This window comes from Mus caroli, unplaced genomic scaffold, assembly GCF_978045245.1.
Source record: "Mus caroli unplaced genomic scaffold, Mus_caroli_1 scaffold_18, whole genome shotgun sequence".
NCBI lineage: Eukaryota > Metazoa > Chordata > Mammalia > Rodentia > Muridae > Mus > Mus caroli.
Window position 1 is genome coordinate 80,646,476 of NW_028227273.1, and position 61,181 is coordinate 80,707,656.

The 61,181-nt window shown below is 44.6% G+C and overlaps 2 pseudogenes; one reads left to right on the forward strand and one right to left on the reverse strand.

Annotated features, from left to right (window-relative positions):
• Window positions 1–6,659: 6,659 nt before the first annotated feature.
• On the forward strand, window positions 6,660–58,981 carry LOC147000536 (kinesin-like protein KIF25; annotated as a pseudogene).
• Window positions 33,966–34,728, reverse strand: LOC147000537 (calcipressin-3 pseudogene; annotated as a pseudogene).
• Window positions 58,982–61,181: the final 2,200 nt, after the last annotated feature.

Below are 61,181 nucleotides of genomic sequence, written 5' to 3' on the forward strand. Positions count from 1 at the left end.
CTTTCCCTCTGCAGCCACAGCAGGCCACCCTGCCAGCCATGCCCAGTCTCAGATAGCATCTCTCTCCGCAACTCCTCTCTGCAACCCTTGCTGACAGTACTGCTTACAAAGCAGGCCAGTCCCTGCCCCTGCCAGGCTAACCAAGCCTGTACCATCCTGGCCACTGGAAGGGTTGAGGTAAATGAGGGATTGGTGAATCAGACCTTCCTGTCCTTGATGAATGAGTGTGGAATCTCTGTACTCCTGCCACTTGTGAAGGTGCCTGGAGACCATGCCTGCCTTGGGGATGAGGGTTTTTTGTTTTTGTTTTTGTTTTTTTTTTGAGACAGAGTTTCTCTATATAGGCCTGGCTGTCCTGGAACTCACTTTATAGACCAGGCTGGCCTAGAACTCAGAAATCAGCCTGCCTCTGCTGAACGCCAGGCTGGGGCTGAGTTTTATCTGATCACTTTCAGCATGTGACTTCCCTCTGCCTCAGATGGTGATGTTTGTGCTAATCTTCTCTTAAGTTAGCCTTTCTTTTCCAATTTCGTTTATATTAAAAGTATTCCATCTCATTCATCCATTGACAACAGTCAGTCCTCCACTATCACCAAATCATTTGAAGTACTGTCAGTCTTGGCTTTTTTTCTGTACCTGCAAAAGTAATTCTTCCCTTTGGTCAAACAAGTGTCTTCTCAAACATGATCTTAAAAGGCAGAGTTCCAGGTCCCAGATGCATTTTAAACTTATATTATTTAATGTGAGTAGGACCTGTGGCTCTGTTCCTGAGGCTTCTGCAGTGACTCAAACCTATAATAGAAACTTGGTTGCATAGTGGAGCAAACACTGAAGTCGTTAAGAGTAAGGCTTCACTGCAAGCACCCTGCAAAGATCCTCTTCGTGAAGTTCTTCCTCTGTCACACTCACTTAGTCCAGTCCATATTATTAGTCCTGTCTTGGACTCTTTGGGCAAAATGAAGGGCAGTAGGCCAAGTCATTACCTTTCTGTTCTTTCTCCAAGTTCCATTTGGTTACCAGAAAGTGACAGCTGAGCAGGTTAGAGCACTACTGTGTCATAGTGGACCCTGACTGCAGGTGACAGGCTTCTTAGGCCAGGGCAGAGAAGATGCTGCCTTTATCTTCTGAAATTGGCATAGGCCAATCCCTGAATTTTGTACTGTCATTCCTCAGCTGAGTTGTGGGAGGCAGACCTCAATTTGCTTATTTCATGTGAAAGCTGACTTTATGATTTCAAGCACACTTTCTCTATGAGAAACCCTGAATGTGTGTCCAGATGATCTTTCTGTACCATTCTATTCTCTTAGAAATCTATGCATCAGGAAAGTGTGCATACTTTCAAATAGAACAGAGGTGTTTTCAACCCCCCAAAACCACTTTTAATAAGAGCTGTATGATAAATTGTTGAAAAACAAGCACAGCTATTTTTTATGTTAATCCAGTATTTTATCTGAAAGTGTCCCTGTGACAGGGTGTGGTGGCACACACATTTAATCTCAGCACTTGGGAGGCAGAGGCAGGGGGATTTCTGAGTTCAAGGCCAGCCTGGTCTACAGATTGAGTTCCAGGAAGCCAGGGTATACATAGAAACCTTGTCTCCAAAAACCCAAAGTAAATAAATAAATAAATAAATAAATAAATAAATAAAATAAAAAAGAAAAAGTGTCTCTTTGCTGTTTCCCCTGTAAGACAATAGAATGGCCATGAGAGTTTATAAAGGATTTGCAAACTTATCTTACCTAGGAGTGCAATCCCCTTGTGACTGGAGCACACTGGCAGCCTTTGGCTGTCATAATCATACATCTCAAAGAAGGGCAGGTACCTGCTGTCACTAGTGCATGGGAAGACAGATGCACAGAAGAGCCAGCTAGCACCTGAAAATGTTCCATGTGTGTTTGTGAGACCCGGGACTTGACTGTCAGATGGGAATACACGTTGTAAGAGCAGGTTGAACAGTGTGCATTACTGTGGGGAAACACCCAAACTGCTGTTCTTTTCCATTTTACTATATTTCAATTGCAGCCTATTTTATATCAAGTTTATATCTATTAAGTGCATTTGCTATTGTTTTCAAAGTGCTGACAATGGTTACATCAGTAAAGCCTGTATTCCTATTCCCCGTTTCCATCTGTCACTCCATGAAATGACTGAGTTGTTTCTTTCTTCTTCCCTTTCTTGTTTTTCTGTCTTTGGGAAAGTGCTCTTTGATGACACAATCAGCTGAAGACCAGGATGGCATTTTTACAAGAGTCCCATGTAGATAGAGCTCGGTCACCTCTATCTACATGTCTATCCCTTATGCATTCATCATCCCAAATGAGCACTGCAACCATGTCTCTTTTCACTACCCCATCCTAGTCCCTGGACTCCCTGAACATACTCACAGATAAGCTCATTGCCTAAACAGTCTCCTGGTCATACACGGTCAAGTGTATGAACTCACTCAAGATTGCTGGAATGAAGGTATGTTTTATTGTCATGGCCCAAGGTACACTGACCAGCTGGAACTGGTAAGTGGGCTGGTGTGTGCCCTCACCCTCATGCCTACTGAAGCAAAGAGCAAGGAGGCAAAGCAACATCCAAGTCTCAGGGTGTGGGTGAAATGGAATGAGGAGTCCTTCGGGGAAGTAGTAGGGCACATTCTTCCAGATTTCTGAGCAGTAGCTCTCTGCCTCTTACATTAATTTGACGCCTCCTCTTGACCCCAGAGTGTAGGGCCCCGCAGAATCTCAGGCAGTGGTATTTGGAGATATTCACAGGCCCTCCTCTTGGATAGGTGAGTTCAGATATTTCCAAGGGATAGTTACAGTTATATACAAGGGCTTGTCATTCTGGCCATAGGATGCCTGGTACTTCAGGGGCTGAGACAGAGATAGCCTTGCAGTGGGTGACACAGCATAACTCAGTGTTTGTCAGTGAAGACTATCTCCTGGAACAGAGCAGAGAGGTGTGCTGACTAGAGTCAGATGAGCTCTTGTGCTGCGAGATGTGCTACAGTCCACCATGTTCCCTGTCAGCCTGGAGGATATATTTTCTTCACCACAAGGGTCTTTTTAGAAACACACACACACACACACACACACACACACACACACACACACACACAGAGCATTCTGATTCATCTTGGCCCCCACAGTCTCTTATTCTCCTACTTCTGTTAGCTCCTTCTCTATAAGCCTCTTTCTCATGTCCATGCCATTGTTTTGTTTGTGACCTGCTAAGTTTAACCAGGACCATCTGTATGACAGTGGGTCTGGAGTTAGCCAGTGGTGTTAGTGGTCCATGCATTGGGCCCACAACTGACCATAAGGACTCAGCCTCTCTCCTGAATCCATCGGTAGCTAATACTTCAGCAGAGAGGGTGGGCCCACTGAGCCCCCCATATGTCTTGTCTGCTCATGTAGGCCGGGAGTAGGCAACTGTAGTCTGTTCATGATCAAAATGGCTGCATCATACTTAGAAGACAGTACACAGCCCTTGGCCCACCCACCACCCAGTTTTTCTTTCTGCTTTCTCTCCCAGGATATTTCCTGGGACTCAGAGTGTGTGATATAAATATCCTACTTAAGGCTGAGTGTGCTAGAGTTGATTTCTCAAAAGAAACTTTAAAAGCCAGGAGACCTCAGAACAATGTATTTCAAGATCCGCAAGACCATAGATGCCAACACAGTCAACTTGCTCTGCCATGCAAAACTATCCATCATAAACGAAGGAGAAAGTAAAACATCCCACAATAAAGAATTTATGACTGCCATGTCAGTACCACAAAGAATCCTGGAAGGAATACCTCGTTCTAGACAGAAGGATGAGCATGCCCACAAGGCTAACAGTGAAGGAGAAACAGTAGTTGTTAGGTGAAGCAGGCCTGAGAAAGCAAATGCCATACAATCATTAAAGGACCATACAGAACACATGTCTGTTAGTAATGACGTCAAAACTTAATGACCTCAATTCCTCATCCAAAACATTCTGGGTAGTATTAGAAAACAGGACCCTGTTGTCCTTTTTGTTGCTTACAAGAAATAAACCTCACCCTCAAGGACAGACCACACCTTAGAGTAAAGGTATGGGAAAATATTGCAAACAAATGCTCAGGAAACAGGCAGGTATTGGCTTTTGTAATCCCTGAGAGATTAGAAGCCAAAACTAATCAGAAGAAATAAAGATGAAAGCAGCCCACTAAGAACATTACATAAGCCCAAACTTGGGTACATCCATCATTATACAAATACTCGAAACAAACACTATTAGTCATAGAGCTTCAGATCAGCCACAACCCAGAAACAGTAGGTGATGTCACCACACTCCAGCAGACAGGTCATCCAGACACTCCTCCCTACCAAAAAGGAAATATTAGGGTTAAGTGACATCAGAGATCAAACAGACCTAACAGGTACTTGCAGAACATTCTAGCCAGGTTCTTTTAAAATTCTTAACCAGTTTCAAAACAACGGAAAGAACAGTGCCTTACTGGGGAGCTCTATTCTTGGGGAACTATTCTTCTCATGTTAGAAAGTTACAGGCAGTGCTTAGAGCTATGGTTCCAAGACTAAATTGCAGCCCTCCACACCAAGACTTTGTGAAGACACTTGAGGGCATTTTGAGAAGCTCAGTTTTGTAGGGCGTCTCCTAAAACTCCCGGGAGCAGACTTTCCTAGCAAAGTAGAAGCTCTGCCACCACATTTGCTTTTAGCCTGTGTGCTGGGTGGCCAGAGCCCTGCAATCTGCAGAGGGAAGTCCACTTTGGGAGACCCACATCTTCCCCACTGCCTCTTGTCTGTGGGCCAATCCTCCCTTCCTCTGGGATGAATTTACAGCTTCAGTTCTGTTTTTGCATCTCTTCAAAATAGACCCTCCACCAGAAATGACAAGGGATGGCCTGACCAGCACCCATCCTTTAACTAAGTGAGCACAGTGGTCAGACCAGCTACCAGGCTTGCTTTTCCATCTTCAGTGCAGCCATGGCATCATTTTGAGTGCTGTATTTCCTCCAAACCCACATGTCTAGTGGCTGAGCCCATGGGAGGAACCTGTGTTGGTTGCAGTTGAAGGCATCACACTTGGAACAGGTGCACAGGCAGTATTCAGGAAGGTGGCAAGAGTGTAGGATATGGTCTACACAGAGTCTTTGTAGCACTTGGGGTGATGGCTTCAAGTCACCTGGCCTCCCCTGTTCTCTTCAGGGTCCCAGAGTGATAAGCCTTGGAGATGGGGCTTCTGCTCTATCTCTAGTGGCTCCAGATGTGACACAGATGGCTACCAATCAGAACCCTTTCATGAAGCCATTTATCAAAGAGTGACACACACTTGTTTAACTTGCACGTCTAAACAGATTATTCTGAATTACAGTGATTATGTCAGGGTTTCTCAGTTGGGGAGTATATGGTCTATTGAACGTTGCCTTGCGATTCCAAAGTGCAATTAGGGATCTCTGCAGAACAGTAGGTAGGGCCAGGAGGCCTGCTTCCTTTCAGCCAAGAAAAACTGAAAATTTAAATATAATTTTAATTCATAAACAATTGTAAATACGTCTTTGAATGTTTCCAGTCTTCTGATTGATGTTTTCATACTATGATGAAATGGTTAGAAAAGAAAGGAATCCATCAATAACTCTGGGCTTATGTGAAGAAAAGTGTTGTTATAAAACAGCAAATCACAGGACTGTGCTGGAGCCCATGCTGCCTGAGTGAGCCTCAGTACTCATGTGTCCTCTGGGAGGAAGAAGACACAGACATTTAGATGACAATTATATTTTAAAATGGTTATTGGCTTGGCGAGATGACTTGGTGGCTAAAGATGATTGCTGAAAATTCTGAGAATCTAAGTTTGATCCCTGGAACCACCTGGCAGAGGGAGAGAACCAACTTACACAAGTATCCTCTGACCTTTCCATGTATGCTGTGACACACAAGCCTTGAGACAGTACAAAAAGAAAATTACCAAATAAATGTTAAAATGGAAACCAAGGAAAACATGGGTCTTGTGAGCTCAGCTATAGCCACTTTGCTGGGTCTGTTGTTCATACCTTCTAAAGACACCATGCAAGCTGTAAGCCAATCAGATGGAACAAGCCTGACACAGGAAAACAAATCTATATAAGGTGACTCTGCAACCACACTGAAAGCTAACAGTGTGATAACTGGCAGTAATCCACAGGCCCGCTGAGGAGATGCAGAATGGGCCCTGGGGAAGGCCATCTGAGGCCATGCTGAGAACCTGTGGAGGAGTGTGTTGGGTGAGCTTAGGTTAATGAGAGGTCATACAAGGTCCAGCAGATGAAGGACAGAAAGGTTTTGTGGGTGTGGAGAGCCATTCCGGACTTCCTGGAAATCTACTCCAGGCAGTAAACAAGCCCATGTTTGGTGGATGCCCCGCCCTTAATCCCTGATTGGCTGAGCAAGCCTGCCTGGTGAGGTGATGTGACCTGTGGTGATTGGTGGGGGCGTGGTTGTGGCTGGAGTGGAAAAAAACACTTGTAACCAGAGAGGCTGGGGGATTTTAAGAAAGAAGCTGCCTAAGTAAAACTGCTTTAAGAACCTGTGGTTGTGTTTTGCTTGCTGGTCGAGTTGGATGCGACAAGTTGTGCCGAAGAAATCCAGGACCCGATTTCCCCCACCGAAGAGGTTCAGCTCTTTCTGCAGTCAGGGTCTGTCGACAGGATGAGTAAGGTAAGTAAATCAGTATCCCTGGATTGATAAAGGCTCTCAGTAAAGAGACAATTAGGCTCTTGGTAAAGAGACAATAAGGCTCTCCAGCTCTGGAGACAAGAAAGTGAAAGTAAGAGAGAAAGTGAAATTAAGAGGATAATAGGGACAGTCTATGGGTTACTTTCTTTTTCTAGTCATTTGAGTAATTTTTCTGAGGGCGTGAATGACTAGGTATGGGGTCGTCACAGTCACAACCAATTTTTTCAGTGCTTGATGAGCTGCTAAGGGCGAAGGTCGCAAAACTCAAAAAGCATACCATTCAAGCCTTCCTCGAGGAGTGTGACAAAGTTGCTCCTTGGTTTGCCATGTCAGACTGTTTGACTCCTGCTAGCTGGGGTAGGTTGGGAAGAGACCTAAATTTCTCCTGGGAGCAGGGTGTCCTTAAAGAAGGTACTAGAGCAGTGTGGAAACTAGTGAATAGCTGTTTAGAAGATGAGCGCTGTTGTCAAGCAGTGGAAACAGGCAAGCAAGCACTAGAACAAGATTAAAGAAAGATAAGGCTATTATAAATAGGGCTGCTATGAACATAGTGGAGCATGTGTCCTTCTTACTGGTTGGGACATCTTCTGGATATATGCCCAGGAGAGGTATTGCTGGATCTTCTGGTAGTACTATGTCCAGTTTTCTGAGGAACCGCCAGATGGATACAGAAATTATGGTACATTTACACAATGGAGTACTACTCAGCTATTAAAAAGAATGAATTTATGAAATTCCTAGCCAAATGGATGGACCTGGAGGGCATCATCTTGAGTGAGGTAACACAATCACAAAGGAACTCACACAATATGTATTCACTGTGAAGTGGATATTAGCCCAAAACTTAGGATACCCAAGATATAAGATACAATTTGCTAAACGCATGAAACTCAAGAAGAATGAAGACCAAAGTGTGGACAATATGCCCCTTCTTAGAATTGGGAACAAAACACCCATGGAAGGAGTTACAGAGACAAAGTTTCGAGCTGTGATGAAAGGATGGACCATCTAGAGACTGCCATATCCAGGGATCCATCCCATAATCAGCTTCCAAATGCTGACACCATTGCATACACTAGCAAGATTTTGCTGAAAGGACCCAAATATAGCTGTCTCTTGTGAGACTATGCCGGGGCCTAGCAAACACAGGAGTGGATGCTCACAGTCAGCTATTGGATATATCACAGGGCTCCCAATGGAGAAGCTAGAGAAAGTACCCAAGGATCTAAAGGGATCTGCAACCCTATAGTTGGAACAACATGATGAACTAACCAGTACCCTGGAGCTCTTGTCTCTAGCTGCATATGTATCGAAAGATGGCCTAGTCGGCCATCACTGGAAAGAGAGGCCCATTGGACTTGCAAACCTTATATGCCCCAATACAGGGGAATGCCAGGGCCAAAAGAATGGGAATGGGTGGGTAGGGAAGTGGGGGGCGCTATGGGGGACTTTTGGGATAGCATTGGAAATGTAATTGAGGAAAATATGCAATAAAAATATTAAAAATTAAAAAAAAATAAAAAATAAAAAAAAAGAAAGATAAGGAAGGGCATAATGGGATGTTTCAACCATATGTGCTTGAGCTGCCCATTACCTTAGGGGGTAGGGATTTGTTAAAAATAGTATCCTGTTTAGGAGCAAGGATCCCCCTACAGCCGTTTGGCCTCAAAAGATACAGCTGAGGGTTGATTCCTTGCATACTTTGTTTCAAATTTTAGAAGGAGACTCAGAGTTAAGTTCCAAAAGGGAATTAACACCTGAGGCTAGAAAGGCCCTTGCCCTAGTGAAAGAAGAATTGATTAAAGCTCAGCTTCAGCATTGTAGAGAAGGGTTACCCATCATTTTGATAATACTATCTACTGAGATGCAACCCACAGGATTATTGTGGCAAGAAGGTCCATTGTTATGGATCCATTCCAAAATATCTGCTGGGAGGACTTTAGACCATTACCCTACAACAGTGGCTTCTTTAGCCTTGTTGGGAATTCAGCATTGTTTACAATTTTTTGGTATAAAACCCAGCTCTATTATAAGCCCTTATGATAGGTATCAGCAAAAGGTCCTAACAGCAAATATTGATGAGTGGGCTATTTTAGCCTGTATTAATGAGGGCCCATTTGATAATCATTATCCCAAACATCCTTTAATGACCTTTTTTAAGGAACATCCAGTCATTTTTCCTCAAGTGGTGAGGAAAATACCCATTAAGGAAGCAGTAAACGTGTTTACTGATGGATCAAAAACCGGATGTGGAGTATATATGGTAGAGGGGAAAGATCCTGTGGTCAGGCAGTATTATCCCTGTACTCCGTAGATGGTGGAATTACAAAGAGTTATTGAGGTCATTAAGGATTGTGATTTTCCTTTTAATCTAATTTCAGATTCACAATATGTAGTTAATTTAGTTTTATCCCTAGAAGTGGCAGGCCAAATAAAAGCTCGTAGTACCATCCAAGCCTTGGCCTTACAGTTACAGAAGTTGCTGTGGGAAAGACGCCAACCATTATATATTGGACATATCCGTGCCCATAGTGGGCTTCCAGGACCCTTAAGTAGGGGAAATGATATTGTGGATAATTGTACTCATATGGAGTTCATATTTTTAGCATCCCCTATGGAGTTAGCCTCACAATTTCATTCTAAATTTCATGTTAATGCTAAAACTCTGCAGAGAAAATTTGGAATCTTTAGAGCACAAGCTTGGGATATAGTCACTACCTGTGGACGTTGCCTTGAGTTTCAACACCCACCTTCTTATGGAGTGAATCCTAGAGGATTGCTCCCTCTACAGGTGTGGCAGATGGATGTGACACATTTTTCAGAATTTGGCAAATTGAAATACGTTCATGTATCCATTGACACATGTTCAGGAATAGTTTATGCATCTCCCATGGCAGGGGAAAAGGCCTCCCATGTTATACAGCATTGTTTGGAGGCCTGGGCAGCTTGGGGTAAACCCCAACAACTTAAAACAGACAATGGCCCTATATACTGCCAAAACCCTGGTGTCTTTTTTTTTTTTTTGATTTATTTATTTATTATATGTAAGTACACTGTAGCTGTCCTCAGACACTCCAGAAGAGGGATCTCGTTATAGATGGTTGTGAGCCACCATGTGGTTGCTGGGATTTGAACTCTGGACCTTGGGAAGAGCAGTCGGGTGCTCTTACCCACTGAGCCATCTCACCAGCCCCCCTGGTGTCTTTTTGTCAACACTTGTAACCAGAGAGGCTGGGGGATTTTGTAAAGAGAAGCTGCCTGAGTAAAACTGCATTAAGAAGAACCGGTGGTTGCGTCTTTCTTGCAACAGATGGAAGTACAAGTTAAACATGGCCTGCCATATAATCCTCAAGGCCAGGGAATCACTGAATGAGCACATAGAACCTTAAAAGAATTATTAATAAAACAAAAGGGGGAATAGGCTATGGCCATACCCCAAAGATAAGAATCTCATTAGCTCTTTTTACCTTAAATTTTTTGCAATTGGATAAGGAAGGTCGCTCTGCTGCTGAACGACATGCTAATACCAGCCCCAGTAGACTGGGGTATGCTAAATGGAAGGATGTGCTTACAGGATCATGGAATGGTCCGGATCCCGTGTTAGCCTGAGGGAGAGGGTCTGTTTGCATGTTTCCACAGAATCACACAGAGCCAGTGTGGGTTCCAGAGTAGCTAGTGCGATGCTGTCAAAATGAAGAATCTGATCTTGCTGGTGATGAGCATATGTCTGCCCCTGATGGGTGCGGAACCCAGATGGGGGATACTGTTGGTGTTTAAATTGGACTATAAATTTTGATGGCAAGATGAATGAGCTTCACTCGGCGATTGTCACCATGAATTCTACCTGAGTGGATCCTGGCTTGGCATAGGGAAAGAATGGACTGGGATAGGTTCCCTTGCTGTGGCTCTTGTTTTGGCATGCGTGTTGTGTGTATGGTGTATGTGTCAGTTGCGGAATGCCCAGGTCGACACTGCCGCCATGGTGGTGCAAGCTTTTGCCACAGTGGAAGCAGGGCAGTCACCTCAGATTGGCTTGCTGCCATGAAGAATGAACAATGAAGCCATCGCTCCGTAGGGTTGTGAGGCTAAGCACTGCACAGAGATTAGTCTGGAAGCTGTTTGACAATCTCTGGGAGGTATGTCTGATTTCATGAGGGTTGAGTGTCCTAGTGTCCTTCCCCCAGGAAAAATGGCACTGGAGCAGGTCAGGGTTGCTCTGGGTAAAAACCTGTGAGCCTAAGAGTCAATCCTGTACATGGCCCCTATTTCTGCACACTGGGGATCAGACCTCTATCTTCACCCACGGAGCTTGTTCAAAAAAAATATGAAAGGGGGAATTGTGGAGAGCCATTCCGAACTTCCTGGCCAGCCAGATGGAAATCTGCTCCAGGCAGTAAACATGCCCATGTTTGGTGGATGGCCTGCTCTTAATCTATGATTGGCTGAGCAAGCCTGCCTGGTGAGTTGATGTGACCTGTGGTGATTGGTGGGGGCGTGGTTGAGGCTGGAGTGGAAAAAAAACACTTGTAACCAGAGAGGCTGGGGGATTTTAAGAAAGAAGCTGCCTGAGTAAAACTGCTTTAAGAAGAACCTGTGGTTGTGTTTTGCTTGCTGGTCGAGTTGGACACGACATGTGGGCAATTGAAAATCTGATTTACAAAGAACAGAGTCGTAGGGGAGCATTGGCATTCTGTAACTTGGTAAATCTCTCTGGAGTCAATGGCCCCAGACTCCATTTACATTTTGATATCCTAAATACATTTTGAATGTCAGGTACAATGTAAGAATTATGGCTACACCATGTTTGGACTGCACTCTGAGAATGAGTCTGGGTTGCTCTCAGGTGTTGATGAAGACTCTGGGATCATCCCCAGAGCATCTGAAGAACTCTTGAGGTATATCCTGTGGTGAGGACTCAGGGCAGGCAGAAGGTACTGTGCAAAGAATTGGGTCAGGCAGATTGAGCCCCTAGAAATCAAGCCTGGGCTGGAAGCTGGAGATAGCTGCTGCTCCTGTCAGAGGCCACTCAGCCAACCTTAGCAGCAGCAACTTGCTTCTGGGTGTTCTTGACACACATACTGCACCATCTCCCTAAGGGTTTACATGGGAGGAGTTCCTGAGAGAGCTCCAAGTAAAACTTCACAGTAGAGGGGGTGGGTAGGGTTGAATTTGGAGAGGGAGGGCAGAGCAGATACACCTCTATTCCTGCTGATCCTAGGGAGCCTAAACTTCAGCCATCAAAAAGGTTCCTATGTAAATTGCCCCATCAAGGTTTCCCAGATTCATTTTCACATCCCTAGAGGATGCTTGCTGCCACTGCTACTCATTTTATTAACCAAAGTCCTAGGAGGAAGGCAGCCAAGCTGGTCTTCAATAGACTGTCTCAGTGGGACAGCCTGGATACTGTGGTCTTTGTGTGCTGACCCATGGCTGTCACTGGATCCCCTTTGGAAGGCCACTTTCCTGGCTTCCCCTCTTTGTCTTCATAGCCCTGAGGCTGGAAATGCTGGTTTCTGGGGTCATACCCTGCAGGTAGCTATCCAATGAAGAAGTGAGGTCACATCATGCATGCAGCAATCTTACAGAGAAGTGAGGTTGGTTTCTTTAGGCTCCTGCCCTTGAGTGTGCTTTTGGTTTGGGGGATTCCTCATGTTGTGTTGCCTTTTCATATCTTAAACCTCAGAACCAGAAAATGACATAAGGACAGTGTCAGACAATGATGTAAGGATGCCCACTTCTGCCTCTTCAAACCAGTGTTCATTAAATCTTTGTGCACATGAAGAGATGTGTTTGTGAATTTGCATGTGCTAACTGCTTCTGGAAAAAAAATGTTGCAAAACCCTTGCTAATTCTCTAGGATTTGTGGCTGTTGTTTCCAGAAGACCTGCCAGCTTGGGTCAGAGACAGGTACTGTGCAATCCTCAGAGATATGCAGCTTTGAGGATGAGAGTGGTCCCGCAGAACGTGCGCCCACATCCAGAAGCTTGCTTCTTGCCTGTCAGTAGGAAACTAGATATTCATAGATGGATAAACCTGTCTTCATAACATTCTGACTTTCACATCACCATATTTCCATGGGCCATGAACTTGACTAACACACTCAGATTTTCAGCCTTAACTGCATGTTAAGGTGCATCTTGGTGAGTCTGAAGTAAGCATTCCCATTCAGTAGATCACATTTCTGTTTACAAACTACAGTTTATGATCAGGGCAGCAAGGAAACTCAGAAGCATCCCAAGACCTTGGGTCTGAGCAGCCCTGATAAGACCTGCTAGCTGTAGAAGATCCAGGGAACTATCTAGAAATGAGATCACTAGCTTCTACTCATGGCAAGTCACATTACTCATCAGTGTGCTGTGGGGGTCATAGTCGGTCAGGACAGCAAAGCTTGATGGGTGGACAAGAAAGCAAGTGACTTTGGCATTTGGCACTCTTCAAGAACCTGGGAGCTCAGGCCAGAAAGGGCCTGGGCTATAATTCTCAAGACCTGGCCCTGTTTAGCCTACATCTTCCTACCAAGCTTCACCCTCTAAAACTGTTCCATCAGTTGACAACAACTGTTCAAGCACAGGAGCCTGTGACAACATTATAGCCCAACATGAACTTGCATCTCTCCGTGTCTGAAGTCTTCCAATTGGCAGAGAGAGATGCTAGGTCAGGATAGACCTGACAGTGTTGGGAGTTTGTCTTCTTCCAGTTAGGAAATGGGTCCAGTCCAACCTCCCCATATCTCATCTCCTTCAGGTTCAAAGAGAACCATAGGTAAAATATGGAGTACCTTCTACTCTTTGCTTCCTACTCACAGTAGACCAAATTTTGAGAGCAACAGGTTCAAGGCATGAATGGGTGACTCCCACAAACCCGGTATAGCTTGCTGTAGGTTCTTCTGCCCACATACAAAACTGTAAACCAGGCCTGGGTGTATGGTCCTGTGTGTGTGTGTGTTTGTGTGTGTGTATGGGTATGTGAGTACAGGTGTGAGTGCAGGTGTGTGTGCAAGTGTGTCTGTGTGTGTTGGGGGTAGGTATCTTTATATCCTTCATCCTTCTCCATCCCTCTAACTCTGGATTAGGCACAGATTCTTCTGGATTAATCTCCCTTGTCATCTTTATTAACCAAACAGATCCTATCTTCCTGTGTGCTGGGCATTGATCAGAAATATGGAAATGCATAGATGTGTGTCATAAAGCTTTTTATCCTAAAAACCAAACCCAGAATGAGAGAGCAGTGCAGCTTAGTAGGATATATGAGGGGCTGAGTTCTAGGTGGAAGTCTCAGCTTAGCTGAATTTGACTCAAAGCATCCCTCTGACCACTTTGGACTTCAGCCCCTTTCTTAGAGCATCTTCCTGGGAAGACTCAGCTGTCAAGTGCAGTTAGCTTTACTGTTCAAGTGTCTGGGAAGCCAGGATTCCCCCAAAGACCAAGAACCATTGTGTGTGATCACTGTTCCTGAGCTTCCATCTCAGCCTGGAGTGGGAGCTGGGAGACATAGGGGAGGGAAGAGAAAGGCAAGTGTTGCTGGCCACTTTTGCCATATTAGGTTTTGTTGTTTTCTCTCTAAGGCATGCAGTTACTGTCTGTGAGCCTGAGGTGTTCTTAGGCAGACTTTGTGAGGCACAGGCTAGTAGCCCAAGTGGACAGAATGGGTGTAAGGAAGGAGCTCTGGCCTCATTCTTCTCCTCACCAAATCGACTTTCAAGTGAACAAATCTTGGTTGGGAGAACTGCTAAGAAGCCGACTTGCCTGCTGGCTACAAAGAGCAGCTGTAGGCTTCTGGGTTTATGCTATATTTATTATAACCTCATATACTGAGTGCAGAATACCAATGGCACCTGTCAATAAGGAATCATATGACAGACAACTCCTATGAAGTAGGCTTATTTTCAAGACAGCTTTCATCCACAGGGTACCAGATTTCTTTTCCCCAGTGGCCCTGCTGCCAATGGGGCCACAATATTTCTTAATTCATGCACTTTGTGTTTCCTAGAACTGTAACCATCTGCCCTTGAAAGCTATTCTTTTAAATTTTTATTAGATATTATCTTCATTTACATTTTAATTGCTATCCTCTTTCCTAGTTTACTCTCTGAAAGTCCCTTATACCCTGCCCCCCCCCTCCGGACTTCCCAACGCACCCACTCCTGCATCCTGGCCGTGTTATTCCCCTGTACTGGTTCAATTATCTTTGCAAGACTAGGGCCTCTTCTCCCATTGATGGCCAACTAGGCCATCCTCTGCCATATATGCAGCTAGAGACATGAGCTCTGGGGGTACTGATTAGTTCATATTGTTGTTGCTCCTATAGGGGTACAGAAACCTTCAACTCCTTGGGTACTTTCTCTAGCTCCTTCATTGGGGGCCCTGTGTTCCATCCAATAGATGACTGTGAGCATCCATTTCTGTATTTGCAAGGCACTGGCATAGCCTCACTGGAGACAGCTATATCAGGGTCCTTCTTGGCATATACAATAGTGACTGTGTTTGGTGGTTGTTTATGGGTTGGATCTCTGGGTAGGGCAGTGTCTGGCTGGTCCTTCCTTCTGTCTCAGCTCCAAATATCATCTCCGTAACTCCTTCCATGGGTATTTTGTCCCCCATTCTAAGAAGGAGTGAAGTATCCACCTGTTGGTCTTCCCTCTTCTTGATTTTCTTGTGTTTTGCAAATTGTATCTTGGGTATACAAAGTTTCTGGGCTAATATCCACTTTTGTGATTGAGTTCCCTTACTCAGGATGATATCCTCCAGATCCATCCATTGGCCTAAGAATTCATAAATTCATTGTTCTTAATAGCTAAGTAGTACTCAATTGTGTAAAAGTACCACAAGTTCTGTATCCATTCCTCTGTGGAGGGACATCTGGGTTCTTTCCAGCTTCTGGCTATTATAAATAAGCCTGCTGTGAACACTTCTGGCTATTGTAAATAAGGCTGCTGTGAACATCGTGGAACATGTGTCCTTATTACAAGTTGGAACATATTCTGTATATATGCTCAGGAGAGGTATTTCTGGATCTTCTGTTAGTACAATGTCCAATTTTCTGTTTAACCGCCAGACTGATTTTCAGAGTGGTTGTACCAGCCTGCAATCCTACCAGCAATGGAGGAGTGTTCCTCTTTCCCCACATTCTTGGCAGCATCTGCTGTCCCCTGAATTTTTTCTTAGCCTTTATGACTGGTGTGAGGTGGAATCTCAGGGTTGTTTTGATTTGCATTTCCCTGATGCTTAAGGATTTTGAACATTTTTTCAAGGGCCTTCTCAGCCCTTTGGCATTCCTCAGCGGGGAATTCTTTGTTTAGCTCTGTACCCCATTTTTAAATTGGGCTATTTGGTTTTCTGGAGTCCAGCTTCTTGAGTTGAATGCTATTCTTATAGTGCTTTCTGTGAGGAGCTCGGGATTTCCTTCATGCCTTAGGTCTTGTTTTTCTCCAAGGCTTGGTTCAGAAAACCATTCAAGAAGCCCAAAGTTTGTTTCCATAGTAGAAATCTATAACAACAAAAACTTTGACCTTTTGGTCAAATACAATTGTACAGTGATCTTTTGGTTTAAGTGCCAGAAGGTGACAACCCAGGAGGGACGTTCAGAGGTACTCATGCTGTCCCTGAGGAGAGGTGCTCCTGGGGACCTGTGTCCTGCAGGCTGGTACTCAACCTTAGAGCAGCCCACTCCAACTGTGCCTGGGATGGAGTCAGTGCTATCAACCTATCTATGAAGCAGTTCATGGAGTTTGCTTAATGTATGGCCCATAGGTGCACTGTATGTTAAGGCCAATATGCAGAAGCAACAGGGAACTTAGCCAGATGGAATGCTGTATCTCACAATGTACATGTCTATCAGAACATCAAGATGCTCACTCCCAACATGTATAGGCTTTATATATCAAATATATCTTAATCAAGCTGTTTAAAAAATGAAGAAAAATGAGGTTGGGTGAGCTCTATGGCTGCAGGTACTAACCCTGAGATTTATATGTAATTACACACACACACACACACACACACACACACACACACACACACACACTGGAAAGTGTGGAAAAAAATTTTAAAACCTTTAAAAATTTTAAATAACTGTATTATTAACTGTATTATTATTAACTGTATTATTATTTAAAAAGTTTTAAAAGTCTACATGAGATAGTGATCTTTTAGGTTTGTTGAGGGATTACCTTCTTGTTGTTTCTTTCGAAACAACAAGAAGGTAATCCCTAGTCGGCCATCACTGGAAAGAGAGGCCCATTGGACTTGCAAACTTTATATGCCCCAATATAGGGGAATGCCAGGGCCAAAAGAACAGGAATGGGTGGGTAGGGAAGTGGGGGGCGCTATGGGGGACTTTTGGGATAGCATTGGAAATGTAATTGAGGAAAATATGTAATAAAAATATTAAAAATTAAAAAAAACAAGTCCTGGAAATAACAACCTATTATGCAGTGAGTTTTAAGTCTCAGAAATAGCCTGACACTATTATTAGATTATTCCTCTTAATTGACTACCTTAAAGATATAACCCACCTGTTATCTAACTTTCGTAATGTCCCTAACATATTTCTTAAAGCGAAAATATTAAACAATGTTTTTATACCACCAAAAAAAAATAAAAGTCTACATGAAAGCCAATGAGTATCATCCAGGTTTGAGGAAGGGTCTTAGAGACGCCCATCCCCAACACTCAAACACATACACATACTCAGTCAAGAACAAGTGTACATATCTATTTTATAGGAAGCCATAATGGATCATTAGGGGAAAATGAGAACCAACTTATTCGTTAAATGTCAGTATGGTCATTCTTCAAGATGAGTGCAACTGTGCCAGTGTTATTCACCATGGGATGCAAGAGGCACAAGACCTGCCAGACTAGACCTGACTTGCTCAATTCTGAGAATACAGGCTGGCTGCCCACTCAAGGGTCCATAGAGGGAAGGTTTCCAGGCTATGTACAGAGCTGGAAAAGCCTACAGGAAGGCATACCTTTAAATGTAATGCAGGAAGTACTAGGAACCAGCTTTTTACTGATGGGCCCTGGTTAACATGTAGCTCTGCTAAGGCAAGCATTCATCATCCACCTGACACTCTGACAGCAATGAGAGTGTAGCTTAAGTTTTGTTTCATAGATTTGATCTGCTGCCCAACATATCTTAAAAACTGAATCCTTAAGGATATAGCAAATAGAGTAGTGGATTCTAACACCATTGTGCATTTCAGAGTGAGCAAGTCACCAATGGCCAGCTGACTGATTCCTATATGAGTGCTCTATATTGAGCTATGAGCCTAGATTCTCCTCAAATTTAGATAGTGGGTATCACTCAGTTGTCCAAGCTGGCCTTGAACTCATTCTGTAGACCAGACTAGTCTTGAACTTGTAACTACCCCCCACGTGCTTCTTGAGTATCTACTTTTACAGGCCTATTTCTCTAGGCCTAGCAAGCGTCCCTCCTCCCTTCCTTATTTCCTCCCTCCCTCTCTCCTCTCTTTGTTTCTTTGTTTCTCTCTTGGTTTTCTTTTCTTTTCATTTCTTTTCTTTCTTTCCTCCCTTTTTTTCTTCCTTCCTTCATTCCCTGTCAGTCATCCTTTCTCCATCATTTATCCTTCTTTTCTTTTTAGATTTATTTATTTTTAAACGCTTTATTCATTCATTCATTCATTTATTTAATGTATATGAGTGCACAACCTGCATGTATACCTGTGTCCCAGAAGAGGCCATCAGATCAGATTATAGATTGTTTGCCATGACGTGGTGGTTGGAATTGAACTCAGGACCTCCGGTAGAGCAGCCAGGCTCTTAACCACTGAACTTTCTGTCCATCCCCAGCCTACTTTCTTGAGCATCCTTGGATAATATGAGAGCTGTCTGTCAGCTGAGTACATTTAGGTTACCTTGAGCACAGAGCAGTTGCCTTTTGCCATATCAACCTGGGATTCTTCTGACTGGTGCTGTCCTTTGCCAGGCCTGTCACCAGTGCCATGGAGTTTGTGGGGCTCATTCATAGAGGCATGCAGCTCAGAGTACAACACCCCACCCTGGTGCCCAAGAACTCTGCAGGTCTCACTTGAATATCAATGCTACTGTGACCCCAGCTTTCTCTGCCAGCAGTAAGGAAGGTAAGCTCACACCTGTGCCAGGACAGTTCCCTGTATAGTAGACCATTCCTGGAGGACCAAAGTGAGCAATGCAGTGAGGATTGATCGTCTAGAGCCCACATCAAGGAGGCCCTTGTGATACCAGGCTTTGGATGGGGAGAGGGAGGGAAGGAAGTCAGAAAGGATGGTGGACTTTCTGACTTTGATAGGACACAGATAGGACACAGATGCATCCTAAATGAAACACAAGCTCTAGTTGCCAGTTGTCCAGTATATAACACATCCATGAAGCCAATCCCCAAATTGGAAATGCCAGTGACGTCCTGGGAAGGAGGTTAGATGTTAGCCTAAGTCATGCAGAACTCGACCATATGAGAGTCACTCCCGGATTTAAACACAGGCAGTTCATGGCCTCACATGCTATGCTGGACAGCTGCTACCCTGGGACTCCATATCCTTCTGCAGAAGTGCAGAACCCTGGACAGAGCAGGTCCCAATGGAGGCTAGTTCTCACGCTCATGAAAAGGCAGTATAGAGAGTTATAATCTGTCTTGCCATGGTGACACTTCTGCAAGGGAAGAAACTGGTAAAGGCACCATAGTTTATTAACTAGCAACAGCCTGTTCCAAGATGTGCTCACTGTAGTCAGGGCTTGCGGAATGACTGCTTCATGGTGCGTAGGGAGCCCCAGTTGTATACTAAGGGATTCCCAGACTATGTGCAGAAGCCTGTTCTTTATTTAGTGAAACTACCTGTCTATTGTGGTTCTTTCTTTCTTTCTTTCTTTCTTTCTTTCTTTCTTTCTTTCTTTCTTTCTTTCTTTCTTTCTTTCTTTCTCTCTTTGTTTCTTTCTCTCTTTGTTTCTTTCTTTCGTTCTTTCTTTCTTGCTTGCTTTCTTTGACATGGGAGTTTTGCTTTGTTTGCACAATGAGGGTACATTGGTTAAGTTTTGAAAAGTGTTTCTAAGAGGTTCTTTTGGGGAAAGCACATAGCAAGGTGGACTAATTGCTACCTTGAGCAGAAGAGCACATACAGTGTTTCTGAAAACGTATTGAACAAGAATATCAGGTTTGCTTGAAATAGGGCAGACAACTGTTTTTTGAGTTTTTAGTTTACACCAGCACAAGTACTTTTCAACAGCATCATTTTGCTTGGCGGGTACTGATCAGATACTGCCTCAACCCTCTTCCATGTAACATATTTTGTTTTCCCCCAAAGGGGCAAGGACTGTTACCCTAATCTCTGTATTTTTGAGTAAAATGATAAGTGGTGGCCCAAGAGTATATAGATTTTCAGCTATGTGTGAGGCTTGGAAGACCTTTGTGACCCTCTGTTTTCGACTCTCCTGACCCCAGGCCTAAAGTGCAGCCGAGCTTCCCTATGTGAGAAAGCAGGTTCTGGTAATTAGTGGATCATGCCACCCTGTGCTTCATGTCTGCAAACCATTCTAGTGGACTCTGCAGTCCATGCTGGACAGCTCTGGCCTTGGACTCATGGATTGGCCAGCAGCGAGTGGGCAGCTGATTTTGGACTAGATCTGATCTTCCATGAATGCCAGCATCAGCAAAGGCCAACACAGTGGAGGCAGATTGTAAACTGGCATGGAAGGCCCCGTTAGATTTTTCTTACCCTCTGATGGGCCTTCATGCTTGTGGTCTGTGTCTAGCAGAGTGTCTACCCACAGTTAAAAGGAATTTATTAACCAACCAGGGGACTCAATAACTATCAGGCCATGGTGCTTTTCCAGAAACTGTGCAGAGTCACAGGGTCCCTTCTAAGAGGCATCTCTGCCTGCCTGGTTCCTGTCCCAATGGCATGCTCACCTATGGCTGGTTTCCATACATTACAGCTCTGTCTAGGGTCACTGGATTGGCAGTGAAGGAGACCTCTATCATCAACAGGAGTCTGGCTGTCCTACCAGATGTCCTTGGGGCCTTGTCTGAGCACTGTGACCACATCCCATACAGGAACACCTAGCTCACTCACCTGCTCCAGGATTCCATCAATTTGATTTCCTAAGAAACCCCAAAATAGCAGTGACAGAGAGCCAGGCTTTCAGGAACTACTACAGCCATGCTTGTTCTTTTGCCTAAGCCATACCACCTCTGGCAAAGTTACAGCTTTGTCAGGCCCCTGCTGTGTTCTGTCCTCAGTGTCTTTGTAGGTCACTAGAGCTTACACCATGTATTAACTGTGCTGTAGACTGGTATACATGGTAGACTTTGCTCTTGTCTTTCCAGACAGATTGTAAAGTTTTTTGTGGGGAGTGTATCGTGGCTATCAAAACCTATATGAGGAGAATATGCCCAACCCAGCCAGGCAAACTTCTACTCCACTCTCACAAATGTGAGAAGGATGTCAAGATGTGGCCCACACACCAATGGGTCCGTGGTTTGATCACAATTACTGTGATCAGTAGTGACATACACGCCTCCTCTTTTCCAAGTAAAGTGACATCAAGAAGTACTTCTTTGGACCTTGGGCAGTAAAGGAAGCCTGAGGGCTCCATGGGTAGGTCACCAACCCTATTCCTTCCCTGAGCCCATGAACTGCAGCTGCTTAATGGTCCCTGGACCTCCTTGACTAAGACAAGGAGAGGAGACCCCAAGGGGGCCTATACCACTGCACCAGCAACAATGCCCTTCCAGGTAGAGGCAGCCTCTACAGACTGAGGAGGCTAAGTGTTCTCTCCCATTGCATCCAATGGGGTCTTGTTTGCATAGCAAGTGGCAGCATCTCCTGTGCAACTGAACCATGCTGCTAGGGAGATCTTTGTGTTGTTTACAGTAATTCTAAGCTAGACATGGGAAGAGGAACTAGAGACTTGTGATTTAGAGATCCTGCAGTAGCCTGCTTTGGGTCTGTGGAGCCTAGACTGGCTTTGCAGTCATAGAGCTACCTCTAATGCCCAAGTCCCACAATGACACCTTCTGTAGAAGGTCAGACAGAAGTCAAAGTGGATTCAGGGCTTACATTGACACTTGTTTCTCTCAGATACTTTTGCTCCTGAGAATCCTAGGAGCTTAGAGCCAGAGACAAAAAGAATAGGACCTGACCCATGCCCCAGGGTAATCTCAGAGATGGTTCCCCATCTCCTACCAGTGGGCAGGCCAAGGAGACTGATATGGTGGGCAGAAGAGTTGAGGGTCAAGAACTGCCTTGTCCAGACATGGCTAAAGGCTGGTGGTGCTTGAATGCTAGTAAGCCAACTTCAACGCTGGCTGGCATAGACGGGACAGCTGTACAGCTCTTGCCTACACCACAATGTCTTGCAGGGGTGGGTCTTCACCTGGCCAGTACAGAGAGAGGAAGCTTAGGAACTTCATTCCATTGAGCAGAGTTACTCTCTGGAGGAACCAGCAGCTCTACCAGTGTCCAGCATCAGGTCTCGCTGTGTGAGCTAGTCATGAGCTGTCTGGATGACTGGGCAGACACACAGTGTCCATCCAGGCTGAGGGCATACTGATCATCCATGTGGCCATTCTCTGCCTCCGCATTCTGCAGAGACATACAACAGTATGGTGTTTGTTTTCATCCTGAACTTTTGTTGTTTCTACAATCCCAGGACTTTCAGCTCTACTCAGACCTTTCTAAGTCTGACATAGGAGACCTGTCGTGTGCCTGATAGGCCTTCCTGTTGGTATGCCCAGTCTTAGCTCTCACAACACAGTTCCCTCTGTGTTACCTCATGCTGTTTCCTCCAACCACCCCAGCATGCATCATCTCCGTATCCCACCTTCCCTAGGATCCCTGATAATCCCTGATACAATTGTGTTCTCCCATGCTGGGCTGTGGGCTCTTGTGTGACTCAGAAAGATACTAGATGATCTAGGCATCCTCCATGCCTTGGTATATGACCTCTTTGGGTCCACACTGGCCTAAGGATTCCAGTCAGACCAGGATTCTCTCCCCATCATTGTCTTTTTGTACTTCCCTCTTTGAGGAATGGCCCTGGATGTGGTCAACACACATAACCCTGGAAGCATGTGAGAATTTAAGGAGGGCCAATTTGAACTTAAGCAAACCTCTCCACTGACCGCCTGGGTTCCATCATTTGACATTTGCTCCACGTTGATGGGCAAACTTATGCTTTTCAACCATGACAGACTAAGTTCTGATCTCAGGACCCTACACATACCACAGGTGGAGAGTCACACACAAGACTTGTTATTTGGTCAGTTCTTCAGAGTACTGCCTGGAGCTGAGAGCCCTTTTGGAGGGCATATGCAGCTTTATTAAATGGGCTGGCATCACTCTGTTTCTGGACTCTGCTGGGACTGACTCTCATGCTCTCTCCTCCCAGTCTCTATCTGTTCCTAACTCTCTGTGAATCCAGCACCATTAAAACTTCCTGGTCAGTCAGCCTTCATGCCAGTCTAGAGCCAGTCCAGTAACACAGAGCCCATGCTGTCCTCTCTCTAGGTTTTGCAGGGCCATGGGTTCAGTCTCTCTGGGCCTCTATGGTGGTGGTGGGCACTCAAGTTTCTTAGGTCTCCAGGGCATCTGGTAACAGCCCATTAGAACAAGGTAGAGGTAAAGAAAGGTGGAAATAATGTCCTGCAGTTATGCATTTCCAACACTGGAGAGCTCCACACTGTTCTCAACCTGTACCTCCAGGGATGCTTGTACAGTATTCTCCAGGACCCTGAGGATCCAATTTGGAAATCTTAGGTGGGCAGGGTGCAAGTAGACACAAGGGCTCTATGGAGTCCTTACCTGGGTTGTGACCTCTGTCTGGCCCTTCATCTGGATTAGCATGACCCACAGAACTGGTCCTATGGCTCACCTCCACTGTAGTGCTTTATCCAAGTGTGCACTTCTATGAGCACCTGCGAACATGGGACCAGGTTTCAGCACAGCCTAGGCCTATTCCAAACAGCAGCACGAAGATAACCACAATAGCAAACATTCAGGAATGTGACACTACACAGAACTGGTCCTCTTCCTCCTGGTTTGCGGATCCTTGTTGAAAGGAGACCCATCAGTGCTCTGCACACATGCCCACCCTTATCTGGAAGCTCAGTGATTGCCAGTTCATGGTTACAGACACATCATGACAAGTACTTATATGGTTAAGATGTGACACCCAAAAACATGTGGACCAACTATACTGACTCAGAGAAATGGTGGACACAGCTCTGCCCTGAGTCTGCCCTATTGTACTGCTGCTACTGATACTGTGTGTGTGTGTGTATCTGTGTGTGTGTCTGTGTGTGTTTCATGGTTGTATGTGTGTATATGTTTGTATAGCAGAGTGTCTGCATGGACATTTGCTTGTGCATGTATCTATGTGTCTGTATAGACATGTTCATATGTGTCTGCATAGATATATGTGCACAGATGTCTATGGGTCTGCATGGGTAAGTGTGTGTGTGTGTGTGTATGTGTGTGTGTGTATGTGTGTTTCATGGTCGAATGTGTGCATATGTGTGTATAGCAGAGTGTCTGCATGGATATGTGTTTGTGTGTATCTGCATGTTTGTGTGTGCATGTATCTATGGGTCTGTATAGACATGTTTTTATGTGTCTTCATGGATATGTGTGCACAGATGTCTATGGGTCTGCATGAGTGAGTGTGTGTGAGTGTGTGTGTGTGTTTGTGTGTGTGTGTGTGTGTGTGTGTGTGTGTGTGTGAAAGACACAGAGACAGACGGACAGAGGGACAGAGAGGAAAAGAGAGGGAGAGAGAAAGGAGAGGGAGTGAGCCATGACCAAGAAGAGCTCTCTGCCTATGTTACATGCAGGCCCTCAAGGATGCCAGGTGCATATTCCAGGACCATACAACCTCAGAAGCAACTGATGGGCTCTGTTTTTATCTGCTCCTGTCCTGCATGACAGACCACCAGGGCTGCTGAGGATGGCTCTGTAGCTAAGCGAATCACAGCCAGAAGAGACATCAAAGGAGATGCTAGGAGCCTGCAGGGGAGTAAGTCTATTCGTGGTTGCCTAGCTGTCATGGGAATGCAGAGCTCATTGTCCAAGGATGCAGCTTTCCTCTATGCGCTTAGGCCCCGATGTATCTCAAAAGTGGCAGGACACTGATCACCACTGGCTCCCAGAACACAGGAGTACTTCATGTTCCTCCAACACGAGCTCTTGTGCTGCTTTTCACACAGAGAATAAGAACTATCAGGAATCCCATACAGTGACCTGCTGGAGCTAAACCTGGACCTGGAAGCAAGCAGCAGGAACTCCCTGGGTAATGAGGACAATAAGAACATCACACAGCATCTCCTCCACTGCCTCTCATTCTGCTCCAAAAGCCATGGCAGCTCCCACACAGCAGGCATCAAGCCTAACTCCCAGCAGGGATAATGTGAGATGTCTGTGGATGAGCCCACAGGAACCTCAAGGTTCTGTGGGAGGACATGTAGTGGTTCCTGGAGCAGCTGCAGCAGCCAGGACACATTGCTCTACAGTGGAGGGGAGCTATAGGACTAGGTAGCAAATAGCCTGACCTGGCCAGTGCTAATCTGAATCCCTAGGCTCAGTCTGGAATGACCACTCAGGGCTACACTGAAGGCCACTCAGCGGCAAGCAATGTGTAACTAACACTGTGGGTGGCCTCCTAATCAGAGTCTTGTCCAGACAAAATCAGCTGGCCTTGGCCACTGAAGTTGAATCCAGACTCTGTGGGTGACAGTATATATTATCTGCCAGAGTATGAAATCACATGAGTGTGGTCACTGGGTGCTCCCTGGACTCACTATAGATGGGCACAGAGAAGGTACCATTTCTGTGTCTGCAGGGGTAGGGAGAGCTCAGCTTTCAAGAGCAGGCAAACTCTGCCTCTCCTATCTTTGTCTCTGGGGAGGAAATGGCCTCACTAGTGAGATAGGCTCATCTGGGATCCTGCACACTGGTGTATGTCACAGACAGCTCATGTCTTTCTGGCTGACAGTTCAGATCACCAGCTTGCCTCATCTCAGACAGTTTTATGAGGAGGGGTATTTGTTTCCTACTTCAGAGTTATGGCAGGAGAGGACCCAGGACAGGATGGGCCCACAGCAGTGTGGATGGGCAGTGATGCTGTCTTGGCCCTGCTTACTTGTCTCCTCTTCATCCTCTATATTCTCCTCCCCCGTTTTAAAGAAGCCACCCAGAGACCTTCGCAGAACTGTGGGTCATGCTAATCTCAATGAGGGGCCAGAGGTCACATCCCAGCTAAGGATTCCATTCAGTCCTTTTGGCTCCCACCCTGCCCACCTAAGATTTCCAAATTGGGTCCTCAAGGGTCCTGGAGAATCCTTTACAGGCAGTCCTGGGGGGACAGCCAGGTTCTTGGGAACACTGGGTTTAGCAGTGCTTCTCTGTAACAGGCTTATAGCCTTAGTGAGTGGACTTGTTGTGTGGCTCACCAGGTGCATAGCAGTGTTGCACCCTCCAGTGGTGGACCTGCAAAATGGCAGGATATTATTTCCACCTTTCTTTACCTCTTATTATAAAGGGCTGCTACCAGACACCTCAGGACCTATGAAACTTGAGTTCCCACAACTCTAGGGCACCAGAGAGACTACACTAGAGGCCCTGTGAAACCTAGGTATAATACAATATGTGTGACTCTACTACCTGTGGTATGTGTAGGGCCTTCAGAGCAGAGCCTAAAGCCTGTCATGGCTAAGTCTGTCATGGCTGAAAAGCATAAGTTTGCCCATCAATGTGGAACAACTGTCAGCTGATGGAACCCAGACAGTCAGTGGATAAGTTTAAGTGAAAGGTGGCCCTTCTTAAATTCTCAGATGCTTCCAGGGTAGTGTATGGTGACCATATCTAGAGCCATTTCAGAAAGATATAAGTGCAAAAAGAAGACAATGGGGAGAGAATTCATATCTGGCCAGCATCCCTTGGTTCCAGTGGGGACCTAAAGAGGTCATATACCAATGCATGGAGGCTGCATAGAACATCTAGGATGTTTCAGAGGTACTCAAGAGCCCTCGGCCAAGCCTGGAAAAAACCCTAAAGTATCAGGGATTATCAGCGATTCTAAGGTAGGGTGTTATATGGAGCTGATGAATGCTGGGATGGTTGAAGGAATCAGCACGAGGTAAACTTGAGGTAAGTGTGTTGTGAGACATAAGACCGAGCAAACCAACAGGATGGCCTATCAGGCCCAGGATAGATAGCCTATGCAGGAATTAGAACTGTCTGGGTAGAGATGGCTTCTGTGGCTGTAGGAGTACTGAAAGCACATATGCAGGAGGACTACCAGCACACTCTTATATCTCTCTGCAGGTTGGGGAGGCAGAGGACAACCACATAGGTGACCAGTATGTCTGCCTAGTCATCCAGACAGCTCATGACTAGCTCACACAGCGACACCTGAGGCTGCACACTGGTGGAGCTGCTGGTTTTCAAGAAGTTAACTCCTCTCAATGGAATGAAGTTCCTAGCTTCTTCTCCCTGTACTGGCCAGGTGAAGATCCACCCCTGCAGGACGTTGTGGTGTAGAGAAGATCTGTACAGCTGTCCTCTCTGTGTCAGCCAGCCTTGAAGGTGGCTTGCTAGCATTCTAGCACCACCAGCCTTTGTCCATGTCAGGGCAAGGCAGTTCTTGGCCTTCAACCCATCTTCCCACCATATCATTCTGTTTTGTCTGCCCACTGGTAGGAGATGGGCAACCAGCTCTGACACTAGTCTGGGCATGGGGCAGGTCCAATTCTTCCTGTCCCTGGCTTTCATCGCCTGGGATTCTCAGGAGCAAAAGTGTCTGAGAGAAACCAGTGTCAATGTTAGCCCTGAAGCCGCTTGGACTCCTGTCTTATTTTCTAGAGGATGTTTCATGGTGCGACTTGGGCATTAGAGGGAGCCCTCTGACTGCAAAGCCAGCCTAGGTTCCACAGAGCCAGAGCAGGCTACTGCAGGAAGTCTCTAGTTCCTCTTCCCAAGTCTAGCTTAGCAGTACTGTAAACAACACAGGGATCTCCCTAGCAGTATGGCTCAGTTTCACAAGAGATACTGGCACTGGCTATGCAAACAAGACCCCTTTTGGATGCAATGGGAAAGAACACTTACCCCACTTCTCAGGCTGTGGATGCTGCCTCCACCTTGGCAGGACAGTGTTGCTGTTGAAAAGGATAGGGCTGTTTGTGGTCTCCTTTCCTCACCTTAGTCAAGAAGGTCCAGGGGCCATTAAGCAGGTACAGATCATGAGCTCTGGGAAGGTGTACTGTTGGACCCCCAAATGGAGACCCTCACTCGAGTCTTAGGGATAGCGAGCCCAGAAAGCCACAACAGTCAAGCTTGCTGCAAACACACGAGGTTTTAATGGCACACAAACCAGCATGTTGAGGTCGAGACCCATTCACCACGCAGGGGTAGAGGAGTCTGACGATGACCCTATTTTCCAGCATGCTTATAAAGGCAAAAAACACAACCTAGGGGGAGGATCGGAGAGGAAATAGGGGAACTCTAGGGGCAGATATTTACTTCAAGGCACCTGGGACATTGAAACATTTTGTGGTTGTTTTTCCCAAAAGTTCCAGGGAATTAGGCCATCTGGCTGGGGTCCGGGGCCCATGTTTTCAGGGCAGTCAGTATTTTTTTTTTATTCTTTATTTTCCCACTTCTTCTTGTGAGTAGCTCTAATCTTAGAGCGACCCCTCTTCTTCTTTCAGCAAAGTCTGGTACTGTTGTGGGAGCACCATTACCTGTATAACACTAACCCTGTCTTTTATAAAAGTCACTAACTTATTAAGAATACAAGGTCCAAAAGTGAGCAAAAGTAACAAGTTTATTAGGGGACCGCCCAATGTAGACACAAGGGTGGCAAACCAGGGAGCTTTGTCGAACCAACTTTTAAACCATCCTTTTTGAATTTCTTGCTCTTTCCTGCCCTTATCTAGCCTCTCCCTGAGTTTGGACATAGAGTCTCTAATTATCCCGGAGTGACTCACATAAAAACAACATTCTTTTTTTAAGGCCAAGCAGAGCCCTCCTTCTTTTAGAAAAAGCAGATCTAATCCTCTTTTATTTTGTAGCACTACCTCAGACAAAGAAGTTAGAGATTCTTCAAGCTTGGAGATAGATTGTTTTAATGCACTTAAATCTGCATCCATAGCTGCCCTAAGCTCATCATAGTAATGAGGCATCTGAATCAGGGCTGCTGAGCCTGTACCTACCCCAGCAGCAGCCCCTATACCTAATAGGACCGCCAATGTCATGGTGACCGGCTCTCTTCTGTACCGAGTCTGGTGGTCAAACTCATCAAGAAAATAACTGTCCTCATGATAAATAACCCAGGGCACTAGCTGGACTAAGACACAGAAATCTCTGGAGGCATTAAAGATAGAAGTAGAAATACAAGGAGTGAGCCCAGTATTAGAGGCCCATACAGTATCAGAGGGGGGAGCTAAGTATAGATCTTTATCCATGGACAGTGTGGAGATGGTCTGGTTACAGAGGGATCTATGTCCCTGGGGGACCTTACCTAGGCAGAGGCCCTCTCCAGAAACTGCGGAGAGGGTCAACTTATGTCTATGTCCCCAGGAACAGGCTGAATGATCTGAGGTCTGATTGTAAGACCGTACCTGGGCTATGCCTTTTTCATAGGGAGGACTAGAGGCAAAACAGAGCCAACATGAGTGGGTCACATTTGGGTTGGTGTGGTTTAGCGCACTGAAGGCCCTGTCTAGCACAGTGAGCATACGATCTCCTGTTCTCAAAAGAAGAGGTGTGGTGGTCTCCTGATAAGGGGTTACACCACTATAGACAGAGACTTGAGTGGGAAGTAATGGGACTGGCAGAGGTGGGGGAGCTAGTGGTTTTGGGGGAGGATTAGGCAGAACTAGGTTAGGGCCCACCGGCCTGGGAGGAGGACTCTCAATCTTTAGGCAAATTCTAAAATTTAGCCAACGATCGTATCCCACAGCATATAATCGGAGCCCCCAGTTGTTTCCCTTAATCTAGGTAGTATTCCGTTTTCCTTGTTCTGTAAATTTTTGTTTCCCCATGGTGTTCTGTTGGCTCTCTGTGTATCCTTCAAGTGTCTGTGTCTCCAGGGTTCCCTTCAGAAGGACACCAGTGGCATTACAAGAGAACCCACCCTTAAGACTTCATTGAATTGATCGCCTTAAAGGCTCTGTCTTCATGTGTCACCTGCTGAGAGAATAGGAGTTAATATTTCCCATATGAATTGGGTTATACCATGGCCAATCTAAGGCACTGAAGAAAGACTTCTAGGTTCAGAGGAAACCTGGTTGAACTTTCTCACCATGCTCCATTCTAATTGGACCAGACTTTGGAAATGCTTGCAGTCCAGGTCTTTCTGGCACTGCTGTGCAGCATTGGTCTAATTGTATAGCCCAGTCAGTTGGAGAAGAAAACTGAATCCATGTCATCGCATCAGAAAGAAAGAACAATGCATTTTACTTGTAGTTGGAACCATATTATAAATAGAAAATACCCTAAAGAATCTGCTAAAAGCTTTGCAACAAATAGTGGGTGAAACAAGTCCAATGAATACGTGCTCTGTCAACAGAAAGAAACATTTTTTGTACTTAAAAAAACAACAACTCTTTATTAGTTTCAATATCAACGTTTGTTACAGGTAACCACAAGTGTCTTCCAGGTCACAGTCTGCCTCTGTCACCTCCTTACAGGACAAGGAATGTTTGAAAGCCTCAGGATACAGGACAGTTGAAGCTGATAATGAACTATGGCCCATCAGATCAACGATACTGAAATCACAGGACACACGGACGAGGCTCACTGACCAGTTTCCACATGTGCAGCGAGCATACTACAGTGAAATCCCCCTTGTGTCATAAACGCACATCCGGCCAGGCCACGTGGGACCTGCAAGGGTCTCAGGACCCACTTTAAGAACTGCAGGTTTCCAAGAGAAAGCGCTAACCCGATTGAGTAGGTGGTGTCTGCATGCTGACCATACCTGGGATCACTTCTAGCCTTGACCAGAAACCACAGGGAATATGGCATGTTCCCAGCCATGGACAAAGATGCACAGTCGCTGTTATCTGTCACTGGGATACCTGTACACCCAGGAATCCCCTTGTTTTTAGACAGGGTCTTGGTACATGGCCCAGGCTGGCCTTAAGCTTGCCAAGCCCTGGTACCTCTGCCTCCCAAGTGCTGAGAGAACAGCATATGTCACTGTGCTGAATACATGGTAATCCTGACTATGAACTGCACTCTACTCAAGACTGAGGGAAACAGTGGCACTCTGAGAGGGATGGCTTTTCTGGAGATCACACTCTGAGGGGAGTTTGAAACCCCAACAGTCATTTGTCATGTGGTTGCTCAAGGTTCATACATCGTACTCTCTCTGTGTACTTAAGTTGTGTAGAATGAGTCCAGAATACAGACTTCTTGGCTAGAAGTAAATATTTTCCCAGTTGCTCTGTACTGTCACACCAAGAAAAAGGAAAAACCTTACTCTGAGACGGTTTGACTCATGTAGCCCAGGCTAGCCTTGTTCTCTCCTTAGTTCTCCTTGTTCTCTCTGCCTTAGTCTCCTGCAGGCTGAGATTACAGGCCAGGGCCACCACACCCAGACAACTGTTTCCTTGAAGACAGATGTATTAGGGAATGCAGAGGGAGGCAGAAGGTGTTCACCTGATAGGTGAGGTCTCGGGCTCCATAGAAAAGAAGGTATACAAGTAGGTGTGAACCCAAGGCATCAAAGAATCCAGGACACTTCCATGTTTAATTATGCGGAAAGCTTTCCTCTGAAAACCAAATCCTTGAGTCTAAAAATAGTTTACATAAAAATGTATGCCCAGGCCCACCATTAGTCTGGAATAGTACTTGATTCTCTAAGCCGTGGGAGACGGACACGTTCCGTGGGAGAGGGACACGTTCTATAGAGAATCATTAACTCCATGCATCCTTTGAGCCTGGCTCTGCTCTCACTACTGTTTACATTCTAACATGTAAATTCTAACAGGTAGCACGAATGTGACTATCCACGGAACCCAGATAAGGTGGCAACACAACTGCCAGTGGCCAAGGTAACATCAAGTACGCAGATTTGAACTTCTTGACTTAAAAAAAAAAAAAAAAAAAAAAAAAAAAGATGTTCTTTAATTGACGGGTAGAAAATGAAAGCCAAGACAAATTTTAAAACTGGGTTATGATCACTTAGAAAATTAGAGATAACAGGTACTGTATAACAGGGAACACACAAACTCCCCAACTGTTGAGAACACACTTGCTGGCAGCTAGGTTCTACCTTACAATCAAATGAAGCAAACTGCTGAGCTCAGCACTGCAAAGCACTGTAAGCCAAGGATGACCTTGAGCTCTTGATCTACTGCATTGCCTCCAAAGTCTCAGGATTACAGCGGTGTGTGCCTGCATCCAGTCAAGTGGGAAGACCCACTGAGGCCTGGTGTTTGAGACCAACCTGGGCCACACTGAGCTGTCACCTCAAAACAAAACTCACTTTATCTGACAGATGACTTGGATCTAAAAACCAGTGCGGGTGGAATCCTAATCTGCAACTGAATCTGCACGGAGGGTTCCCAATGGCAAATGCAGAATTCAGCATTTGACAGGACCTGAAGGCAAGGGACACTCTCCTGTTCTTGTCACTATGGTGGCACACACCCTCAGTCCTAACACTTATGAGACAGAGGCAGGAGGAGCAGGAGTTCAGGGTCATCCTTGGGACACAGCAAGTTTGAGGTCAACCTGGACTACATGAGACCCTGTTTTAAGGACAGACAATGCACCTGTGTGCGAGTGTTTGAGTGTGAGTTTATGCATGCATGCTCATGAAATCAATCCTACCACAAAAGGACTCAGTCCTAACATGTCATCCAAAGTACACGGCTCTCATGGCTTCATTTCTCTACGTTCTTTTCTTTGCAGTTGCAGCTATGTTCCTCTCTGTTCTATGCCCAGCCCCTTCACTTAGGCCAGCCAGCTCTGAATACTTGCTGTGCAAGAACAGTCAGATGAGTGGAGCAGCTGATGTACCTGTAGCCCAGCACTCAAAGGCAGGAAAGCCTGCAAGGGACCAGTGATGCTGAGTGACCTATGGAGGCCCCAACAACACATCTTCAAGTGTAAGAAGCAATTCTACCTGAGGACCAACTGCAAGCAAAGGTGGAAATGTTTGTTAAAGGGGGAAGCATGAACTACAACAAGCCCATGCCTGCAATCCAAACACTCGAGAGCCTGAGGAAAGCGAGTGGTCTGGGCCTCAAGGCCAGCTTGGGCTACATAATGAGTCACAGGCTAGCATGTGCTACAGTGTGAAACCTTATCTCAAAACCAACCAACCAAACAAACAAACACACAAACAACCAAACTCAACACCCCCAAAAGAATAATTACTCTCCCTAATCCATGGGGGAAAGGACAGGTGATTTTTCTTTCTGAACAGCTGAAATAATTGAATGGAAAACTTTGAAATGCATGGTGCTCACCCCTCTAATTCCAGCACTTGGGAAGCTGAGGCAGGAGGATCACAGAGGACTTGAGGTCCAGGAGCTACAATGTGAAACCCTGTCTTTGAAGAAAACAAAAGAAAACTGGCTCTCCCAATTTAAAGCGGTCTTCACAAAGTCTTATCATTATCTTCTAAAGTTAAGACCGACTAACATCCATGATTACACGCACAGCACAGAAAACCTCAAGCAGTAGCAGGCCAGCATTAGGAGGGTCAAGAGAGTAACTGAAGAGGTGCTGCACAGGCTCCAACTCTGTAGTCCTCAGCCAAGCTTGCCGGTGACACATCCCACTGGCAAAGGCTGGGTTCCTCCAGCAGAGCCTAGGCTGGGAAGGGCTGAGCTGGGAGCAGAGTCCTGTACATCACTGTCACTGACTGCCAAGAGAGGCAGGACAGACAGACAGACAGACAGGAGAGCCAAGAGCACATCTGCCCACGATATCTGGATCTAACAATCTTAGTCATTTGGCCTTTCATCCTCAAAACTAGTGAAAAAATACTTGAGAGAAATGACTTCTACAAATGATTTTGGATCTCAGGTTTCTTCTCATGCAACCACAACAACAAAAAGTCATGTCTATTCAACAACACTCAGCCTTTGCTCGATATATTAGTTAAGACACTGCCACACCTGTACAAAAATACCCACACCAAAGTACTGAAATCTTAAGACTAATTTTTAAATCTGTAACAATGGCATGCACTGGGTGACTCTAGTTCTGGCCTGTGGTACCCAATGCTCTACAGGTTCAAGGGAACTAATATTTCTGGGAGAGGAGACAGGTGCCACATGGTCAGGGCTAACCTTGTCACTTAAAGTGCCATTGAGAATACTGTTCAGAATTTCAAACAGCTGGCCGAATCTGCTATTTAATCCCACGTTCTGGCCTGGGGAGGCTGGCCCAACTGCCTGATGGATGCAGCAGCATCCCTGGGCTGTGCTCCTAGACAGGCGCTGCTGTAGTAGTGGGAAGGGCAGGTGCGTCAGGTACCACAGCAGCTCAGAGTGCACAGTCCAGCCGCCCACTCAGTGCCGCCGTGGGAGCTTCCGGGCGCTGCGTCTGCGTGATTTTCTGTTTTGGATTTTTTGTGTCTTCTTCCTCTTCAGTTTCTCGCTCTCACAGACGTGCACCACCACACTGGGGGTGGACTCGGTTCCCGCGTGCAGTTCGTATTTCTCCCCTGTGCGAAGTAAAGCTTCAGCTTCCAGCCGTGGAACTCACTCTCGTGGAGCTCTATCCGCTCTCTTGCCGCAGCCTCGGGCTTGCTGAAGTTGATCCTTACTCTGCGAAAGCTCTTGAACAACTGAAATGTGACCTGGTCATCGTAGAGGGAAAACAGGGCCTCAAACCTCTACTTTTGCTCTTGGACCTCAAACACTGCTTCGTGGACACTGCAAGCAAAAAGTGAGGTGGGCAGGTCACTTAGGTCCATCATCTCTTCCAGTTCGTCCTTGTTTTCACCGAAGACCATCTCCTCTCCTCCTCCTGGTCGCTGCTACTGAGGTCTGACTGGCGGTCATTCCAAGATTTCAGGGTGTCTCGGAGCATCTTCTCTGTAAAGTTCTAGGATGCCTGCCAGATACTGTGCGCTCGAGGGGAGAGGCCGGAGGGGGGTGTCCATGAGTGTGGCCTGGGGTGGACAGACCTTCACCACCTGGAGCCACCACGCCCTCAACGCCTGCCTGCCACAGTGGCCGCCTCAGCCGGGGACTCCTGCGGTGACCTAGGGCCAAGCCAGGTTGCCCACATCTCCTGAGCTCCAGGGCCCATGCGCCTCTTGCCCTCCCTGGATTCCTCAAAAGAAAGCATTTTTTGTCTCCTAGTAATAAACAAAAGTAAAAGTAGGGAGAAAGTTCCATGTAGACCACAATCTCTAAAACAAAATAAAAAATACTTTGAACTAAATTTGTTCAAACTCATACTACACTTATAATTAGAGTTGCTGTTATTGTTTGAAATGTAGGAATGAAGTAAATTTTATAAAAATACTACAGAGATTTTCATAATTGAACTGAAGGAATTTAGCAATTGACACTTTATAATTCCTAGGTATTGGGTTACCATTACCAGTCAGAGTTTAGAAGTGCAGAAAAATGCTGTCTCCAGGTGATAAGAGATTCTCTGTGTGAATATTAGGAGAGTTAATTCCCTAGAAGGAGGGACTGCATCCCTATCTGGAGACAGAATTCCCTTCAAGAGGGTCTGTGTCTCCTGCATGAATGACTAGACCCAAAAAAGGAAAGGCAGAATCTACTGCAGGAGAGAATGATGGGATCCCTAGAAGGAGGGACTTAATTTCTTGTCTGAAGAGACAGGAGCACCAGTGGGATGTTGAATCTTTAGTCTGACATTGTATTTCAGCACAATATCTGAATTCCCTGAATCCACAGCTGGAACCCTGAGCCACCAGCAGGATCACTGTTCCTGTCCCAGTTGTCTATGGGATTTAAATATACAGTTCACTTCTTTGGCTCATAAAATCCCACCATGCTCTATCTTCCTTCCTACATCCAACCTCCATTCCCCACTATCTCATCTTCATATAAAATCCTTTCTCTCCTTGAACTTCCAAGACTACTGATGTCTTATGAGCATCTGTACACACTCAAGGGCACACATACATGCACACACACATACAAACACACACCTGGCTTTGTATGGGTCTGGTTTTGATTTTTTAGAGCTGTCCTGTTTCTATGGATCTCTCTAAAAACTCTCTGCTTCCCAGCTAGGCTGACTGACATCCTACTGAACAAAGAATAAAGAATCTGTATTGTAAGACTTGCACCCCTTGTAGTCCTTGGGGCTGATGCTGACAGGGGCTTAGAGCCATGGGATGTGGGTGTATAGCACACCAGGCCTTGCTAAGGCCAGCTTGTCTTGTCTCTGTAGTATGTGAAGGAGACTGAGCAACCTGATAGTTGACAGTTGACCTTCTCCTTGCTGAGAGGGTTCCTATCCCTTCTTGCACTCTGTTCATTCATGGTATTTCAGTATGTGCAGGTAGGTGCTGCATTGATGGATTTTTCCTTTTGGATCCTTGGTTGTAGGTTAAAGAAGAAAGGATAGTTGAACTGGAACCAGAAAATGATAATCTACACCTGAGATTGTCAGAAGTAATGTTTTGCTCTGTCCTGTAGACTGATTGACCAGCTAGCCACATGTGAGTGTTTGCTTTGAGTCAGCTACTTCATTTGCAAAGGATGTAAAGGATGGCGGGTTTCCTTTGATTTTTGTCCCATCCAATGTGGTGGATACTTTTTTTTTCTTCTGGAGACAGTGTTTCTCTGTATAGCCTTGGCTGTCCTGGAACTTACTTTTCAGACCTGGCTGTCCTCCAACTCAGAAATCCACTTGCCTCTGACTCAGGAGTGCTGGGATTAAAGGTGTGGGCCACCACACCCAGTGGGGTGGACACTTACTGTGCCATCCTATACAGGAAAAGAGATGAATTCCTCTGTGGATGTAGCTGGGGCTGACAGTGTCATCTTTGAGAATGTGTGCCATACAGAGAGCTAGAGCTGTCACGGCTCATGTCCTATTGCTACCAGAGGACCTGCATACAGTTATATCTCCAGGCAAGAATGCTGAGGAAGAAACAATCAGCCACATCTAAACAGTGTTGGATGTGTCATTACACAAAGGATATGATTTCTCTAGCAAATGTACATTCTATAAAAAAGGATAGAGTGAAGGAGAAAGATGCAATAGACTAGGATTCCGTTACACATTGGTTTCCATGTGGCTTTGTCAGACATGACTGGGTAGGGTTTTGGCGACATCTGCAGACTTGGAGAAACAGAACCCAAAACTGACCTCTCTTCAATGAGAAGACTAGCCTTATGTGTGGCTTCCTTCCTAGATCTCAGGAGGAAAGGGATGTCAAGTGTCCTTGTGTCTGCTATTCTCCAGTGCTTTTATCAAGAAAGGATCCTCCTTCAAGATAGCATGCTTGAGGGTGGTAAGATCTGTCACTGTTGTGGTTTGATTATGAACATCCCCCAAGGAGCTTGTGCTGTAAACTTCTGTTTGAACTCTTAGGACCAACCAAGTGTGACTGTGTGTGCCCGTAATCCTACACTGAGGGACAGTGGTAAATCAGCATATTCCTATAGCTTACAAGATTCTCAGCCTAGCTGAGATGACAGAATTGTGTTTCAGTGAGTGACCTGACTTGAGGTCATAAGGGAGAGAGCAGTGAAAAAAGTATCTAATCTTTTCATTTCATCTCTTCATGCTGATACAAAGAAGCACACACATACACACAAACACATATACATGCACACACTCTCATGACACACACAAGCATATTCATACATACAAGCACATAGGAAAGCACACACATGAACATACAGTCATGACACACTTTTGCATACATAAGCAAACACCTGCATACATATATGGAACACACACACCATACTACACATATGCAAATACACATACACACACAGGGAACACAAATAAACACACACAACAGAGATGCACACACACATACATTTGTACCAACAATACACTTCAGGCCATACCACACAGGCACACACAGAATTACACACATGTAACACACACACACAAGCACATACACACATACACAGATGCAAACACATTCACCCCACACCATACAACACACACCATCTACACAAACACACATACACACAAAGAGATGGTGCCTACTGCAGGATGATTGGGTCATATACAGATGAATCCTGTCTAGCAAAAACTGGTTTCCATGAAAAGAGCCAAACTGTTCCCAAATAACTCTCACTTCTCATCCTGCCATGGGATCTTTCTTTTCCACACACAATCCAACTAAGATGTCACATAGGACGATGAGAAAGGCTGACCATTGAGGTCACCCGAGCTTTCTATATCAAAACTGACCCAAACTAACCTCTTCATGCATAAGCCAGCTTCAGTCATTTTGTTCTTGCAGAAGAAAGTGGACTTTCTCAGCCACCCTGAGAACAACCTCATTTCACAAGGTGTGGCTGCTGTCATGTGATCATGTATTAAGAGTGCTTGTGAGAGGAGGAGGCAGACTGCAGCTTTAGAGGTGGAATGAGATGGCCTTAGTTCAATTGTGAATGTTCCAGATGAAAGAAGTTGTTTTGTCCACGAATATCTTTGATTGGGCAGGCTTATTGTTTGGTACCAGGCTACAGTACTAACCCTATCACTTCTCTGTTGGTGTACATGTCAGAATGTCTCCAGGAATGAATTTATGTTGGGTCAGGTTGGGATTATATTTTGCTTTTATTTATTGAAGGCACCACAAAATGAATTTTTGAGAAAACCACTGACTGCTAATATTTGCAGTTTTGAATTTAATTTAAAGTCTCAGGACACCTGTTTTGGTGTGGCCATTCTCTTAGGTCATAAGGATTAGTAGGTCTACTCTCTCTTGTCATGAGGGTTAGTTGATATAGGTGCTCTCCCAAGTCATAAGAGCAAAGGTGGCCACTGTCTCAAGTCACAAGTGTCAGTGTGGCCACTTGGGTAGCATGAATCAGTTTGTCTGCTCTGAAGGATTTTTTGTTTTAGATGTATGTATTTTTATTTGTGTGTATGATTGGTTTTCCTACATGTGTATGTGTGCTGTGTGTATGTGCACAATGCCCAGAAAGGTCACGTGAGAGTCAGGTACCCTAGAACTGGCGTTGGAGATGTCTGTGTGTTGACTTTTGGGTGCTGGGATACTCACCCAGATCCTTTGCAAGGGCAGCCAGTGCTTTCCTGCTCTGAAGGCTTTTTGATGTGCTGTTTATTACTGTCTATTCCACAAGACTGGTTCACAGGAATCAGCCTTAGGATTGTGTAGGATAACCACACTGAAAATAATTTAATCCATGATTTGATGTCCTTACTGAATATGACAAAGGGTAAAATTTGACTATATTTGTTTCTGAATATTCACAGTGTCTTTGGAACTAAACTCACATCATAAGTGTGTTCTTTTCCATTCTGATCCATCTGGACAACCCTCAAAGTATATTCTTTTCTGTCCTCAGTGCTTGCTGTATTGCCTCAAGAACCAACATCACTACAGCAAGCTAAAGGAGACTTTAAAAATCTTCACAGTTAGAGATTTAAAGACACTTGTAGATGGTTTACACACCATATATCCCAACACTTGGAGAAAGAGTCTCTCTGTGTCTTCCAAATCCTTGGTGTACATGGTCTTCAGGACAGCCAGAACTTTAATGGTAAGAGTCTGTCTCCAAAAAAGTAACCAAACAACACACACACACACACACACACACACACACACACACACACCACACATTACTCTGCAGTTGCTACTCTTCTCATTCCTCAAGTGAGCTTTTAGAGCAACAGTCCTTCAAGTCTGCAGACTTCTGATCAACCCTCAGGATCTTTCCACTGACATCAGGTAGGTTGCTGCTAGCTTGTTGAGAAGTTGGGTTTTGTTGTTTTCTTATTTGTACTCACTTAGCTGACTTCCCTAAGTCCTGCCAGATTCTACTCACCACCTTCAGAGGTATTTAGTGTTTTCAAGTCATGCTGAAAAAATAAGATACTATTTGTTTTGATTGTAGCATTTAGGATTGTGTTGAAGAGGTAACTGCAGAATGTAAGCTGTTTAACAAGTAGGTCTATGAGTTATGACTCGGTATAATCTCATCTGCTGAGTGAGTGTTTGATTAATGGCCTTGTCCCTGTTGGCTCTTGTGGTATTTTTACCCTGAAGCCTGAAGGTTTTGAATTTGGGTTGGGTCCTCTTGTAATTTTCTTGACCAGCACATCTGGATTTACCTTGTAGGTATAAAGACGTTCAAAGCTTTCTTGCCCTGGAGATGCCTATTTACCTTTTTTATCTAATCCACATCTTATTTGAAATTCGATGGAGAGCAGCTTGCTTGCTTTTCAGCAACACCTATTGACACACATTGAAGGTTCTCTCTGCTACTGATGTGAATTTCTGAATTCCTATGTCATATTGAATAAGCTATCCTCCATGGTCTTGGACATTTGAGTACTCAGTTCTCAGTAGGTGACTATGTTTGGGTAGATGTAGGAGGCATGCCTTGCTGAAGAATGTCACTGGGGCTGGGATTTGAGGTTTTAGATATTTGTATCACCCCCAGTGCACTCTGCTTTGTAAATTGAGTCTAGATGTGAGCCCACAGCTTCCTTCTCCTTCCACCATGCCTTGTAGATATTGAATTTAACCTCTGGTTACAGGTGACCTCTAGACCACGAGTCTCACTAGCCTCATTGTTTTATAATTTGCTCTGCTCATGGCACTTCTGTCCAAAGATACAAAGGTAACTAATGCAGAAGTTGATGCAATGGAGTGGACTCCTAGTGTGACACTTGATCATACCAGGTTGTGCTTATGTGGGTTTTGTTTTGAGCAACATGGAAGACTTTGGAACTTTGAACTAGAAGTGTTTTAATGCTCTAAAAAGAGCTTGATGGGCTAGACCTCACTCATCTAACCATCTAATCTGTGATAGGGAGTGACTTAGTTCGGGTTTTACTGCTGTGAACGGATACCACAAACAAAGCAACTCTTATAAAGACATTTAATTAGTTCTGGCTTATAGGTTCAGAGGATTAGTTCATTATCATCAAAGTGGGAGCTTGCAGGTTCCAGGCAGACATGGTGCAGGAGGAGCTAAGAGTTCTTCATCTTCATCTGAAGGCTGTTAGGAGAAAACTGGCTTTCAGGCAGCTACCACAAGGATCTTATAGGTCACACCCACAGTGATACACTTCCTCCATTAAGGCCACACAGACTCCAACAAGGCTACATCTCCAAATAGTGACATTCCTTGAGCCAAGCATTTTCAAACCTCCACGGGGAGCTTAAGGCAATTCTGGTGTCTGGAATCCCCTGTGATCAGAAGCATCATCCAGTGTACTCTCATCAGTCACTACAAGTAAAGCAGCTAAGCAAAGGGCTGAGACAACTGAGAAATACTAGTATGGAAGGTGTGTCGGTTTTCATCTGTATAGAAAGACACTATGGTTGTGACCTGACCTCAGCTGTACAGGTTTCACCAGTGTGACCCATGGACCATGTCTACTCTCCTTAGGCAAGTGTCATTTGGCACTGGTCTTAGTTAGGGTTTTACTGCTGAGAACAAACACCATGACCAAGGCAAGACTTGTAGAAAAAAACATTTAATTGGGGATGGCTTACAGGTTCAGAGAAATTCAGTCCATTATCATCAAGGTGTGAGCATGGCAGTAACCAGGCAGGCATTGTACAGGCAGAGCTGAGCTGAGAGTTCTATGTCTTCATCCAAAGGCTGGGAACTAGGCTGAGGATCTTATGCCCACACCCACATTGACACACCTACTCCAACCAGGTCACACCTATTCCAAGGTCACACTTCCAAATGGTGCCACTCCCTGTTCCATTAATATACAAGCCATCACATTCCACTCCCTGGCCCCCATAGACTTGTTCAAACACATGAGTCTATGGGGGGGGGGAGCGTGCATACTTAAACATAGCATAATGCAAAATACGTTTAGTCCAACTTATATAGTCTTCATAGTCTATAGCAGTCTAAACAATGTTAAAATTCCAAAGTTCAAGGTCTCTTCTGAGATTCATCTAATCACTTAACTGTAATCCCCAGAAAAAGACAGGGAACCAGCTGGACAAATTCCAAACTCTGCATCTCCATGGCTGATGTCAAATAAGTCTTCAGATCTCCAATCCTTTTTCATCTTTGTTGACTGCAACAAACTGCTTTCTCCTGGGCTTGTTCCACTCCCTGGTAGCAGCTTTCCTCAGCATGTATCCCATGGCTCTAGCAGCTTTAACATCTTTGTGTCTCCAAGGCAATTTCAATGTTACAGCTACTTGTTTCACTGTCTGGGATTCCAGTTGATGTTTTGTACTCCTCCTAAGGGCTGGCATCACTTCTCCAGCTCTGCCCTCTGTAGCACTCTAAGCTCAGGTTGATCCACTCCACTTCGGCTGTTGTTCTTAGTGATCATCCCATGTTAAGGACATCTCCAATGCACTGGGGTGTTCCACTCCAACTAGGCTTCACCAATAGCCTCTCATAGGCTCTCTTCATAGATGTATGTATGTGCATGTATGTGTGCCCTCGAGTGTGTATAGATGCTCATAAGATATCAGTAGTCTTGGAAGTTCAAGGAGAGAAAGGATTTTATATGAAGATGAGATAGTGGGGAATGGAGGTTGGATGTAGGAAGGAAGACAGAGCATGGTGGGATTTTATGAACCAAAGAAGTTAAGTGTATTTTTAACTTCCATAGACAACTGGGACAGGAACAGTGATCCTGATGGTGGCTCAGGGTTCCAGCTGTGGTCAGGGAATTCAGACCATTGTGCTGAAAATACAATGTCAGACTAAAGATTCAACATCTCACTGGTGCTCCTGTCTCTTCAGACAAGAAATTAAATCCCTCGTTCTAGGGATCCCATCATTCTCTCCTGCAGTAGATTCTGCCTTTCCTTTTTTGGGTCTTGTCATTCCTGCAGGAGATTCAGACCCTCTTGAAGGGAATTCTGTCTCCAGAAAGGGATGCAGTCCCTCCTTCTAGGGAATTAACTCTCCTAATATTCACACAGAGAATCTCTTATCACCTGGAGACAGCATTTTTCGGCACTTCTAAACTGTGATTGGTTATGGTAACCCAATACCTAGGAATTATAAAGTGTCAATTGCTAAATTCCTTCAGTTCAATTATGAAAATCTCTGTAGTATTTTTATAAAATTTACTTAATTCTTACATTTGAAACAATAACAGCAACTCTAGTAATACCTGTAGTATTGGTTTGGTCAAATTTATTTCAAATTATTTTTTATTTTGTTTTAAAGATTGTGGTCTACATGGAACTTTCTCCCTACTTTTACTTTTCTTTATTACTAGGAGACAAAAATACTTTCTTTCTGTTGACAGAGCATGTATTCATTGGTCTTGTATAACCCACTACTGGTTGCAAAGGATTTAGCAGATTCTTTAGGGTATTTTCTATTTATAATATGGTTCCAACTACAAGTAGACTGCATTGTTCTTTCTTTCTGATGCGATGACATGGATTCAGTTTTCTACTCCAACTGACTGGACTATACAATTAGACCAATGCTGCACAGCAGTGCCAAAAAGACTTGGATTGCAAGCATTTCCGGAGTCTGGTCCAATTAGAATGGAGCACAGTGAGAAAGTTCAACCAGGTTTCATCTGAACCTAGAAGTCTTTCTTCAGTGCCTTAGATTGGCCATGGGATAACCCAATTCATATGGGAAATATTAACTCCTATTCTCTCAGCAGGTGACACGAGAGACAGAACCTGTAAGGTGATCAATTCAATGAAGCCTTAAGGGTGGGTTCTCTTGTTATGTCACTGGTGTCCTTCTGAAGGGAACCCTGGAGACACAGACACTTGAAAGGTGCACAGAGAGACCACAGAACACCTTGGGGAAGCAGCTACCTACAAACTAAGGGGACCTGGGACCAAGTCTTGGGCCCAAGACTTCCAGTCTCAAGGACACAGATATCCCTGGCTCTGTCCTGGGGTCAACCCAGAAAGATTACAGTGTATCATCTTGGTTTGCCCTTGAGTCTGCAACTCACTACTGTAAGCCAGGCACTATCTTGGGGTGGGTGGGACTAGGTGAGAAGTACTAAGATTTGTCTCTCAAGGTGAGATAAAGTGGTCCTGAGTTGGGTGCTAAGGCACAGTCCAAGGCTGTAGCTTCTGTACAGCTAAGCTGGGGCTTGAAGCAGGAAGAGCTGTTGCTGTCCTCAAGGAACTTAGAACCTGTAGCCAGAACAAATGGTTCTTCCTTCAAAGTACCCTTGGGCAAATTTGTGAAGATCCAAAATTCTTCCTGTGGCTGTCACCAGTTTTCCTGGAAGAATGCCCACAGAGCTCCTTTTGTTATACCAGGAAGCCAAGCCTTGTCCTAGAAGGTGTTGGTCATGCAGTCATCTGATCTCTCTGGCCAGGAACCACTCCCTGCTCTAAACTCATTTTTAAGAGGCATATGAGATCATCTTCTCTATGGTTAAGATCCCTTGTGTAGCATCCTCCGAACTGGTAAGCAAAGACTTCAGGTATTGGCCATTAGCCTGTGTGGCCTAAGCTCACATTCCCTCAGCCTCTATGTTGTTTCCAGTTTACCATAAATCCTTGGCTGGTCACACATCACTTTCCACAGAGACTTCTGTCTTCTAAGCCCTCAGTCTCCCCTGTTCAACAGGACCTTCCTGGCCCTGCAATCTAGGCATGTATACTCTAACTTTTGTGGAGGGCTGATATTAGATCTTGTAATGTTCAGAATATATCTGCTTGGAACCATTACAATTCATGGTATTTATAATTTTGTTTACTTTACCTACTTGTTCTGCTGTGTGCTCTAAGAGGGCAATGAGGAGGATTGTGTAATTACTGCTTGTTAACAGTTATAGTAAGAGTGCTCAGTATGCAGTATGCAGAGGAAGGTGCTGTGAAGAGCGGGTGTGGCAGCAGTCCCAAGATGGCGCCCGGGACTGCAGCTAAGTCTTATGACTTGCACCTGACTTCCTCATACACCTGAAAATAGCCATGACCATCCTGAGAGCTGCGCAGCTGCACCATGATGCTGGCGGTGTAAACAAGTCCATATTTGGTGGAGATGCGCCTCTGCCTCCCTGATTGGCTGAAGCTGTGTGCCTGGTGAGGCAATGTAGCCTGCTGTGAGTGGATGGGGGCTGAGAGTATATAAGAGTGAGAGGCCCAGGGTTCAGGAGAGAAAAAGATGAAGCTAGAGAGATGAAGACTGAAGCTTGCTGAATAAACTGCTGTTAGAAGAACTGGTGGTCCTGTTGTTCTTGCTGGTCGAGAGCAGATGCGACAAGGTGCCAATCAGGAGACCCTGAAGGGCAGAAGCAGCAGATGAGAGGTCAGAGATGCACCAAGTGGGAGTTGGAGGAAGAAACCTTAAGGGCAGTTGGGAGAAAACTGGTCAAAGGGGGATCATGAAGACAAAGCAGACCAATTTGGTCTCCATCCCGACAGTGTTCAAGATGAGACAACACAGTGCACCAAGCCAACCCCGGGTCTCTTGGGTTCCCACATCCCTCAGAGCAGAAAGTGGTGGTTTCAAACCCCCTTGGCTTTCTTCACACTCACCAACACTTGATGCTGAAGCAGCCACATCCTTGGTTCGAAAATGTCTGCTTTAACTCGTGAGGGGCATGGCTAATTCTTGTGGGGGTAACTTTCACTGGGCAATCATACGCATGCAGTATTCCTACCAACAGCAGCTTTTGCCAGGCTAGCTTACTGGCTTCCAGAACTTTAGACTTTGCTCCTGCCTTCTCAAGAAAAACAGCGTCCCCTTAGTGCTTGTAGAACACAAATCACCTTACTGTGGCCTTGAATATTCAGCTCACCTGCAGGATTCTCTTTCCCTATCCCAGTCAGGATCCTACCTCCTGAGCCTCCCCATGACGGAGACCCTTCCCCTCTACCATCTCAAAAGAGCCTACTAATAACGTCTTGTAGGGTGCTTCAATCAACCCCCACAGCTCCTGTGTTCATTTCTCACACTGTTAATGGTTATAAGCAACCACAGGCTGCTTCTGACTTTCTGTTCCCCAACCTGCTCTGTATGTGATTTCCTGGGATCACAGGGTGAGTGGGGGCAGTAAGCTGTATACTGCTTAAACGTTATGGCAATCTGAAGACTGTCATTTAGTTCCCAGTTTTGTGAGTAAACAGGTAGAAATATTTCCTATAGGAACACAATCACATGAAACTTTAGGAGTATAAATTTTCTTTTGCCAAGTCATCCCCTCATCCTGCTTATCATAAATTCATAGGTATATGTGTGTCTGAAATCACTTTATTACCTGGGAATGCACAGAGGAAGGCTTAGATAGGGTTTGGCAGAAAATGAAGTGGTACAGTGTCACTTCTGTCTCCGACCAGCAGAAAAGAGCTACAACACAGCGTTCTTCTCAAAGCAGTTTATTCAGGAACCTGTCAACATGCATGCAGGAAAAATCTCTCTCGCCCCCATTCGCAATCCCTTATATAACCCCTCTACCTTGCCCCATCAGCCCAGTCCATATAACAGCAGTCCATTGGCCAGAATCATCACTCCTCATTCGTCTGATCTTGCATCATGGTGCACCTGTGCAGTTCACCCAGTGGACGTGGCTTAATCAGGGTGTATGAGGAAGTCAGGTGCAAGTCATGAGACTTGGTTGCAGTCCGGGGCACCATCTTGGGACTGCTGCCACACCTGCTCCTCACAGTTCAGAGACTAGGGGACACAATAGGCCAGAACCATAATCTCCCTAATAGGGAGGAGTGCAAAGGAAGAGATGGTCCTGAATCAGCACCAAATCTTATTTTTCTAAGGGATGTCTCTACAGAGCTAAAAACCAAAGCAAATTAAAATATAGAAACACAAACACTAATTCCAATATATAAATTTTACTTGTCCAAAAAAGTTTCCCACATATTCCTTTGACCCTCAAACATGCCTTCCCACCCTTAAAGTTTCTTGTCAATTTTACAGGACACTGCTGAGCGTCATACTTTACCAAGTAACATTACTCAAAGTTATTCCCTGTTCATTGAAACTTTATATTCTTTGACTAGCGACTCCCCAACTCCTCATTCCATTTCACCCACACCCTGAGATTTGGACGTTGCTTTGCCTCCTTGCTAAAGCACAGTAGGCATGAGGGTGAGGGCACACACCAGCCCACTGATCAGTTCCAGCTGGTCAGTGTACCTTGTGCCATGACAATAAAACACACGTTCATTCCAGCAATCTTGAGTGAGTTCATACACTTGACCGTGTATGAGTAGGAGACTGTTTAGGCAATGAGCTTATCCGTGAGTATGTTCAGGGAGTCCAGGGACTAGGATGGGGTAGTGAAAAGAGACATGGTTGCAGTGCTCATTTGGGATGATGAATGCATAAGTGATAGACATGTAGATAGAGGTGACCGAGCTCTGTCTACATGGGACTCTTGTAAAAATGCCAGCCTGGTCTTCAGCTGGTTGTGTCATCAAAGAGCACTTTCCCAAAGACAGAAAAACAAGAAAGGGAAGAAGAAAGAAACAACTCAGTCATTTCATGGAGTGACCGATGGAAATGGGGAAGAGGAATACTGGCTTTACCAATGTAACCTTTGTCAGCACTTTGAAAACAATAGCAAATACACTTAATGGATATAAAGTTGATATAAAATAGGCTGCAACTGAAATATAGTAAAATGGAAAAGAACAGCAGTTTGGGTGTTTCCCCACAGTAATGCACACTGTTCAACCTGCTCTTACAACATGTATTCCCATCTGACAGTCAAGTCCCTGGTCTCACAAACACACATGCAGCACTTTCCGGTGCTAGCTGGCTCTTCTGTGCATCTGTCTTCCCATACACTAATGACAGCAGGTACCTGCCCTTCTTTGAGATGTATGATTATGACAGCCAAAGGCTGCCAGTGTGCTCCAGTCACAAGGGGATTGCACTCCTAGGTAAGATAAGTTAGCAAATCCTTTATAAACTCTCATGGCCATTCTATTGTCTTACAGGGGAAACAGCAAAGAGACACTTTTTCTTTTTATTTTATTTATTTATTTATTTATTTATTTATTTTTGGTTTTTGGGGACAGGGTTTCTCTGTATAGCCCTGGCTTCCTGGAACTCACTCTGTAGACCAGGCTGGCCTTGAACTCAGAAATCCCCCTGCCTCTGCCTCCCAAGTGCTGAGATTAAATGTGTGTGCCACCATGCCCGGTTACAGGGACACTTTCAGATAAAATACTGAATAAACATAACAAATAGCTGTGCTTTTATTTCAACAATTTATCATACAGCTCTTATTAAAAGTGGTTCTTTGGGGTTGAAAACACCTCTGTTGTATTTGAAAGTATGCACACTTTCCTGATGCATACATTTGTAAGAGAATAGAATGGTACAGAAAGATCATCTGGACACACATTCGGGGTTTCTCATATAGAAAGTTTGCTTGAAATCATAAAGTCAGCTTTCACATGAAATAAGCAAACTGAGGTCTGCCTCCCACAACTCAGCTGAGGAATGACAGTACAAAATTCAGGGATTGGCCTCATGCCAATTTCAGAAGATAAAGGCAGCATCTGCCCTGGGCTGAGAAGCCTGTCACCTGCAGTCAGGGTCCACTATGACACAGTAGTGCTCTAACCTGCTCAGCTGTCACTGTCTGGTAACCAAATGGAACTTGGAGAAAGAACAGAAAGGTAATGACTTGGCCTACTGCCCTTCATTTTGCCCTATGAGTCCAAGACAAGACTAATAATATGGACAGGACTAAGTGAGTGTGACAGAGGGAGAACTTCATGAAGAGGATCTTTGCAGGGGGCTTGCAGTGAAGCCTTACTGTTAGCAACTTCAGTGTTTGCTCCATTATGCAACCAAATTTTATTATAGGTTTGAGTCACTGTAGAAGCCTCAGGAACAGAGCCACAGGTCCTACTCACATGAAATTATATAAATTTAAAATGCATCTGGGACCTGGCACTCTGCCTTTAAAGATCATGTTTGAGAAGACACTTGTTTGACCAAAAAATTACTTTTGCAGGTACAGAAAAAAAATCCAAGACTGTCAGTACTTAAAATGATTTGGTGATAGTACAGGACTGACTGTTGTCAATGGATGAATGAGATGGAATGAATACCTTTAAGTATAAATGAAATTTTAAAAAGAAAGGCTAACTTAAGAGAAGATTAGCACAAACACCACCATCTGAGGCAGAGGGAAGTCACATGCTGAGAGTGATCAGATAAAACTCAGCCCTAGCCTGGTGTTCGGCAAAGGCAGGCTGATTTCTGAGTTCTAGGCCAGCCTGGTCTACAAAGTGAGTTCCAGGACAGCCAGGCCTATATAGAGAAACCCTGTCTCAAAACAAAACAAAACAAAACAAAACAAAACAAAGCAAAACAACCCTCAGCCCCAAGTCAGGCATGGTCTCCAGGCACCTTCACAAGTGGCAGGAGTACAGAGATTCCAGGCTCAGTCATCAAGGACAGGAAGGGCTGATTCACCAATCCCTCATTTACCTCAACCCTTCCAGTGGCCAGGATGGTACAGGGTTGGTTTGCCTGGCAGGGGCAGGGACTGGCCTGCTTTGTAAGCAGTACTGTCGTCTTTGGGCAAGGGTTGCAGAAAGCAGTTGCAGAGAGAGATGCCATCTGAGGCTGGGCATGGTTGGCAGGGTGGCCTGCTGTGGCTGCAGAGGGAAAGAGGAAGATCCCAATGAGACTCCCTTGTGCTGGGTTACTTATCCTGACCTGCTGTAGTCGTCCTCCTCAATATCATCATGTGCAAGCAACTTGGCAGTGAGCTGTGAGAGTCTGGGGAGAGGACCTGTATTTTGAGGTAGGAGGCATTTCACTGAGGTAGGGGAGGAGCAGCATTGGGTGCTGAAGACAGGAATTGGGGCTCGTAGTCCAGTGGAAGTGAAGGGCTGCTCATCCCAGGCTCTTTGGACTTCAGCAACCTGCATGCTTCCTCTTTCTGCTGTCTGTGCCTCTCTGTTTCTAGGAGACTGTATTGTCCTCCTACTGGTGACCTCTGCATGAGGGTATAGACCAGAGTGCAAAAGGTCAAGAATCAGGGGGTATCAGTGGACTCTTTGTGTGTTCACAGAGAATGAAGGGTACCCTGACTGTCACTATGCATCACTACTAAGGACATGTCCACACCACATGTTTCAGTGCTACAATTACTGCAAGAGAAGAGGCAGTCCAATCCTGAGAGCCTCTTGTCTCAGGACTTTTGAGAACAACACAGTGCCCATACTGACAGGAACTGCTCAGAAGCATGGGATAAGTCACATGTTGGGACTTTTTTTATTTTTTCCTTTTCCAAGGATTTTGGTGCTCCTTTGTTTTCTTTTCTTTTTTTTAATTGGATATTGTCTTTATTTACATTTCAAATATTATTCCCTTTCCTAGTTTCTTCTCTGAAAATCCCCTATTCTCTATCCCCTCTCTACTCCTCCTGCTCCCCAACCCACTGATTCCAGCTCCCTGGACCTGGCATTCCCCTATACTGGGGCATAGAATCTTCACAAGACCAAGGGCCTCTCCTCCCTTTGTTGGCTACCTAGGCCATCCTCTGCTACATATGCACCTAGAGACACGAGTCCCACCATGAGTTTTCTTTGATTGATGGTTTAAGTCCCAGGGAGCTCTGGGTTGCTGGTTAGTTCATATTGTTGTTCCTCTTATAGGGCTGCAAACCCCTTCAGCTCTCTAGGTACTTTCTCTAGCTCCTTCATTAGGGACCCTGTGCTCCATCCAATGGATGACTGTGAGCATCCACTTCTGTATTTGTCAGGCACTGGCAAAGCCTCTTCAGAGACAGCTATGTCAGGCTCATGTCAACAAGCTCTTGTTGGTATACACACACAATAGTGTCCAGTGTTGGTGGTTGTTTATGGGATGGATCCCCATGTGGGACAGTCTCTGTGTGGTCACTCCTTCAGTCTCTGCCCCAAACTTTGTCTCTGTAACTCCTTCCATGGTTATTTTGTTCCCCATTCTAAGAAAGGCAGAAGTTTCCACAATTTCGTCTTCTTTCTTGAGTTTCATTAGTTTTGCAAATTGTATCTTGGGTATTATGAGCTTCTAGGCTAAAATCAGTGAGTCCATATCGCTGTGTTCTTTTGTGATTGGGTTACCTCACTCAGGGAGATATTGTCCAGATCCATCCATTTGCCTAAGAATTTCATACATTCAGTTTTGAATAGCTGAATAGTACTCCATTGTGTAAATGTACCACATTTTCTGCATCCATTCCTCTGTTGAAGGACATCTGGGTTCTTTTCAACATACTTTGGTTTTTTTTTAGATATTTTCTTCATTTACATTCCAAATGCTATCCCCTTTCCTAGTTTCCTCTCTGAAAGTCCCCTATATCCTACTCCTGCCCTGCTCCCGAAACTACACACTCATGCTTCCTGGCCCTGGCTTTCCCCTCTAATAGGCCTTATAATTTTGCAAGAGCAAGGGCCTCTCTTTCCATTGATAGCTGACTAGGCCATCCTATGCTACACATGCAGCTAGAGACATGAGCTCTGGGGATACTGGCTAGTTCATATTGTTGTTCCTCCTATAGGGTTGCAGACTCCTTCAGCTTTCTTGGGTACTTTCTCTAGCTCCTAAACAGGGGAGCCTGAATTCCATCCAATAGATGACTATGAGCATCCACTTCTGTATTAGCCAGGCACTGGCATAGCCTCAAGAGACATAGCTATATCAGGGTACTGTCAGCAAAATCTTGTTGGCATATGCAATAGTGTCTGGGTTTGTGGTTGTTTATGGGATGGATTCCCGTATCGGGCAGTCTCTGGATGGTTGTTCCTTTTGTCTCAGCCCAAACTTTGCTCTCTAACTCCTTCCATGGGTATTTTGTTCCCCTTCTAAGAAAGATCGAAGTATCCACACTGTGGTCTTCCTTCTTCTTGAGTTTAATATGTTTTGCAAATTGTATCTTCAGTATTCTAAATTTCTGGGCCAATATCCATTTATCAGTGAGTGCATATCACTTGTGTTCTTTTGTGATTGGGTTACCTAACTCAGGATGATATCCTCCAGATCCATTTGCCTAAGAATTTCATAAATTAATTGCTATGTAGTACTCCATTTTGTAAATGAACCACATTTTCTACATTCATTCCTCTGTTGAGGGAAATCTTGGTTCTTTCCAGATTGTGGCTATTATAAATAAGCCTGCTTGAACATAGTGGAACATGTGTCCTTATTACAATTTGGAACATCTTCTGGGTATATGCCCAGGAGAGGTATTGCTGGATCATCCGGTAGTATTGTGTCCAATTTTTTGAGTAACCGCCAGACTGATTTCCAGAGTGTTTTTACCAGCTTGCAATCCCACCAGCAATGGAGGAGTGTTTCTCTTTCTCCATGTCCTCAACAGCATCTTCTGTCACCTGAATTTTTCATCTTAGCCATTCTCACTGGTATGAGGTAGAATGCCAGAATTGTTTTGATTTGCATTTCTCTGATGATTAAAGATATTGAACAGTTTTTTTTAGGTGCTTCACAGCTATTCAGTATTCCCCAGTTGAGAATTCTTTGTTTAGCCCTCTACTCGCTTTTTTATTAAGGCTATTTGGTTTTCTAGAGTCCAGCTTCTTGAGTTCTTTGTATATATTGGATATTAGTCTGCTATCAGATTTAGGATTGGTAAAGATCTTTTCTCAATCTGTTGGTGGCTGTTTTGTCTTATTGAGAGTGTCCTTTATCTTACAGAATCTTTGCAGTTTTATGAGGTCCCATTTGTCAATTCCTGATCTTACAGTACAAGCCATTGTTGTTCTGTCCACGAATTTTTCCAGTTCCCATATCTCTGAGGCTCTTCCCCACTTTCTCCTCTATAACTTTCAGTGTCTCTGGTTTTACGTGGAGGTCTTTTATCAACTTAGACTTGAGCTTTGTACAAGGAGATAAGAATGGATCAATTTGCATTCTTCTACATGATAGCTGCAAGTTGAGCAAGCACCATTTGTTGAAAATTCTTTTTTCCACTGGATGGTTTTAGCTCCTTTGTCAAAGAGCAAGTGAACATAGGTGAGTGGGTTCATCTTTTAGTCTTTACTTCTATTCTGTTGGTCTACCTTTCTGTCCTTGTACCAGTACCATGCAGTTGTCATCAATATTGCTCTGTAGTACAACTTGAGGTCAGGCATGGTGATTCCACCAGTGGTGCTTTTATTATTGAGAATAGTTTTTGCTGTCCTAGGTTTTATGTTATTCCAGATGAATTTGCAAATTGCCCTTTCTAACTCTATGAAGAATTGAGTTGGAATTTTGATGGGGATTGAACTGAATCTGTAGATTGCTTTCAGCAAGATAGCCATTTTTACTATATTAATCCCGCCAATCCATGAGCATGGAAGATCTTTCTATCCACTGAGACCTTTTCCGATTTCTTTCTTCAGAGACTTTTAGTTCTTATCATACAGATCACTTGCTTAGTTAGAGTCACACTAAGGCATTTTATATTATTTGTGACTATTGAGAAGGGTGTTGTTTCCCTAATTTCTTAGTCCTCCCCTTTTCCTAGAACTTTTTCTCTCATCTTCTGTTAGGATAGGGTATTGATTTACCTTTTTCTGCTGTGTTTCAAGAACAAACCATAAAACAATGAGAAATATCATTAATTTTCACAACCTCTAACAAGTATGCTTTCCACACTTAATGTATGTTTCAAACCTTAATAAACTCTCTAAGGAACAGAAAATGGGAGGCAAGCTTTAAAAGTCTTAGCAGATATATTCTGACACACACTGTACATTTTCATTCAGGCAAACTACAGTTGACAGTGTCTTCTTTACATTTAAAAAGGCAACAACACAGTTTTGTTAATGATTGACAAGAGTTTTATAGCACAAGAAGGAAGTAAATATGAAAAGGGATGAAATAGCAAGCATGATAATCTCTCTTGACTGAAGCAAACATTCAAGAGCCTCCAGGATTTAATTCATCCATCCATAGGGAAATAACACCAGTGGCCATGCTGGCTTGTAGTTCTAGGTCTCTACTATGCCACAATCCTTCCATGATCCCTCTAGAGGTATACACAAGCACACCCAGTGAACACACAGTGCTCCCTGCTTCATATTCTGAGAGAAAAAGGGTAAGACTAAAGGCTGCCCTGCTTATTACACTGGCACCAATTTCTGCTTTACTTCTTTTATGTTGTAAAATCCTAAAGGAAAGAATTTGTTTCTTCTTAACTATGCAATATCAGTACTTATCCTGACCCGTACTCCTCCTCCTCATTAATACTCCTGAAAATCAGCACCATCTTAGGTTGGGTAATTAAACTACAATGACTTGGGTGGATTTTCAGTGGCACTATCAAGAATGTTAAAATTACATGAAGGACAATTGCTTATATAACACTTTAGGGAGAAACCAAAGGAAACTTGCTCAGTTACACCAAGAGCCAGTACAATGGAATGACCATGGTGACTTTATTTAGAGAATCATAAACTTTTCTTCAGCACCTCTCTTTACTTGCTCATCCTCCTGATGGCATCCATTTTCCTCTTATCTTCCTCCATCCTCTGCTTTTAGTTTGTGAGTCTTGTCCAACTATTGTGGGCACCAGTGCTCCTCTTCCTGCAACTAGCAATAAAAAGAATTTATTTTTCACCCAGTCAACCCCACCAACAAAGACACAAAAAACACATCCTGAGGCAAGCAGACACAGACACACAGACACAGAAAGTCAAGTAGAACCCATCAGGCTATATCACTGTTGTAGGGTGGTAAAGTTCATGTATTAATTAGCTCTTACCATGTCCATGTCAGTCACCTAAAAGCTTTGTCTCCACAATCCCAATGTTATTCTTCCATTAATCATGACTCAAACAAGTTATTTCATACATTCATGCATTAATAGAGAAAGATTCTTTTGCTAAAATAATTTTGTTAGCCACTTCCTACAAATCACCAATAGGTTCCACTTTAACAATTATGTAATATGATAACCACCCAAAATGTTAAGAAATTCCACTTTCTCCCCGGATGTGGGTGGGACTTGCACATCTGCCTATCCTGAGTCCAGTCTCAGTTGGGAGCTGTTATAAACAGCCTACTTTTACTTGGGAGTGGTTTAAAAGTCTGAGGCTCCTCCTCTTTTAGCAATTTTGTTCCCTCAATATGTCAGTGGACTCAGGGAATCTCTTTCTAGCCGGACATGACCTCAGACTTGCAGTTTAGAGTTGGGACTCATTATGGCCCATTTCTGATTATCACACATGGGGACCACTGCTAACTCCCCTACACAGGACACACTGCTGTATGTGACAGCTGGTTTAAAAGTTTATATGCAGGTCCCAAATCCATCAGTTGATGCTTGTCTATTTCTGATCATTAAGTTCTACCTTTCTGAAACAACAAAAGATCCAACACCTTCCCTTTCCAGTGCCCAACACTACCAGCCACCTTCAACTGCCAGTGACATGCTTCTCCTTGTTTGTTGTGACTCCTTGAACCTTCTGACCATATTCCTCAGCATCATGAGTTCTAGGGTAGGATAAAGACTCCCCTTTATCCATGCTGGCCTGCAGCTATGTCTTTGGTTTTGTCCCAGACTGTGGTGACTCTGAAATGCTGCACTAGGGCTGTTCTGGGCAGAAAAACACCAGCACTGTCATATGTCACCATGAAGACTGACTCAAACTCTCCATAATTTGAATCCTGAAATTATACTGCTAATGTCTACTGTAGAAACTCTTTATAATAAAGAGATTCTTGTGAGATACAGTTCAAGTTCTACAAAATCACCAGTTTTTCTACACAGTGTTTATAGAAAAACTATTTAAAATTCTGAACTTAGATTATATGTGTATGCTTTAAAAAAAATCACACACACTAAATCTAAAATTTTATTCCTTATTTTCAATGGAATAAAACGCTAGCTCAGTAGTTAAGAGCCCTGGCTGCTCTTCTAAAGGGTCCAAGGTTGATTCTCACAGAACTAGAGATCATCTTTAACTCCAGTCTAAGGGGATCTGATGCCCTCTTCCAGCCGCAGGGGACAACAGGAACAGTCATATATGCTGGCAAAATGTTCAAACAAATAAAATAAAAAATTAGAAACTCTACTTTATCAAGTAGAAAAGAATAAATTAGCCTGTGATTTTGGGGTTATTGGTGTCAGCAAATAATAAAACATCCCAGAAAAATATTGTCTTCTTAAAAACGCAAATGAAGTTAACTTAAAAAAAAAAAAAAGTAGGTGCAAGTCCAAAGAAAACTTGGGATTTTGAGTGGATTTTATACCAGGCAGAGACACTGGTTATGACAAACCAAGGTTCAAAGAGACAGGAAAACCAAGGTCTTCACTGAGTATTTCAATGAGGGGGCTACAGCAAACTTTGCACACCCCAGAGGAGCCAATGTCAAAACAAAAGAGTTTGGTGGTTAGGAAACACTGGGAGAAACAAAACCCCACAAGAGCAACAAATTCCAACAGCCCAGAGACCTTCAAATGCTCAGAGAGGCAACTGTACTGGCTGCTTTTGTCAACATGACACAGGCTGGAGTTATGACAGAAAAAGGAGCTTCAGGTGAGAAAATGCATTCATGAGATCCAGCTGTAAGGCATTTGCTCAATTGGTGATCAAGCAGGGAGGGCCCATTGTGGGTGGTGTCATCCCTGGGCTGGTAGTCTTGGATTCTGTAAGAGAGCAAGCTAAGCGAGGCAGGGGAAGCAAGCCAGTAAGGAACACCCTTCCATGGACTCTGCATCAGCTCCTGCTTCCTGACCTGCTTGAGTTCCAGTCCTGACTTCCTTTGGTGATGAACAGCAACATGGAAGTGTAAGCCGAATAAACCCTTTTCTTGCAAACTTGCTTCTTGGTCTTGATGTTTGTGCAGGAAGAGAAACACTGACCAAGGCAGCAATGTAGGAGCAAAACCAAAGCTACATTTGCCCTTCTCCACAACTGAGCTCCTCCTGTTACCCAGCAGGAGAAGCACTGCACAATGGTTTAGCTAACAAGTTCAGTCACAGAGCTCAAATTCTAAGTGCAGGCTCACAAATATGGCAAGAGACACATTCTCTAAACACATGGTTCTACATTCTCCTAGCTGGTGAAGTGGTTGTCCACCTTGACATCAGTCTCACTGTTCTGTAGCCCAGTGACAAGCTGCCTAATGCAGTGAAACTGAGTATCTGACATCTCTCATCTACTCAAGGCCAGCAAAAAAGCCTGGCAGACTCTGTACTAGTCTGTATTTCTCAAAGGAGCTTTCAGGTCAAACAAGTACTGCAGGTTGAGATTTGTGTGTATGTAGCTTCGCAAAAGCATACTAAGGATGCTATTGTTAGTAAATTGTCAGCCATGCAAAACAAAATCACAACAGCCTTTACTTTTTGACATCTGACTCTGCTAGAGTCTACAGGATTTTTCAAAATAGTTTTCCAATATAGGTATTTCTTTCTACAATAAATCCCAATTTTAAGACAAAGGTATAAAAGCCTTGAAAGCATTAGATTATTAAGGGAGATATTTTGAACTGTTTACAGTCAGGCTTCTAGTACTCTAAGACCTGGGTTTAGAGTATAGATCTGCAAAGGACCAGCACACAGTAATTCCTCTTAACAGTTTTTTTTAAAAATTTGAATTCTAAGCTCAATTCCTAAAACAGGGGCCCCAACATGGGCAGAAAGACTAAGAGGTCCAACACACATCTGAATGCTTTCTCTGAGGACTAATACTCTAATTAGGCTGGAGGTACTTAAGACAGCTCTTGATTCAACCCTTCCTCACCTTGGAGAACCAAAGTGTTATGCCTGAGCAGGCACTTCCTGTATAAAGGTCAAGACAGCATGTAGCCTTGAGGGAGGCTTAACAGTGTTCTAAGTACAAGACAGAAGTGTAGCTGTGAGGGAGGCCTAACAGTGTTCTGACAATGTACAAAAGCCCCTGGAGTCTTTGGAAACATCTTTCCATGTGTATCACCCCATGGAGAAGCTCATTCCTGTGAAAATATATGTTTCCCAGGGAACACTGTGGCCCATTCATATGTGGTGAGAGGACACAGCTCAGACAAGCTTTTGAGGGACAAACAGGCCAAGGGAGTATCTATCTATCTGATGGCCCAGAATGTCATTAATACACAGGAAGTGCTTTTGATGAAGCAGATAATGTGACAGGAAATGCTGTCCAGAAAGCAAACTCATGTTGGCTCACACATTGGGTCTGGATTTTTCCTTGATAATGGAAGATTTGTTATGAAGAAATATAAACAAGAGGCCTAAATATTTTATTTAATTTTAAGAGTTACATATTGAGCTCAATATCTTAGTCTCCAAATAAACACTATGGAAAACTTTGGTATTTTGATATTTTTTGTTAAGAAAACTCAAAATATTAGTGCTAAGTGGACACTTCTATACTTATGAATGCTGTGTATACTTTAGAAGTTACTGTGGCTGCACTAGTAGATGTCCTCAGGACATTGTTAGAGCACTGGGACCACATCCCACACAGGAACAGCAAGCTTACTCACCTGCTCCAGGATTGCATCAGTTTGTCTCCATAGGAGACCCCAAACAGAGGGGACAGAGAACCGGACTTTAGGGTGCTATCACAACCATGTTTGTCCTCTTGCCCAGACCATACAAATTTGGCAAAGCTAGAGCTCTGCCAGGCAGGCCCCTGTCATGTTCTGTCCACAGGGTCAGTGTGAGTCAGTGCAGCTTACACTATGTATTAACTGGCTGCAGGTTGGTGCATATGGTGGGCTTTCCTTTAGCCTTTCCAGCCAGACTATGAAGGTCTTTTGGGGAGACTGTCATGGCTGTCTACATTCTGGCAGACACAGTCTGTGGATGAGTCTCTAAGCTATTGTAGAGGGGACCCCACTGAGGAATTAGTGACTTTGAGTCATTTGAAGACCCACTGCCTATGCCACTTGTTTGGTAGCATGTAGTACCTGCTCGAAGTGTAAGCAGGCACTCTCCATCCCTGTAGTCCCATCCTGGAGTGTGGGCAGACTCTCTCCATGCCAAGAGCTGTCTGGCACTCACAAATGTAATTTTCATGCTTAATTCCTGGCAGTTTTAATTTTTCTTTTAAAAGGCAGTGATACAAAGTTACTAATTACTCTATATGCATCCCCTGGGCTCACACATGGCTGAGACTCTATGAGGCCTAAAATTTGAGCTAGAGCTCGACAACTTGAGAGAAGACCATCTAAAAAGAGTCCTCAGCTCTCAGATGGGGAAGCCAGGGATGGGCCTTGCATGGGAATTGGATCTTCAGTGAAATATGCTTATTGTCACTGCTTTAATGTGTGTGCCTCTGCATGTGCACGCGTACGCGCACGTGTGTGTGTGTGTGTGTGTGTGTGTGTGTGTGTGTGTGTGTGTGCTCAGCAACACTTCAGTCATAACCAGGTTTCTTTTCTACCTGAGTAGGCTGTTTGCTCTCCGAGGTTGGTGGTGGGCCTGGATGGGGCCTTAGCACAGCTTTTCCCCACATCCCGTGAATCTAAGCTGATGGAAGAGGCAGTTGTCTGGTGGGGATACTCCTCCTGGATCAGGAGCTTGCCTGGGCCCACTCCTGAAAGAGTAGCTGAATTGTTGGTCACAGGACAGGGAGGACAAGGTTGAACTTGTCACCTCAGGAGACATAGTGAGGTCCAGGATCTGCACATATATTGCAGAGCCATACATAAGCCCTGTCTGTTCCCAGCTCTATGTCCCAGTCAGGTTAAGGCTCCATTCCCATTCTTCCAACTGTTTAGGGATGGAGGCCATAGGGTTAACATAGGTCATGAGTGGCTTGTAAAAATCAGCATGGTACCAGGCCCACAGGACAAAAGATGTGTTTATAGTACTAATCCTCTTTAGGAAGCAGGTGTTCCAAGCTGGGCATAAGTGACAAGAAGCCTCATATCCCAGAGAAACGGTGGCTAGACCCCAGACTCCTCTCTGTAGAACTATGAGTAGCTGGTACAGCTAAGTGAGCCTAGACAATAAAGAGGGCAATCTATTTCACCTGTCTCAGAGTCCAGCCTGTGTGCATTTCCAACATGGATGCCAGGGCCATTTAGGCAAGCTTCATTGTGATAGGCCTGGAAGAGGTCCAGTAGATCTACCTGCAGTGGGTATTGTGTATAGCTGAAGAGACCACAATGACAGGAAACAGTTTTGGCATCATAACTCCAATTCTGGTTCTCAGATGGTCTGGGTTGTACCTTAGCTTTACCAAGCTGACACAGAACCCCGGATACACATCCTCCAGACCTGTGGAGAAAGCAGTGACCTGGCTGCCTATCATTAGCTGAGGGTTTGAATTTCCCTGTATCCTATCACTCAAGATGATTTCAAAGAGATGCAAACCAGCAGCATTGAGCCTGAGACAAAAGGGGAATCTGGAGTGGGACAACCTGAATGAGAGATGGTAGGACAACCAGAACTTTCAGGAAGTCTCCCACATGATCATGAATACCTTCCCTGGCAGGGAGAATAGGTGTTATTAAAGGATCAGGACCAGAGATTCTGCCTAGGACCCCAAGTACCCTTATGGATGGAACCAGGATACAGCTTGACATCACCAGATGCTGACACCTGTGTCTGACCAGTGGTACTGGCTTAACAACACATCAGTGGGATGCAGGAGAAGGGGTAAGAGGAAGGTAAGACTAGAGACAGGGTGGATCCCTGCTCCGTAATTGTCTCTTTCCCTGATAGGCCCTGACCATGGCCAAGATGAAGCCCCCAGGGACTGGATCTTTGAAAAGATTCACGTGTTAATTTAGCCTTCCTTCATCAGACACTGAACACAGGGCAGGTAAGGTAGAGCTTGGGTCTCTGCCATTGTGCCTTATGTCCAGAGCATAGTCAGAGTGCCCAGAGCAACAAAGCACGCTAGATTATGACTGTGTCTCCAAGCTCTGGTCCCAATGTGTGGCACAGCTGTGTTCCTCCACATCACCAGGAAAGCAAGCAGCATTCAAGTGGTGATCTGTGAACAGAGTGGTGCATGTTCCTGTGACTGGAGGATGATCCTTGGCTAGGTGGCAGAAGCTTAGATAGCTAGCAACCGGCCCCAATGGGCTCTAAATCAGACAGGGCCTAAACCCTAATCGCAAACCTCTCAATGAGTCTGCATGCATGGATGTGCAGGGTAATGGTACTTTACAATGCCCTCTGGCTAGAGCAACGCCAGCCTGCTCCTTGATTTCATTGCTGTGTCTTTCCTAAACTTCAGAGTTAGGTCACAGGAAAAGGGAATTGAGGTATTGAGGAAAGGAGACAGTTTGGGAAATTGAGAGGAGCAGTTTTCTGAAAGGAGTCCCAGCTGCTGGCTTTGGGGAACATTTGGTTTGAATCTCTGGAAAATGCTTCTGGCACCCTAACCTGTTCCAGAGAGAGGAGGTATGTGTTCTAGGAATTAATGCAAGTCTGTGTCCTGTGTGTGGATGAAGGGAGGTATGTGACATAGGTTCTCTACCCCTTCC